General features: G+C 35.3%; 2 protein-coding genes and 1 long non-coding RNA gene across 11 annotated transcripts; 2 read left to right on the plus strand and 1 right to left on the minus strand.

The window, feature by feature from the left end:
• Positions 1-8991: 8991 nt before the first annotated feature.
• LOC112287966 (14-3-3 protein 7) lies at positions 8992-12124 on the plus strand. The gene is made up of 7 exons (XM_024531674.3): positions 8992-9177; positions 10017-10323; positions 10731-10818; positions 11003-11112; positions 11284-11432; positions 11658-11704; positions 11852-12124. Exons 1-7 carry the CDS (start codon positions 9105-9107, stop codon positions 11852-11854), a joined length of 777 nt encoding a protein of 258 aa, XP_024387442.1. The 5' UTR covers positions 8992-9104; the 3' UTR covers positions 11855-12124.
• A 27259-nt stretch (positions 12125-39383) lies between these two features.
• On the minus strand, positions 39384-42307 carry LOC112288077 (uncharacterized). The gene is made up of 2 exons (XM_024531909.3): positions 42096-42307; positions 39384-41867 (listed from the first exon to the last, which is right to left on the minus strand). Exon 2 carries the CDS (start codon positions 41763-41765, stop codon positions 40248-40250), a length of 1518 nt encoding a protein of 505 aa, XP_024387677.1. The 5' UTR covers positions 41766-41867; positions 42096-42307; the 3' UTR covers positions 39384-40247.
• Positions 42308-50155: 7848 nt separating this feature from the next.
• On the plus strand, positions 50156-55407 carry LOC149988256 (uncharacterized). Of its 9 annotated transcripts, none has more exons than XR_016505139.1 (4): positions 50170-51285; positions 51914-51966; positions 52104-52201; positions 52419-55407. It is a non-coding gene; the product is annotated as an uncharacterized LOC149988256 (long non-coding RNA). The 9 variants fall into 9 exon arrangements; XR_016505140.1 differs by having other exon boundaries at positions 52104-52155; XR_016505134.1 differs by lacking the exons at positions 52104-52201; positions 52419-55407 and having other exon boundaries at positions 50156-50455; positions 51174-51285.
• Positions 55408-72089: the final 16682 nt, after the last annotated feature.

Here is a 72089-nt window from a genome sequence, read left to right on the forward strand (position 1 = left end):
AGTTGGTCGTTGCTCCCAATATTCGAGGTAACTGAATATTAATAAAATTCCCCTTTCTTTTTATTTTCATTGTATACTCGTGTTACAATACGACACCGGTGGCTTAGATCTTTCCACATTTTTGTAGTGATTTCTAATGTCACATACTGCCTTGAGCTTTAGCCACATGTTCCGGTCTATCTAGTCTTTCATATTTTACTATTAAATGAATTTCATACCAAGGCAAAGCACTTTCTAGATGAACACCAAGCACCACTACCACCAATTGTAGTTGATGACCAATTAGAATATGAAGTGGACAACATTTTAGAGCATCGTAACTTTTGTCATAGTAGTGGATGTCTACAACTTTAATACAAAGTTCTTTAAAAAAAATTCCTCATTTACGATGCAACATGGGAACCTACACAAAAACTCATCCATTGCCAAAAGACAATTTGAAGATACTGTAGAAGGGGTAGAAATTTATTTTTGTAAGATATTGGTAAAGTAGATTAATCATTCCTAGGATAGTAAATTCAATAAGATGGGTGATTGAATTAGTTATGAAAAATGGTTAAGTAGGAAATGACAGTTAGAATCTAGAATTTCAAAAGTAAAGCATAAGTAAGTTGAAGAAGATATTATAAGCACTAGAGTATGATAGTGATGAGCCGAGGTAAGCTTAGTGCTACTTCTTTGTTTTTTTATTGTTGAAGAATAATGGATAGTTTTTGAATATTGAGAAGTGAATCTATGGAATACATTTGAGATTGATTTATGAGTTATTGATTATGTAATTGGAATACTATGTGATTAAATTATATAAGAAGTTATTGAAAGATTGATAATAGATAGAATATTATAATTGTTGTTTATTGAGAGTTATCTGTGTTTTGATAGAAGAAGTCTGTGATTACACAAATTATGTGAATCTAGATTGGTTGAAGTGAAGTCTACTATTTTTGGTATTGGATGGAATTTATGTGATTTCAGCAGTTTTTTGAAAGTGCAGGATAATACATTGTTGTTATTAGTTAATGAAGGAGTATTGTTACTGGAAGAAAGCATTGTAGTATTTTTTGGTGTTTTAGTGGTTTGGATTACAGTTAATTATATGATCCTAACACGTAAGCTCATACGATTGCCTTTCCTTGTGTTTGAATCCCCCTCTATAGATTTATTCTCAAAAGAATTTGTAGAATAAGTAAAACGATAATTATAGATACTATTGAAGGCAAAACGAGGACATTCAACATTAGTAGAGGGGGATTAACTATAAAAAGGTATAAATAAGATAATTATATAGATAATTAGAACTATGGAAGTTTCTAGAATTAGGATAAAATTAGTAAACTAAGTAGGACCTATCATAGAATATTCTAAAAAGAATTTAGAATGATTATTTAAATAGGGTCCACCATGAAACCTTCTAGAAAAAACTTAAGATGGTGAAGTAGGTAGAATCTACTATAGAACCTTCTAAAAAAAAATTTAAGGTGGTTATCTAGATAAGGCCCACTACTTATGAACATTTTAGAAAGTCGAGGGTAATAAGATGATGTATAAATAGGATTGATTAGGGCCTTTTAGGGCTTTTAATTAAATATATCTTTCAATTCGTTCTCTTAGTAAAATTTGATTTTCCATCTTTCTGATCAGTTATGTTCTATTCTATTTTTATTTGCTTAATTTTGTTTTTCATGTCCTATTTTATTTAGTTCTATTTAGTTTTATTCTAGTCTGTTTTCTCATATTTGTGATAAAAATTTATATTGCTGTAGATTAGAAGGATCTTAGATTTTTGAAATAGTCTAGTCATGTTACATTGTATAATCATGTGATATTTGTTCTAAATAAAAAAAACTCTTGATCATTAATCTAATAGACTTCTCCAACCATTACCTATTCTAAAACTACTATGGTCTTTCATTTCAATGGATTTTATATAAATCTTCCAATTTCAAGTTCATATGATTTTATATTAATGATAGTATATTATTTTATGATAGTAAATTTATCATTTTATCATTTTATGATAATATATCAAGATGGTATATTTTTTATCATGTACAAAATCCATTATATATGAAAAAATAGCTAAGCTTTTTTTTGGACAATATTTTATTAGAGACCATATAAAAGATAAGGATTCAAGACTAAAAAATGGAATTTACTCAACATTAGAATAATAACTAGATAGAAGACAAGAAGATCCTAACTAGACATTAAGAAGTAAGTTGTCAAGACTAAGGATCCCTTCAGCCTCGACTCTTATATATATTAGGTCCTAAGAAGCTTCTTGAGAAGTTTCTATGAGGCTTGGAAACAAAGCAAGCCTAAGTTCCTACTTTGACAACTTCTTAAATCATCTAAAGCTTCTTAAAATCTTTCAGGATCTTCCATGACCTTTTAGAATATTTATAGAATCTAGTGGAACCTTCTAGAACCTTTTAGAACATTCTAAGAGCTTTTCAAACCTTCTTCAATTGTATGTCCATGATATGACCTCCTCCTCTAGCTTTGAGGTTTCTGAGAAGCAATATTACTACAAATCAATATGTGCGCAAGAAGTTGAAGATCTATTGCATGGTCTCTACTATATATTCTAATTATTTTTTGCAAGGCAAATGGTTCATAGGCCATCAATAAAGCCCTAAGCCTTCTACTTATAAGCAAGCATGAACTTTGATATTTTTGTTATGAAATTGTCATGCAAACACTCTTTTTGGATGTCCTTTATAGGTAAATTCTATCTCACTTATCAGCAACCTATTACTAAGTATCCTTTGACATCTTTGTGATTCAGATAGCTCTTCATCTCGGGGTTGTCTATTCAAAATATTTGATTGAGATGGTATGATCAGTAAAGTGTCTATCATTTGACTATCCATATCACATAAAATAGGCAAGATCAAAAGAATATAAATAAGCTAGTTGTAAACTCGAACTACTAATTTATACTATTTTAAACATTTAAAAACTTGCCTCTTCAGAGGTTGCCTCCTCACTTTCTTTATGAAGCTAAGAACTAAGAATCTTCATAATAAAGCCATCTTATCAAGCTATTATTCTTATTTTGCTGCTTTTGGTCTAGATAGATGCTATTGATAAAACTTTTGAACCTTCATTTGTGCATTTATAAGATTGTTAGTTGGTTCCCACATGCGATTGTTAATATCATATCTACACCAATAGACCAGATATTCAAGCCTTACATATCTTATCTTTGAATCTAATACCTCTTCTACCTCAAATTCAACATGATCAATGATTTCAACCATACGAGGTGGTGGTTGACTTTTACGTAGTATATTTGATTCTTTATATCTTTCCAAAAGTGAAACATGAAAGATTAGATGAATCTTCATGGATAAAGATAACTCCAAGTGATAAGTTATCTTATTAATTTATTTCTAAATCACAAATGGTCCCAAGCTTCAGTAGTCCAACTTATCACATGGCCTATTGGTTTTTATTTTACTCCAATGAAGCCACACTTTGTCATGAATTTGGAATAGAAGATGTTCCTTCTTCCATTCTTTTAGTAGCTTATAACGTTGTTGACCCTTTTTTAGGTGAGTCTTCATCATTGCTTGAAGTTTGGCCATCTTCCTAATAAACTCCTTTGCTATTGGATTTGCTGATTTTGAAGGTTCTATCATATCCAACTTTGGATGATGACCATAGTTTGAGTAGAATGGGATTTGTAATATAGATGCATGGATTGTATTGTTATATATAAACTTTAGCAATGACAAGTAGGAAGTCCAGTTGTCTTGTTGGTAATTGATGGTGCACCTCAAATATCGCTCAAGAATTTATTTGATCCGCTCGATTTGGCTATCAGTTTGAGAGTGGAAGGTAGATGAAAGGTTGATATCAACTTTAAGAATTTTGAAGAGTACCTTCCAAAACTTTGATAGGAATTGTGGCCCATAATCTGACACAATATTGTCTGACAATCTATGGTAACAATAGACATTGTCAACGAAAAGTCTTATCATTTCTTCATCATGAATTGACTTTTAGCAATGTATAAAATGTATCATCTTAGTCAATTGATCAATAACTACAAAAATAGTATCAAATGAGCTTGATGATAGAATATTTATAATAAAATCTATGGATATAGATGACTATGGTTGTTTTAAAATAGGAAAGAGTTGAAGAAGTCCATATGGCCAATGTTAAGGATTCTTTGACCTTGAACAAGTGTCACATGATAGTTTGAATTCTTTATTATCCTTCCACATTTTAGGCCACCAAAAGTCTCAAATAGAAGTTCCAAAGTCTTGTTGAATCTAAAAGATTCGACTACAAGGAAGTCATGGCATGTTTGAAGAACATGAAGGTGAATTAGCCCTTCAAGAATGAATAAACATTCTTCAAAGAACAAGACATTTTCTTCACACTTAAATTTAAAAGACTCTTCATGAAGGTTATTGGTAAGATGCTTGTTATTAAAAATAAGAGGGTCTGTATTTGAGGCTTTACAAACTTGATCAAGAAATGATAAATCCACAAGCATTGACACATTGATTGCTTGAAGATAAAATTCCTCACGCTTTAATAAGATTGCTTGTTGTTGATCATATGCTCCTTTACCTTCTTTTGGTTCAAGATAAGAATATCTTGATAATGCATCTCATAACCTTTATTGGCTCTTGGATTAATACATGATACAAAATCTAAATCGTAATAAGCATATAGTCTAATACACTTGGCAATAATTCAAGACTTAAATTGATATGAAGTATTCAAGATTCTTTTGATTAGTATATACAAGCATCTCATGACAAGTGCCTTCAAGAAAGTGGCACCATTCTTAGAAAGAATCTAAAATAATAAGTAACTCTTTATCATGGATTTTGTAATTGATTTTTGTCATTGAGAATTTTCTATAATAGAATGCAATTGATTGAAGTTTACCATCTTTTCCATATTGCGACAAGACTGCTCTCAATGCAAAGTCTGAGGCATCTATTTCCATAAAATAGGGTTTCTTAAAATTTAGATGTATTAAAATTAGAGCTATTATGAAAGCATCTTTTAAGCTTGGAAAAGCTTTCTTTGCTTCAGGGCCTTAGTTCAGTGTGTCCTTGCATGTCAATTGCATAAGTAATGTAACAAACTTGGGGTAATTTATAACAATTATCATATAGAAGTTAATAAATCTAAGAAAGTATTGGACATCACGTACAATTTTTGGCTTTGCCCAATCGATGATTGCTTGTATCTTCTTTGGATCCATAAAAAGGCCTTTATTGGAAATAATATATCCAACAAATTTGACTTGACGTGCATGAAACACACATTTTTTCAATTTTACATAAAGCCCAATATTTTGTAGCTTTTCCAATATAAAGCAGACATATTTTTTTGTGGTCTTCCAGATTCTTGGAAAAGATTAGAATATCATCCAAAAAAATTACAACAAAATCATTGAGATACTCACAAAATATTTCATTCATTAAGTATTAGAATATGACTGGTGTCCTAATACGTGAAGTCTTCCTTGAGAATGCTCCAGGCATATGGCACTAGAAGGTAGAATAAAAATTTTAACAACAAAATCCTAACTCCAATAGAATATTAACTAAACTCTAATTAAACCATAACAATGTTAAGCAAGCTTTAATCAAATTCAAAGAAACCTCAAAGGAATTACAAAGAAACAATAAAAAATCTTGAAGAAATATTGGAATGATCACAAATATATCTCAAATACGTCTCAATTCAATCTTAATTTAATCCTAGTTAAAATCTTATTAGACTTCATTCAAACTTTAGGCCAAAAACTAACTAAATCTTAAATCCTAATAAAATCCTAAATCCTAAATCAAATCCTAACCAATTCTTAAATCAAATCCTAATCAAATCCTAAACCCTAAATCAAACCCTAACCAAATCCTAAACCTAAATCAAATCCTAATCAAATCCTAAATCCTAAATCAAACCCTAATCGAACTTTAAATTCTAAACCAAATCTTAAACTCTAAAGCAAACTCTGAATCCTAAATCAAATCTTAACCAAATCATAATCCTAAATCGAATACTAACCAAATCCTAATCCTAAATCAAATCCTAACCAAATCCTAAACCAAAACCTAAATCCTAAATCCTAAATCAAATTCTAATCCTAAATCAAATCCTAACTAAATTCTAATCCTGAATCAAATCCTAACCAAATTCTTACACTAAATCAAATCCTAGCCAAATCTTAAATCCTAAACCAAATCTTAAACAAACCTTATATCCTAAATCAAACCCTAAACCCTAAACCAAATCCTAACTAAATCCTAACCCTGAATCAAATCTTAACCAAATCCTAGTAATTTCTATAACAAATTTAAACCTCAATAACTAATGAATGAATCATTGATCTTATCTCAAATTTTGTACACTTCTTAAAAACTAAATTAAAAACAAGCACAAAAAATTTAAAAATGATGGAAATTATCAAATAGATGATAACCTCAAAAACGTGCTCGAGTATTGGCTGACCTCCTTCTCCAACCTTGATGCCAATCTTCCAAAGTCAATATCTCTCCTTTTCACCATTTGATTGATCTCAAACTTTTTATATACATAGAAAAATAAGTCTACTATCCTTATCTATAAATTTTATTCTAATCCAACTAGTAAATTGTAAGAAATCTTAAAAATCCTTAGTGGATCTAAAATTCTATTTTTTGAGACCTTGACTCATTTAAACCTCAATAACCTTCAATTCAACCATTAGATCAAGCTAAGATTCACAACACATATTAAGCATAACTATGACCATTAACCTACAATATTTCATCCATAGATCTATTACAAAATTCTTGAAATCACTAGAAACATCAATCCTATTTTATTTCACAAATTCCAAATCATCCGAAAATAAACTTGACCTTATAAAGCTCTTATAAAGTCATTACAAATCCAAATCATCCAAAACCAATGCTCATAGAAACCTTATCTAATTTGCTATCAAACTCCACTCTTTGAGCTACAAAAAAGAACTTTGAATTGCCATAGGTGCTCAGTTTTGTGCCTCAGGATCTAATTTCGACTCAAGTTGATAATTGGCCTTCTTGAGGTATCAATATCTAGTTTTTTTAAAAATGTTTATTAAAATTTATTCTTAACTTCCTCCTAAAGGTCTCTATATTATTTATTTTTCCAATCTACCTTATTTTGCCTTATTTTTGGTCCTACAAAGTAAGAAGAAGCTATTTTTTCTAAAAAGTCAGCATTACTACTAAAAGTTTTACTACCTTACTATCTTTTATCCATATTTTTCTATTTTATCTTTTAACTTGGCTCTTCTATAATAAAATCCATATTATTATCTTTCACTATATAGTCCTATTACAACACGACACCGATACATTGGTAAGTCCAAAAGACATGATATTGTATTTAAAATGTCCATACCTCATGTGAAATGTTATCTTAAATTCATCTCTCTTCTTAATGCATACCAAGTTATATGCACCTTGTAGATGAATCTTTATAAAGATCTTTGTTTGGCTAAGTTGTTCAAGAAGTTTGGATATCAATGGCAATGGATATTGATTCTTTATCGTGATTTTATTAAGACTGAGATAATCGACATACATCCGTAAAGATCCATCTTTCTTCTTTATAAATAATATTGGAGTACCAACTAGTGACTTGGAATGTCAAATAAAATTCTTAGACAAATTTTCCTCAATATACTCTTTTAAAGTCACAAGCTTATTCTGAGATAAATTGTAAATAGGTCGAAACAATGATTGAGCATCTTCTTGAAGGTTAATTGCACAATTGTATTATCAATTGCTAAATTTTTATTATATGTATTAATAAAGAATGACTAATTTTCAACATATTCATAATATGAAAATGTTTAAATATATAATTGATTGTCTATTATCTGATACAATTAATAGATTGTAAAAATATTACGTATTAGAGGATACTGATCTTTAGACAGAGATGATTGATTGCATATGTGTATAAAATGCAAAAAGATATAACAAAAAAAAATTCTCATTATCCCACAAATAAAAAAAATAAAATACATAACAAATAATAGAAAAGCAAATTATGTCAAGAATTCTTATCAATATTCAAAGAGAAGTAGTATGTAAGAAGATGAAAAAAGACCAAAGTATGAATTAAGCAAAATTTGCTATATGGCCAAAAGAGAAGTTTGAGCTAAAAAATATTACATCCTAAAATACTATTAGGGACATTCTTAGCAAATTAACTATTGTAGCAAAATTCAACAAAGTGAACATTTTCCTAAAGTGTTAGTATTTATCTAAACATCTTTAATTAAATAAAGTACTAGCAAATTAGATCTTCAAATGCAAACATTGTGGTGTTGTAATTTTAGATCTCAAATTGATTGGGCTTCCAAACTTATACAAATTTATCAAATAATCTAAAACAAAGTCCAACTTCAAATACCATAACTGAAACGTACCTTAGTTGTTCATGTAGTTACAATAAAAGAATGCTTAAGATTCACATTTTAAAGCATATGTGACCTTGTTTACACAACATATATTTCCCAACAAACATGAACATTACATATACCTTTAGAATTACAAATACAACATTCAGCACCCAAATTAGATTATTTAAACCATCGAATACTACAAAATAAGCTAAATCTGTCAAAAGAAATAACAAAAACACTAGATTAAACACTGCAGCATTGTAAAAAAGCAACATTAGAAAAAAGTAACATCAGGGAGAAATTAAACACAAAAAACAAGTGGAAACAAGTAAATTAGAAACCTGACCACGATAAAGCCCCACATCCCAGTTATAGCACGCACTTGTGGGTGACTTCGGCGCAGTAACTCCAACCACGTCCCAGAGCCAAGGACCCTTGACAGGCAGCGGGAAGGTTTCGTCCTCCCGTGCTCGTCCTCCCGTGCTCGTCCTCCCAGTCCTCGTCCTCCCAGTCCTCGTCCTCCTGGTCCTCATCCTCCAGCTCCAGCCCACCCTTCTTCCTGTGTGTCCACTCGCGACCTCGACTTTCTCCTCCCGAGCCCTGTCGTCGCCTTCTCTCGTGTCCACTCTGCCTGTTCGCTGCCGCTGCTCGAGTGTTGCGTGCGTGTGGTGGTGCAGTTCGGGGCGACATGAGTACGGAGAAGGAGCGCGAGAGCTATGTGTATATGGCGAAACTCGCCGAGCAGGCGGAGCGTTACGATGGTGCGTGCATGTGCGCGTGCTTTGTTCTTGATTTTTGGAGTTGGAGTTTATTTCCTTATCGTTTCCTGTCGTCGCTGTTTTCGAGGGGATGGCGTTGTTTTGATGGAATTTTTTCGAGGCGCTCTGTTTGGCCGGACGATAGTGGTGGTGAAGGCAGAAGTTGGGTTTCGTAGTGGCCGAAGTGCATCCATTTGTGTCGTCCGGGCTTTATATGGAGACAGCGGGTGACGCGTTGCGTAATCGCGAGGTTTTGCTGTGCCGCAATGTTTGGCGATTGGGGTGTAATTGTCTAATGCGGGTGAAGAGGGATGCGTGATGGTCTTTAGGTCCGTTTTCGGGATTTGCATCCATGTGATGTGTGCAGCGAAGTAGCGAGGCCTGTGGTTGGCGAGGGTGGAGTGTCCCAGTTTGTTTGTTTCTTGATGCGTTGTGCGACAGGGCAACCGTGGGAGCGTCGCGCCTGGCTTGGTTTCTTGAGGCAGCGAAATGAAGTAGAGGTGGTGAGCGTGGGATGGTTAGCACTTCCTTGGCGTGGCGATTATGATTTTCGTCTTCGGCAGGGGCAGGGGCAGGGGCAGGGGCAGAGTCTGTATTTCTTGGTCTCCTGGACGCATGCGGTGTGTTGGAACGGTTTTAGGTTGGTGTGGAGAGCAGTGTAGCGGCGCGGTAGCGGAGAATGTGGTGATTGTGTTGTGACGGAAGGATCGCCGCTAGGGTTGCCACTGGGTGTGACGAGAGTGTTTGCAGTTGGGAGGCAGAGACGTGAGTGCGGTTGGGCCCGGTGGGCGGCGGTTGTGTTGGTGGATGATGGAGCGTGTGGTGCGTTTTGTGAATTGCAGAGATGGTGGAGTCGATGAAGAAAGTGGCGAAGCTTGACGTGGAGCTGACGGTGGAGGAGCGCAATCTGCTGTCTGTGGGTTACAAGAACGTGATTGGAGCCCGGAGGGCGTCATGGCGGATCATGTCGTCGATCGAGCAGAAAGAGGAGAGCAAGGGCAACGAGCAGAACGTGAAGCGGATCAAGGAGTACAGGCACAAGGTGGAGGAAGAGCTTTCGAAGATTTGTCAGGACATACTGACGATCATCGACGAGCACTTGATTCCGTCGTCGAGCACGGGCGAGTCAACGGTGTTCTACTTCAAGATGTACGTGATGTCCTGAGCGGATGAAGTGGGGAGTGATTGGGAAGGAATGTGTGGTGTACTTTGCGTGTTATTGCAATGTGCACCGTGGAGGCGCAGTACCCCGGTTTGGGGGTGGTATGCCTGGTACGACCGCGGTCGTGCATGGAGGTGATGGTGGTGATGAGGCGCGTGGTTTGGGACGGCCTGACGAGCAGGGGGCTTTGGTGTAGGGGGGATGAAAGGTTTCGGCGAAGTTGTGGCAGTGCCGTGAACCGGTTGGGCATTTGAGTGTGTAGGTGGCGGTGCGGGTGTTGTGGCGTCAGTTGGTGGAAGTGTTTTTTTTTTTTTTTTTTTTTTTTTTTTTTGTGTGTGTGTGTTGTGTTTGCTGAGGTGGTGATGGGGTGGATATGTGATGGGCGGGATATCAGGAAGGGTGATTACTATCGGTATTTGGCGGAGTTCAAGACCGGGAATGAGAGAAAAGAAGCCGCCGACCAATCTTTGAAGGCGTACCAGGTGCGATGCACAGGATGACATGGTGTGCAGTTGGGGACGGAGTGAGTTTGTGGAGATGGATAGATATGTGGCGCAGGCTGGGTAGAAAGTCGGCGTTGGACGTCGAGGCAGGGAGTGACGTATGTGTGTTGTGCGCGGGGGTTGCGAGGAGATCTGAAATGTGAGGTGCGATGTATGTGCGCAGGCCGCGTCGAACACAGCTACGACGGATTTGGCGCCCACGCATCCGATCCGACTGGGGCTGGCGTTGAATTTTTCGGTGTTTTATTACGAGATTTTGAACTCCCCCGAGCGGTAAGAGTGGCTGTGTGGCATGCGGCGAAGCGGTTGAGGGTGATTGTGGAGGCGTGGATGGAACGTGGGCGTGGGATGGATGGGTGGATAGCATGTGTGTGGGGGCGTGGTGGATTCATGGTTGTGGTGGTCCGCAATGCTGAAACGGGGTGTGGTGGTGTGAGATTTCAGAGCATGCCATTTGGCGAAGCAAGCGTTTGATGAGGCGATCGCGGAGCTGGATACGTTGAGCGAGGAGTCGTACAAGGACAGCACGTTGATCATGCAGCTACTAAGGGACAACCTGACTCTGTGGACGTCGGATCTGCAGGAGGAGGGAGGTGGGTAGACGTGTGGCGCGGTGCAGTGGTTTGCGGGTGGATGGATAGGGAGAGGGGGTGTGGGTTGTGCGTTGGTGGGAGTGTGTAGCGGGCGTGTGATGTGTGTGAGGAGGTATGGGTGGTTGAGGGCGTGTGCTTTGACGGGGTGGTGGGTGTTTCGGAAGGCAGTGTGGTGGGCGGGAGAGTGTTGGACTTGGTGCTGAGTTGTGGCAGCGTTGTGTTCAGGTGACGACCAACCTAAGGGAGACGACATGAGGCCCGAGGAGGCAGAGGTAATGCAGGGTTGAGTACGTGCGTGCACGTGTGTTGGGGCTGGTAGTAGCGCATTGGTGGTTAGGCGGGATGTATGTGGTGCGGGGAGGCGCGGAGGTGGGTGTGGCACGTTTGTGATGGTGGGTGTGGTGCGATTGTGGATGCAGTGACGACGGGGAATGTAAATGCGGAGGAAGGTCGTGACGTGGTCGGGTCGGGTCGGGCGATGTGCGGCTGCGAGCTGGACATTGTCCGTTATTGGTCTTTTGCGTAGGTTGTGGTGTGTGAAGAGGAGCTGTGCATAGTGTTTTGGGAAAAGATGCTAAAGTCTAAGGGAGCCAAGTATTGAAAGGAAGGATGCCTTCAAACACTGGTGTTCGGTAATATATGATAAGATGTGGGAGCGGGATGGTTGTTGTCCTTGCTGCGCGGTTCGCCAACGAGGTTGTTGTGTGGGCATGTATCCTTGGCGTGGTGGTCGTGTCGTGCATTGGTCGTGGTCATGTGGAGAAGAATGTTGAATGAGTATGGCAGGAGGCTTTGGGTGGCGAGTTGGAGCGTCGAAGTACCCGCTTTCTGACACGAGTGGGGAATAGTGGGTGTGCACTCCGAAGCGAATGGCCAGCCCGACAAGCTGGCAAGTGGGGGGGGGGGGGTAGCAATGCATTTCGTTTTGACGACGGTGGCATGTTTCGCATTTCCTGTTTACATCGCTAATTGCATGTTGCTAGATGAATGGGAGAGTGCTGTTTCCGAGCGGGAGAGAGTGGTGTTGGGTGGGTAGACGCAGTGCATGTGGCGGGAAGCGTTTGCAGGTGTGGTGTATAATGTGGTTGCGGGAATGGTTGTCGTGAATGAGGTGCATGAACATGGTGGAGAGAGGTGAGTCGTGGCAGCTGGGTTGTAGTATGGTGACGTCCCCGTCACGATGCTTGGGAGAGTGAATGATATGGGTTGGGGCTTGAAATGTTTGGAGAGGAAGGCACAGGCATGACATGGAAGTCCGTGCATGTTGGCGGGACGCGTGCAGAGTGGACGTGGGAGGGGTGTGGTCGGTAGGTGGGGTCTCGGTCGGATATGGAGGTGGGATTGGGCTAGAAGGAAGGCAAGGGTGTGGACGTTGTGGGGGAATTTGGTGCGGACGATTATGAGTAATGGGCATGAACAGGGGTTCAGTGGGTGTAGGAAATGTTCACATGGAGTTGGTGTATAGTCTAGTGTTCGATGACTTCGAATTGGAAGTTGAGGGTGGGAAGTGTGTGTGTAGTTGTTTTTGTGTATATATGTTTGTCTTTATGTTTGTTGATCTCCAGAGATAGATTCTTGGTATATGTGTTGCCGTGCATCTCGAAACCGTAAAGTACGTGGACGTTGGCGGTGAGGTTGGAGGTGGTGAAGTGGTGGTTGTGGGGCAAAGTAGTTGGTAGTAAGTAGTAGAGTTTAGCTTTTGAGTGTGGTTTGTGTCATGTCGAGGGTCTGTTGGATCAGTGGCGCACTTGAGGTGCCAGTGAGATGGTCGGAAGTGGTTTGGCTTTAGATTTTTGTTGGTGTTCGGATTTTCTGGTTCGGATATCTCTGTGCCTGTCGCATGTGTTGATTTTTATTTGATTTGGTTTAAGTGGGCACTTTGTCTATATTTTGTTTGTATGGTCTGCTGTTCAATTTGGTGTTTGTGTGGGACATTAGTTTTTTGTCTTTTTGGATTCTGAATGTGTGCTGTGAGTTCATATTAATTTTTTCCTATGTACTATAAGCTATTATTAGTGTTGAGAATGTTTAGAAAGACACAAGAGTAATAGTAAGCCATACACACACACACAAGAGTAGTAGTAAGTCATACACTCAAGAGGGTTTCTAAGGAGAGAGTTTCACATACACAAAAATCTATTGATCTGATTGTGTCTCGTATACAAGAAGAGAAAAGAGAAAAGAGTAGAGGATAAACTGTACTTCTCCACTAGATTCTAAATATTGTAGCTACAATATTTATTGTAGTTTATAGTAAATACCATGGAGAGCGTTGGCTACATTTAATGATCTCAACACTCTTCTTTGTTCATCATAATATTCACATAATAAAAAATTTGTATAGAATCATGATTTATATTTTTTTGTGATCTTTCAAGATCAACAATTGTTGCCTCATTAAAACCTTATCTAAGAAAACTTTATTTTATTTAAGAACAAAACCATAGATGAAGAAAAAAGAGTATAACATCATTTTCTTTAATTATTTATAGAGTTTATTAACTTTTTTATTCAAGAAAAGTAAGTTGCCGCATATCAATGCCATAAGTAAGTCAACGATGGTTGCTTAATAGGAGAGCTTTGGTGAAGAGATCAACAAGGTTATTTGTAGATTTAATTTTCTTAATATAAGTGCTTGATCAGTAATTAAGTCATGAGTATAATTAAAATATTTTGGATCAATATGCTTTGTCTTGTCGCCTTTAATGAAACCAACTTGCATTTGTGCAATATAAGCACTATTATCTTTATGCAAGATAGTTGGAGAATCATCATATGAAAATCCACAGGTTGTTTGAATGAATTTATCAATTGATCGCAACCAAATACATTCTTGAGATGCTTCATGTAAGGGAATAATTTTTGCATGGTTGGATGAAGTTGCAGTTATTGTTTGTTTCACTGATTTCCATGATATTGCAGCTCCATGTCTTAAGAATACATATCATGTTTGAGATTTAGTTGTTGCAATATCAGATTTATATCTTGCATCACAATATCCAACCAATTTTGGATCTACGGATTGTGTGTAGTATAATCCCAAGTCTTCAGTACCTTTTAAATAACGTAATAAATGTTTGATGCCATTCCAATGTCGTAGTGTTGGATGTCTACTATATCTTGCAAGAACACTAATTGCAAATGCAATATCTGATCTTGTAGATGTAGCTAAATACAAAAGTGCTCCAATCATTGCGAGGTATGGATATTGGTCCCTCAATATTTCTTCCTCCTCCTTGCATGGATGGTATGGATCATGACCATCACGACCACGTCCAACCATTGGTATAGGCAATGGATAAGCATCAATCATATTAAATCTTTGCAAGTTTCGTCTAATATACGTTAGTTGATAGAGAAAAATGCTACCATCTATTAGATGCATAATCTGAAGACCAATGCAAAAAGTTGTTTTTCCTAGCATTTTCATCTCAAATTCATGTATAAGTAGGTTTGTAGCTGTAACACATGCAGATGTAATACCTACTAGGTTAAAATCATCAACATATACAGTGATGATCATAAAATCAGTTATATCTCATTTGATAAACAAACAAGGGGTTAGTGGATCACTTATAAAATTATTTGTAATTAAATAATCTCAAAGACATTAATACCGCATTCGTCTAGATTGTTTTAAACCATACAAGGCCTTACATAATTTAATACCATGATATTTTTCTGGAGCGAGTTGATTTGGAGTTCCTGTTTCTAAACCAAGCGGAACTTTCACATAAATATTTGCATCAAGAGAACCATATAGATATGCAGTTACTACATCCATCAGATGCATCTCAACGGTGGCATGAACTGTCATTCCAATAATATATCGAAATGTAATTGAATCCATGACAAGAAAATATGTGGATTCATGATCAATGCCAAATCATTGAGTAAATCCTTGAGCAACAAGACGAGCTTTATAGTAGATTATTTGGCCATGAGCATCTCGCTTGCGTATTAATATCATTTTATATCCTACACGACGAGATATAAGAGTGTCTACAATTGGACCAAAGACTTTCCTCTTACGCAAAGAGGCATACTCCTCCTCAATAGCAGTTTTCCATTTTGACCAATCTGAGCCACGCATCGCCTCTTTGATGGTTTGAGGTTCAGGATTGTCTTCCTTGCAAGAAAGGGCTTCTATAATCATATATGCAAATGATTCATCTACCATAATAAATGGTCTATCCCAAATATCATCTGTAGCACAATACAGAATAGATAATTCTTTACTCAACTTGTTCTTATTCCTTCCAACTCCAAGATTGTTTTTCATAGGAATTGAAGGTACATTATGCATGGATATATCATCATGAATTGGTAGTCATGCAAGATGAGTGGCAATTTCTTGAGAAATAATACCAAGATTAGTCAATTTTATAGCTTTCTTCTTATATGATTGCTTATCTTGTCTACGAGTTCTTTTAGTTGTTGTTGTTATAGCTTGAGGTATTGTAGTCAATGGCGCTGCAATTTGAGCAGGTGCATTCTAAGCCTCATTAATAGGAACTCTTGTAATTCTAGGTACATCATTGAAGCCATCACGTGTTTCATCTTCGATCCGTTTTAAATACAAAATCTTAGCAATTTCAGTTACTACCAAAGATGTCGTAGGATCGAGATTCATTGTAAACGTTTCTGGTGCTTCAAATATGAGTACTTTATTTCTTTGTTGATTGAATACTCTTCCTTGAAGAGATGGGAATACAGTTTCTTCAAAACGGTAATTTTGCAAACGTGCACATAATAATGTGCCAGTTGATGAATCAACAATATGAATAATGCTTGGTGAATCAAAACCAACATATATATCTTCTTGTTGATGAGCTCCAATGGTACGCCATTGAGGTTTTGGAACTCGAATCCAGGCACAACAATCAAATACTCGTAAGTGAGATATATTTGGAATATGACCCAAAATGAGCTCATGTGGTAAAACAATTTCAAGAGAGGAAGGACGGAGGTGTATTAATGCTGCAGCATGTAAAAACTGCATAATCCCACATAGATGCAGGTAGATTTGCGTGAAGGAGGAGTGGCCTGGTAATGAGTTGTATACGCTTTATAAATGACTCTGCAAGTCCATTTTGAGCATGTTCATATGGAACACAATATGTCAACTCGATTCCTGTTGTAGTACAATAGTCTTCAAAAGACTTTGATGCGAATTCTTTTACATTATCCATATGCAATGTTTTTATAGGATAATTAGAAAAATGTGCCCAAAAGCAAATAAGTATAGATATAAGATTGGCAAACACCATGTTTCGAGTTGATAATAATGAAACATGTGATTGTTTACCTGATGCATCAACAACGACCAAAAAATAATGAAATGGTCCTGATATTGGATTAATAGGATTACAAATATCACCATGTAATATTTCAAGCATTGGTGGTAATTCTTGTAGAAGTTTCCAAATTGAAGGCTGAGTAATCATTTTACCTTGTACGCATGCACGACATAATTCCACAAAGTCTATATCTATAGGCTTTAAATTGTGCCCAGTTATACATGGAATGATCTTTTTAAATAATGTGGATCTTGGATGTCCTAATCGTCTATGCCAGAGAGAAATACAACTCTCTGAGATAAATGATGTAAAATTAAATATAATGGGAGGCCAAATCACAATTCGGTATAAACTATTTTCTATAGCAAAAGCTTTTTCAACAACTTTATGGTTCTTCGCAAGAACCAAAACCTCTTTTCTATTTAAAGTGGCGATCAAGAGGTGATAACCATTAATACGCACATCTCAATAGCTGATCTGACTTTGAGGTACTGAAGGTGTAAACATCCCATGTTTACATTTTATAATGGAACCTGCAGGTAATTTTACCATCGCTGTGCCCTCTTGGAAACAAAACGTATTTGCTCCAGCCATGGTCATCATATTTTTAGTTTGCCAAGTTGAAGATTTTTCAATAAAAAAATCATCTATCTAGTAAGATAGTATGTGTTGTTGCAAAATCAATGAGCACATCATTTGATTCATCATCAGAGGTTCTATCATTCATATAAGCCTCTAAGTCATCAACACCAATTGAATCCATGGATGCATCCATGGTATGAAGTTCACGAGCCTCAGCTCGTAATTTCTTATTTTCTTAGAATATTTTAATAAAATATTCTTAAGTACGGCATGCATGTACTAAATGTCCAATCATTCCATACTTATGGCAACAACGTATCTCTGATTTTTTTTTTCTACTATAATTAATAGTAGTACGTTTATTATTTCCATATAGGTAGAAATGGTCTTGACTATGACTACCCTGATACTTATGAACATGTTTTCCATGTTTATATAATTTCTTCTTAGACTTTGAAATATTAAGTGCATGAGATTCTGGAACTGTAGTTCCAATAGGACGAGCTTCCGCATTGCGCAAGAATAACTCATTTTGCTTCTCCGCAAGAAGTAGATAGGATATGAGATGAAAATAACTCTGAAAATTTATGTTCCTGTATTGTTGTGCAAGCACAACAGATACATGAGGAAATGTAGAGAGAGTTTTCTCAATCATTTCTTCTTCAAAAATGCTTTGTCCACATAATCATAATTGTGAGACAATACTATATATTTTACTATTAAAAGTATTTAAATTTAAAAAATCCAAGACATGTAAATGTGTCCAATTATGACATGCACGTAGAAGAAAAATGGTCTTTTGATGATCAAACCTAGATTTAAGATACTTCCAAAGTTTCGCAAGATCTTTCATTTCCAAATATTGATGTTGTAATACAGGTACAAGATGATGACAAAGGAGAAGAAGTGCTTTCCAACGAATAGCAGGAGGTATAAAAATACTTATTGTAGGAGATTCTTCAAACATAATGGCATCCGAGAGTTGTTTTGCAAATAAATTTGCTTTTGCCATTTTTATCCATAATAGATAATTATTTCCATCCACAGTCAATGGTGGAAATAAAAGAGCTTGAAAATGTTGGGATGCACTGATAATAGTTGGAACCTTAGTAGAAACAGTTGAGTAAAGCATACCTTAAAATATAAAGTCAAATAAAATGATAAACTTGAACTTAAAAAAACAAAATATATATATATATATATATATATATATATATATATATATATATTCATTCGAGGGAGATTGTAGATTAAGGCAACAGAATAGCAATAAGATGGCGCAGCAAGTAGTGGTAGGGCGACAGCAATAGGACAATAGGGTGGCAGCGACGGATAGTAGCGATCGGCAATGAACGGCAGGCAACAGCGGACAGCGGCAGTGGAAGCGGGAATAGCAGCGAGTGAGAACATCAACGGTAACAGGGTGGGAGCAATGGCAGTGGTGGGTTTGACGACAGCTTGGCAGCCGTTCGGCGGTTGTTCAACAGCAGTAGGGAGTAAGGACAGGGCGCAGCATGGATCAGAGAGCATGCTGGGGTGGAGTTGGGTTGGATCAAGTATTCTAAACAAGCAGGGCAGAGAGTGGAACAAGTGCTCTAAGCAAGCTAAGGTGTGAGGGGCCAGTAAGAAGAACAAGATCATGAAGAAGACACTGAGCAAGGATAGCAACAAGTTTGAAGAGTCAAAGACTATAGCAAAAAATTGTGATGGTGTGTAGAAGAGAGTCATGCTGATAACGTGTTGAAAATGTTTAAAAAGACACAAGATTAATAGTAAGTCATACACACACAAAAGAGTAGTAGTAAGTCATACACACAAGAGGGTTTCTTAAGAGAGAGCTTCACACACACAAAAATCTATTAATCTGGTTGTGTCTCATATAGAAGAAGAGAAAAGAGGAGAAGATAAACAGTACTTCTCCACTAGACTCTAAATACTATAGCTATAGTATTTATTGTAGTCTACAGTAAATATTATGGAGAGCACCAGCTATATTTAATGATCTCAATAAATAGCATGATTGTATATTTGGTTTGTATCGAATAGGCTTGCCTCTGGCCCGCTGTGTTTTTTTTGGGAATTGTGCAGTTGTGGGATTGTGTTTTGGTATGGTTTGGGATGTACTTTTATTCTTTGTTGGTGGATGTCGTGTATGACTTTTTTCTACATTTGATACCTTTGCATGTTTATTTTTAGTAGTAGTACATTATATTTCTTGATTTTTTGTAATATGTATTTGTGTTGAATGTTTGATCAAGTGCTTCACTAGATCTTTTTATTCAGTTTTTGTTTTTTTTGCATCTTTGGAATTAACGTCCATTGTTTAGTGTAACTCAAGTCTGATAATTTTCATTGTACCATATGCCAGTTTTGTTGTTTATTGTAATCAAAGAATTCTCGTCACTATGTGTAACCTAGAGTTTATGACGCATCAATGTGACTTGAATTTATTTTTGTATGTGACACATGATTGTATTGAAGGTTCAACCTTTATTGTGTTTTGTGGCTTCAGTTTTTTTTTCTACCTTATGGATGTACAATTTTTCTTAGTAGATATGAGCTTTTGGTTGTATTGTATTGGTTTTACTGTGCGTGTAGTTAGAGTATTAAGTTTTGTTTTTACTGTCTTATTGTGGATTTCTAAACTATGTAGTATTTGGTGTGGTATGAGGGCATTCTAACTTTATTAAATTTGACTATTCACCTTTGAAGAAAGATGTTATTCTAACATCCTATATATATATCTATTTCTTAGGATAGTATCGTTTCAAATTATAGAAGTAAATATCAATAAGAATGTTATTTTTATAATTTTACATGTTCAAAGTTGTGGATAAAAATCAACTATAATGTTAAAAACAACAAAGTTAATATGTACAAAAGTACTTATTAAGTTATATTATTTTAATATTGTTAAAAAGGGTAATTTTAAAATGACTTACTATGATTGTAATGATGGTTTTTAGAGATGATTTAGTTTTCTAATAATGGGTATAATAAGGTAGATAAATTGAATATATGAGTGGAATATTTTAATATTTTTCATTAAAAAATGTAATATTGTGTAATTTATATAAACTTTTATTGTATTGTAATTTTTAAAATTTTGGCATTACATTAGAAGTTTGGTATAACTGTATTAGATACATCAATTAGTTTTTTCTACAGTTTTCAAAAAGGTGGAACAATATGGCAATGGATTCATCAATAATTTTATTGAGTAGAATGAAGTATCATGCAATAATGAAAAAGTAAGATATCTTAAACAAAAAATTATAGATGATGATTTAGGGTATGATTATGAAAATATTTTACTTCCATATTATTTATGGAAGTAAAATATGAAGTTACAATAATTATTGTATTGGTAGAGAGAACTATTAAAATGCTTTTCTTTAATTTGAGCCAAATGTCGAATTATTTTTATTTAATTAACACATATATTGCTATAAAATTTGATATAATAAAATTTATTTTTGCTAAAACTTTTATGAATTGTTCCAAAAAAAATAATAAATAAATAAATTTAAATTATAAGTATTTGAATTTAAATATACATAAAATGATATTCTTAATTTGATTTTATGTATGCAAACATCATTTGTTCAAATGTATTTGAATGTATCATTATTTAACATTAACAGAGGATGTGGGTGCCATGTAATAGATAGAAATTATAGTGGCATTAGCACTATCTTAAATTTAGCATCACATGAGTTTTAAAACTTTCTTTTTATAATCCAATTACTTATATATAATTATATAACATATGATATGTGTTTCTATTAATTTTTAAGATTTTAATCATGCAAATAATTATATAGTTTATATTCCTAAAAATAAGAGCATCATTTATATTATATTTTGGACACTATAAATCTAATTAATGCATTTATAATTTATTACATTGGATTAAGAATATTTGATAAATCAATAACAAATATATTGTCTAATCTATTGTACTTTCAAATAAGGATCATTTTTATCAAGTATAATAATAATATTAGAATAAATTTTTTGACATTAAATTAAAAATATCAAAAAATTAATTATGTAAATATATTAAAACATCACTAGCTCCCATAAAATTCATTTTTAATTTGAATTCCAAATCGTCTAATAAACATAATAAGATATACACTAGTCAATCTTAGTATACAAGAAATGCTTATATTATGCCTAACTAACAAATTCTTCCAATAGAATCTTTGTTTGATACAATAAAATTATATTTAATTGTACATTTTAATATCAAATGTTACATTCACAATGATAATAGACAAATTTGTGTCAATTATTACAGTCCAAATTTGTACATGTTTGTTGGTAAATATTCTTCCACAAAATCTAAAGTAAGGATCTAAAGTAAATTTAATGATCACGATTAAAAAAACACAAAATAAAAATTATGATCACTTTTTTAGTTCTTTAAATTTTAAATATTTTATTATTAATAAAATATTTTATTTATTTAATATATTTGAAGATATATTCATTGACTTATATAACATATTATAGAAAATTATCTTTAAATTAAAAAAAAATAGTCCAAAAATATGTCAAAATTACTTTTTGAGTTTTTTGCTAATAGATTCTAAAATATTTTATAATCAAGAAATTAATTAATTTAAAATTATAAAAATATTTTTTTCTTATAACAGAGATACAATTTCAACTGAAATTTAATGCTATGTTCTAATATAGTTGAATAACTAATGGAAATAAAATACATTTAAAAATTAAAATTGAGCCTTGTGGACATGTTATCTTATACATCTTTAACTTGATAACCTAAAGCTTTAGATCTAATCTTTTAAGTATGATCTACTTTTAAAATATAATTTAGGAACATAATTAATTATATCTATCATATTTGAGAAAATGCACTTCATCAAGTAGACTTAATATGAACTAATAACTAATATAATCTATTAGATAATATTATTACATAATTTGTAAATATTGGTACATATTTGATGTCAATAAGCATATATGAGAGTTATTGAGCAAACTTGTAAATGCATCAACAGATATTTTTTCTTTAATTAAAATATCTATTTATTCTAAAGACTAATTATAAGTAAAAATAGAGAATTGGTATAAAACATAAAAGAAAAAAATAAAAAAATAAAAAAATAATTTTGCATACATTTAAAATATTTTTGTAGATGTTTTAACATGATAAAATAATAATATTCAATAAATTCATGCTAAAAACTAATATTTTTAAAATTCCCAATTAAAATAATTGAGGTTTCTACAATATTTATTATGTTTAAATTCTTAAAAAAACATTCATTTCTTTAAAAAATCAATAATAAATAATATATTTGGTGCTATGATTTGAAAAGGGATTTTTGGTGCTTGGTGATATTGTTGATGTTTAAAAAGATTTTGAATAGTTCTTGGAATATTTTATTTAAAAATAATCATTAAAAATTCTACAATGATCAAATAACAAGTTAGTATTTTTATCTAAATATAAATTATTATTGATAGCTTATAAAATCTATTAAGCACCTTCTACAAGATTGTAAATTAAAATGATTCACAAAAAATATTTTTTTGATTTAGGAATTTAGTAATATGTGAATTAAATTAAAATCTGACTATTGCTTGAAAAGTTCATGTTTAAAACATTACATAATTTTATTGATACTTTTAATTTTTATATCAATAGAAGTTGGTAGAAGTTTATAAAAATAGATTAGATAGATAATAACTTAGTAAAGAAAGATTCTAAAATATTTTAGACATACATCAAATCTACATATAAACCATATAATTACAACACCTTTTTTTATAATTTTTATATTTCTAAAAAAACGAATGTAATAGTATTACCTAAGTACAATACTTTAATTTTGAATAGTTCATAAGTTTTGTTAAAATATTAATGATAAAATTTATATAAGTTTATTTATAATTCAATAAATATTTATATAAAAATTTACAAAAAAAATCAAGTTTGAAATTATAATGAATTAAAATAGCTTTTGTCAAAGATAAAAGATATTAGAGAGTTTTGAATAGACACAAGAATAAAAGAGTGCTATTAACAATAGTAAAGATGATTGAAATATTACTTATATATATATATATATATATATATATATATATATATATATCAGTTAATAAGGATATAACTTAAAAGTATTTTTAGAAAAAAAAGCTTGTAAATTGAAAATTGAAATAGAAAATAGGAAAAAAGAATTATTGTACAAGAAAAAGAAAAAAAGAAAAAACACATAGACAACATGTCAACATTTGTACAAATCTAGAGACATGATGCCCCTTGCCACATGTCTCAACAAAAAGCATCACATGACCACAAAGGCGGTGCCAATTACCAAAGAAGAAATCACCCAACCAAGATATTGCAATAATTTATTTTCTCACCAACTTTGCCCCCCTCCCCCTCCCCGTCCCCACATGCACTACCATCCACATATGACAAGGACAAAGACTCAATGAGGGAAAATATACACCAAAAGGCTATCTCGATATAATAAGTCAAAATATAAACAAGTAGGTATATTAAAAAGAAACTGTAATGGCTATTGCCACAAGACAAGAAACTAAAGACTCTTGAACCTAGACTAGAAGCAAGAAAGGAGTTGACAAGAGTGAAGAAGCCTTCACTCTTGTCTCTATATATACTATCTAACTAGGGGCTACGTGGCGACGTTCTATAGGACCTCCAATATGTGTTGACTTTGTAGGACACATGCCTTGACTTACAAGGCAAGTTTTTCTACGTGTGGGCCACATAGTTAGCTTGATCTCCAAGCTAACAACATGTGTGGCACATGGCCAACTTGTTGACCACGTTTCTAATCCAAAAAGTCAATTAAAGATACCTATGAAGTCAAAGCAGCGTCTAGAAAGTTTCTAGGAAGCTTCTATATTAAATATTATAGAATTAACTTACTTTTATCTACTTTTACTTACTTCTACCTATTTCTATATGTAATTATTAGCTTATATGATTATGGCCGTGAGATTACCCCCCCCTTCTAGAGACGAGTTCCACGAGGAGCTGTCATCATATGTTGACGAAATCTATGATGCGACGAAGTAGCCATACCTTATCACCCATGTTGAGTTGTGGTTGCTCCTTACGATATAGATCTGCGTTTATCTTTTGTCGTTCTTGAGCTTCCTTCAATTGTGTCTTCATTATTGCATGTAACTCTGACAACCGATTTGCCATATCTTCTGCTGTAGGATTATCAACTTTTAAAAAATCAAAAGTATCAAGTCGTGGATGATAGCCATAATTGGCAAAGAAAGGTGTTTGTTGTATGGAAGAATGTACCGTATTATTATAAGCAAACTCTATCAATGGCAGAAGGGTTGTCCAATCATCTTATTGATAGTTGATAGTACACCTTAAATACTGCTCCAAGACTTGGTTTACGCGCTCTGTTTGTCCATCAGTTTGAGGATGGAAAGCCGAAGATAGCTTTATGTCCACTTTTAACATCTTGAAAAGGGTCCTCCAGAATCTTGACACAAATTGAGTTCCCATATCTGATATGATATCTTTAGGTAATCCATGATAGCGATAGATATTATCAATGAAAAGCTTAGCTGTTTCTTCACCTGTGATAGATTTTGTACATGGCACAAAATGTGCCATTTTGGTGAAACGATCTACTATCACAAATATAGAATCATAAGATCTTGAGCTTGGAAGATCTGTGATGAAATCCATAGAAACAGAAGACCATGGTTGTTCTGGTATAGGTAATGGCTGAAGAAGTCCGTAAAGTCGATGACGAGGAATTTTTGATCTTGAACAAATATCACATGATTGTACAAAGTCTTTGACTGACTTCTACATTTGTGGCCACCAAAAATCTCTTGATATGAGTTCCAAAGTCTTATTATATCCAAAGTGCCCTGCTGTTGGAAAGTCATGACGTGCTTGAAGAACACGTAAACGTGCTTCTCTTTCTGGAATATATAGGCGTCCTTCAAAATATAATAGATTATTCTTGAACTCGAACTTAGAAGGATCATGAGACTTGGAAGAATTATTCTCGATATCATAAACAAGAGGGTCTGAGGACATACTGGACTGGATTTGCTTGAGAAAAGTTGAATCAACAGTCAATGTTGATTTCATTGCTCAGAGATGAAATTGCTCCGGTTTCAAGAGGACCGTTCTTTGTTGCTCAAAAGCTGCATCTCCTTCTTTTGGTGCAAAATAAGAACGTCTAGATAGGGCATCAGACAAACCTTGTTGTTTTCCTGGCCGATAAGTGATAATGAACTCGAATCTTGACAAAGACATACTCCAACGAGCTTGACGACGATTCAACACGCGTGCTGACATGAAATACTCGAGGTTCTTGTGATCTGTATACACAGTGACTGGACTAGAAGCACCTTCTAGATAATGATGCCATTCTTGAAAGGAATCCACGATCGCAAGAAGTTCTTTATCGTCGATCTCATAATTGATCTCGGCTGCTGAGAATTTTCTTGAATGAAAAGCTATCGGATGAAGTTTGTCATCTGTTCCCATTTGTGATAAAACTGCACCCAAGGCAAAATCTGATGCATCTGTTTCCATAAAAAATGCCTTAGAAAAGTCAACACGATATAAGACTGGTGCAGAGACAAACGATGTCTTCAAGGCTTCAAATGCTGCTTCCGCTTCTTGATTCCATTGGAATTTATCTTTACTAGTCAAGCGTGTAAGTGGAGCTGCAACTCGTGAAAAATCTTTGATGAAGATCCGATAGTAATTGGCAAATCTCAAGAAACATTGGACATCTCTTACTGTCCTTGGAATCTTCCAATCCATGATTATTTGGACTTTCTTAGAATCCATCATGAGACCATCATTTGAAATGATGTATCCTAAAAAGTCAACTTGAGTAGTGTGAAATACACACTTTTCCATCTTGGCGTAGAATCCTGCATCTCTAAGTTTTTGTAATACTTGACGAACATGTATTTCATGTTCTTCGACGTTCTTAGAATAGATCAGGATATCGTCTAGATAGCAGACGACAAAATTATCTAAGAATTCATGAAATACATCATTCATGAGATGTTGAAAAGCAGCTGGTGCATTCGTGAGTCCAAAAGGCATGACATTATATTCGAAATGTCCATACCTGGTTCGAAACGCAGTCTTCCATTCATCTCCTTCTTTGATCCGTACTAGATTATATGCTCTTCTTAGATCTATTTTTGTATAGATCTTAGCTTGATTCAACTGGTCAAGGAGTCCTGATATCAAAGGTAATGGATACCTGTTCTTGATTGTGATCTTGTTGAGTCCTCGATAATCAACACACATTCGTAAAGATCCATCTTTTTTCTTTACGAATAGAATTGGAGCTCCTGCTGGAGATTTTGAATGGCGTATAAAATTCTTCGCTAAATTCTCGTCAATATATATCTTGAGTTCAGCCATCTCATCTTGCGATAAACTGTAAATTGGTCCAAATGGTGGCTGAGTTCCTTCCTTGAGGTCGATTGAACAATCATATGGACGATGCTCAGGAAGAATATCTACATTCTTTTTCTCAAAAACGTCTTGATACTCCTGATATTGACTTGGAATGCCAATTGAAGTCTTTACGTTTTCAGAAATAGGTGCAGCATAAATAGCAAAAGTTGATCCTTCTTTTGCTGCGTGTATAAATGCTTTTGCACCTATCAGTACGGGTTTTACTATACTAGACTTATAATTTTTTACTTGGTTGGTAGAACTATTAATAACGCTTTGGGAAAAGTCAAGTTTACGTGAATTCCAATCTATTCGAGGATTATATTTTTCTAGCCAGGATAAACCTAAAATAACTGGATTGGACGGGGATTTAATTATGTTAAAAGCTATGTAGCTATCATGACCGTCTATTGTTACATTTATAGGATGAGTTTCATGAGTGACATCTCCAGAAGACAAGGGACGACCATCTATGACTTCTACATGTACTGGTTTAGGTTTCTGTACAAAGGATATTTTATGGCTTTTAACAAATTGTTCATCTAAAAAACATGCTGAGGCTTCCGAATCTAATAAAGCAGAGGCTTTGTAATTCTTAGGTCCTAAATATAAGTCTATTATAAAACAAGGAGAGGGTTCTGAGGAGAGGATAAGACCTTCATTAGGAATTGTACAAGGTTCCAGCTGCACGGTCCCTATTGTAGTTGGACGAATCCGTTTTCCGACATGTTGTCTTCTTTGACCGTCGTACCCCTCATTTTATAGTTGCGTCATTTCTTTGGATAATGTTGAGCAGTGTGCTTAGGTTCTCCGCAATATAAACATAATCCTTCTTGATGACGACGAATCTTTTCTTGCTCAGTTAGGGATTTAAAATGTACCGCGTCAATTTGCATGTCTTCTACTTCTGAATGTACGTTTGGCAAAGATGTTGATGTTGCCATTGAGTAATAACGTTGAGGTTCCCGTGAATGATTCTCGAATCGAAATTCGAAAAGTCGATTATCACATTTTACAGCAAAATCGATTACTTGACTCAAAGTTTGAGGATCAGGTAAGTTGAGCATCAATTTCTTTACTTCGTATTGCAATCCATAAAGAAATTGACTGATGAGTGCAACATCATCCCACTTGAAGTCAATTGCAAGTTGTCAAAATTGTGAAGCATATACTGTTACTGAGCGATTTTTTTGTCGCAAAATTCGGATCTTATTTGTTGCAACACGAGTTGCATCGTGTTCACCATACATAGATCGAAACTCCGCCAAAAAAGCTTCCAAATTGTCCAATATTAGTTTTCGTTGTTCAAGAAAAGACAAAAACTACGATAATGCAGAACTAGAAAGTAGAGTGCCAATAAACCTGACTTGTGATCCTGGAGTTGGATAGCTTTGCGGTTGAAGTTCAATTGCCAATTGTACTTGATTGATGAACCCTCGAAACTTTGATCTCGTACCATCAAATTTCTCAGGTAAGGTAATTCTTGGTTCTCTAGTACTTATAGGGTGTTGTACAATTGGAGAAGGAACGTGATTTGTTGTAGATGTTGAAGCAGCTCCGATCATCTCTATATCTCCACTTTCTGCTATTCTTGTTCTTTCCTGTGTTGGTGAATTGAGTTGATGCATCGCAAGCATTAACTCCCTCATTTGCTCTTGCATTTGTGCCATTGTACTCTTCATTTCAACAAGCTCTGCCATAATGACACTAAGAAGAAAAATTTGTTTGATATTGCTCAAGACAAAAGAAAAGAAAGACTTGATAATAAAGAAGATATTAAGAACAATATCAGTTTAGAAGTGGGTAATCCGCAAACTTCTAATACGCTTATGTCTTATTAAGAGAAAGGGGTAATCCACTCTTACTCAAGAAAAAACAAAGCTCTGATATTGTAAGTGTACTCTTGTCAATCTGTCAAGGACAAAGACTCGATGAGGGAAAATATACACCAAAAGGCTATCTCGATATAATAAGTCAAAATATAAACAAGTACGTATATTAAAAAGAAACTGTAATGGCTATTGCCACAAGACAAGAAACTAAAGACTCTTGAACCTGGACTAGAAGCAAGAAAGGAGTTGACAAGAGTGAAGAAGCCTTCACTCTTGTCTCTATATATACTATCTAACTAGGGGCTACGTGGCGACGTTCTATAGGACCTCTAATATGTGTTGACTTTGTAGGACACATGCCTTGACTTACAAGGTAAGTTTTTCTACGTGTGGGCCACATAGTTAGCTTGATCTTCAAGCTAACAACATGTGTGGCACATGGCCAACTTGTTGACCACGTTTCTAATCCAAAAAGTCAATTAAAGACACCTATGAAGTCAAAGCAGCGTCTAGGAAGTTTTTAGGAAGCTTCTATATTAAATATTATAGAATTAACTTACTTTTATCTACTTTTACTTACTTCTACCTATTTCTATATGTAATTATTAGCTTACATGATTATGGCCGTGACAACATAACTACCATTCCCTTCATATCATTCTACATTCCCTAAGGATTTCCCACCCATGCCCACACTCTCTAACTCACTTTATGTCATGAACCCACACCCAGCAAACACCATGTGGAAAGAGAAGAATTTGGTCTTCAAGGCAAGGCAAGAAGAATGAGAGGTCCATGGTATCACCATTAGAAGAAGAAGAGATCAGAGAAGGAATCAAGGGAGGATAAAAGGAGCGGCAAGACAAGAGTAGGGGTGGAGAAGTAGAGCACGTTTCAGACCATGAGAAAGGGGAGCACAAGAGCTGCCAAATGGTAACTACAAGACGGCCACAACTTTGTTGCCATAGCAGTAATCGCCAGGCAATCAAGCCTTGGGCAGCCACGTCCTCCAAGTGGCCAAAATCAAAGGCATTGAAGAGAAGAAGAACCTAGTTTTGGTGACCGTCCCTACTCCTCATGTGCCTACTATGCCTGTGCTTGTGCTTGCTGTGTGTGGCTCCTCTGTCTACTTCGTGTCGTGAAATCCAACTGCCCTTACACTGCTGCATGAGCAGGCAGGCAAGCAGGGAGTAAAGGAGGGGAATGTGCTAATCTATCTCATCAGGCGCCTATTACATCAACTCTTACGCATGATGATGTCGATGAACTAACACTCAAACTGTCTCCCACATTGGCGATTTTCTATCGTCTTCATTTATCATGTTTCACGGTGTCCTAATATAAATACATTCATGTGTGAAATTCTTGATTTGCTTACTTTTGTTTGAACTTTTATTATGTTCTTTTTTCTTCCTATTAAAATATTTTTTTTGTAGTTTTGTATAGTTTTTTTACTTTCTTTTTTTTTTTTTTTTTTGAAATTTTGTCGAATTTTTATTTTATTTTTAATCTTTAGTTTATCTTTAGTGAAGCCTTGAAAACTTCTTTTATTCCTTTTACTTTCTTTCTTATCTTTGATTTTAATAGATTCAGTGTTATCTTTATAGATGTATGAAGAATTTTAACTTTGAGGTTATATTTAGGATTTTATTAAGGATAAATAGTAGTTTGGATAGCATTAATAGGCTTCTAGTATTGGTGCTGATTTCGAGGATTAGATTTGGTATTTGTTTAACTTTGAACTATTAGTTTTTGACTTGGACTTTGAAGACCTTACTTGAGACTTCTTTGGCGAGTTCAGAAGCAAAGAAGAGGTGATTGTTTTTGCAAGTAGCAAAGAGGTATTCATAGAGAAGAGCTTCTTAGAATGAGGTTAAGTAGAAAATATACAAGAATTTCAACCCAAATGAGAGAGATATGCTTATTTTAAACTTAGGCTTTTAATTTGATACATATTGTCATTTTTTTGTACATATTAGGATTTTTTAGATACTACCAAGAAATCAAGGAGTTGGATTAGAAACTAAAATTCAAGTTGAATATTTTACATTTAAGGGTTTATATAATTGAATCTAGAATGAGTGAGATATGGCTACTTAAAACCATCAAACTTAAACTAGAATTTTGAAGATATTAAAAAAAAAAAGGGTTTAGGTTTTAAGCTAGAACTTGAGCTTCAACATGAATTTAAAGTTTATTTTTTTTTGTGTGTACATGTGACTTATGATATAAAGAATCTTTTTCTAAAATCTCATATCAATTTATACTTTGACTTGGAAGAAATGGTGAAATTTGTTCTCAGATGTCTAGGGTTTTGTCTTTCAAAAGTACCTGATAAGAATGGCAACAAATTTGTATTTGAATTATTTTGTAATGATGTTCAAAGTTGCAAGTTCCATATTTGTAAATGTTGAGCTTATTTAAATGGCTAGAAATTTGGATATGAATTTTGAAGTTTTTGATTTGGTTTTGACTTTCAAATCCATCTGTTAAAGAATTGGGAATATCAGATGATTACTAACAAATTTGTAGATGAATTTTTTTATAATGATGATGAAAGGTGTCAGTTTTGTACTCCTAAATTTTGAGCTTATTTGAATGATTAGATCTTGAGATATGAATTTTCAAACTTTAAATTTGTTGATTTATTACAAATATAGTTTTGTAAATCTTCAAAAGAAAATTTAAGAAGGTTTTGTACATATTTGATCCAACTTGAATGCAAAGAAGGACCTTGTATCTATCCTAAGCAAACTATTTCTATGACAACGCTCCACCTATCGTACATCTCTGTATAGCCAACATGCAAAAGCATCTTTGTTATGAAGCTATCCCTGTCTATAGCCCCCATACTCTCTTTTAATCTCTCTTTATTTCTTTTTCTTTCTATCAGCCTTTCTTTTTCATTTCCAAAATTAACTTTTGCATAGTGCCATTTGATTCTTCTTACTCTCTACCGATCTCTTGCTTTGCGGGTTCTTTTGTCTTGGTCTAGTTGATAGTATGTGCCTTGTGATCTTAAGGATTTCCTTTTAAGATCTATATTCTTTTAAGTATCTGATTTGTGGATTTAGTCTTGTAGTTGGTCATTCATGAGAGGGCTTGATGATGCAATAGAGGGGATTATTCCATACAATGATATTACCTCCTTTTTAGGAACAAGTTCCATAGGTAGTACTCATCATATGTTGAAAAAATCAAAGTTGTCACAAATATAATTTGCGACATACTTTGATCTTTATTTTCTTTAAAAATGGTTGATAGGGTCTCTTAATTATTAATAATATTTTATACCAAGGCAGAAAAATCACCCAATTATTTGATTATTGTTCAAGCCTTCATAACTTCCTTCAAATAAAACATTTGGAACATCGTCAGGAGTTGTTTCTACTTCTAGTAAAATCACCAAATATTGAGAGCTCCTTCTAACATTGTAATATTAAACATGTTGTATCTCACTATCTATTTCAGGAAGAATAATTTATTCTTGATGACCTTAATTTCAATTGTGTTATCTTAATGATTGTAATACTGACAATATCATATCCGGCAGGTCAGCAAATGAAGGCTCTTCAGTCAAATTTTTTGGTTGCTGATTCTCCATCTCTTTAATATTACAAATATAAAGTAGATACAATATGGATAGAAAATAGAATGTTATCTTATCTAGATCTTATTTCTTTTATAAGAAAATATCTTTATCTTGGTTTTGATAGATATTGTTGATGAAAAGCTTTCATCGCCTACACTATATTTATAAGATTTTTTATTGGATTTCATGTGCATTCATTAATATCATATCCTCGTCAATAAATAAGATATTCTAACCTATTTTGGCACCGCCTTAAATCTAAGACTTCTTCCACTTCAAATTCTTTATTATTGTCTATTTCTATAGGAAGAAGTGACATGTATCTTTTTCTTAATATATTAACTATCTTATATGATTCAAAAAGAGATACATGGAATACATGATGGATCTTCATTGATTTTGGTAGGTATAATTGATTTTCAAATGGATTGATTTATTCAAAAATAGAAAAAAGTCCAAGACTACAATAGTCCAACTTGTCACAAGGACAAGTAGTCTTGATATTGTAATGAAGTAATCATACCTTATCACCCATGTTGAATTATAGTTTGTTCTTTTTGATAAACATCTGCATAGATCTTTTGTTGCTCTTGAACTTCTTTTAATTGTACCTTTATTGTTGCATGTAGCTCTGACAAACAATTTGCCAAAACTTTGCTATAAGATTATCAACTATTGAAAAGTCAAAAGTATTAAGCCAAAGATGATAACTATAATTGACAAAAAAAAATATATATATATTTTTGTGGAGAAGAATGCATTGTATTATTATAAGCAAACTCTACTAAAGGAAAAAGAGTTTTTCAATTGTCTTCTTGATAATTAATAATACATCTTAAATACTGTTCCAAAACTTAATTTACATGATTTGTTTGTCCATCAATTTGAGATAAAAGGTCAAAGATAGCTTTATATCTACCTTGAAAATCTTAAAAAGGATTTTTTAAAATCTTGATACAAATTGAATCCTCCTATCCAATATAATATCCTTGAACAATCCATGATATTGATAGATATTGTCAAAGAAAAGCTTGGATGTTTCTTTACATGTGATAGATTTTGTATATGGTACAAAATGTGTCGTCTTCATAAAATAATCTACTATCACAAATATAGAATCATATGAATCTGAGAAGATTCAAGATAAAATCTATAGAAATAAATAAATAAATAAATAAAAAATGATTGTTCTTGAATAGATAATGACTGAAGAAGTCTATACATGCAATAATGGAGAGTTTTTGATCTTCAAAAAATATAAAATAATTGAAAAAAATCTTTGACCACCTTCCATATTTGTAGCTACCAAAATTCTCTAGATATTCGATTTATAGACTTATTTTATCTAAAATATCTAGCTGCTAGAAAATCATGGCATGCTCAAAGAACATGTAAATATGCTTCTTCTTTTGAAACATATAGGCATCCTTTGAAATAGAATAGGTTATTTTTTAATTCAAATTAGAAAGCATCATGATACTTAGGAGAAGGATTCTTGATATCATGAACAAGAGGATCATAAGATATAACTTGATTGAATTTATTTGACAAAGGTTGAATCAAAAGTCAATATTTATTCCATTACTTGAAGATGAAAATTCTTGGGCTTCAAGAAAATCATTCTTTGTTGATCAAAAGATGCATTTTGTTCTTTAGGTACAAGATAAGAACTTCTGGAAATGACATTTGACAAACCTTATAATTTCTTAGGTTAATATGAGATCCTAAAATCAAATCTAAATAAAGACATGCTCCAATAAACTTAAAGATGATTCAAATCACATACTAACATGAAATATTTAAGATTCTTGTAATTTGTATATATAATGATTGGAATGGAAGCACCTTCTAAATAATGATGCCATTCTTAAAATGAATCTACAATTGCAAGAAGCTCTTTATCTTTGATTTCATAATTAATCTCGGTTGCTAAACATTTCTTGGAATAAAAAGCCACTAGATGAATTTTATCATATGTTCCTATTTGTCATAATATGGCACTCAAAAAAAAATCTATTGCATTTGTTTCTATAAAGAATGTCTTCAAAAAGTTAATGTGATAATTGATTAATGCAAAAAAAAAAGGCTATCTTTAAAGCTTCAAATGTTGCTTCCACTTCTTAATTACACTAAAGTTTGTCTTTACAAGTCAAACATGTAAGTGGAGCTATAATTTAAGATAAGTCCTTGATAAAGATCTGATAGTAGTTGGCAAATTCCATAAAATATTTGACATCACATATTATTTTTGAGATCTTTCAATCTATTATAGTTTGAACTTTTTTAGGATTCATCATAAGTCTATCATTTGAAATGATGTAACTTAAAAAATCAACTTCAGTAGTATAAAATATATACTTTTCTATCTTAGCATAGAATCCCACATCTCTTAATTTTTGTAACACATGACGAATATAAAGTTCATGTTCTTTTGTATTCTCAGAATAGATCAAGATATCATCTAGATAAAAAACAACAAAATTGTCTAGAACTCTCAAAAAACATCATTCATAAGATGTTAAAAAGCTATGGATGCATTTGTAAGTCCAAAAGGCATGACATTATATTCAAAATATCCATACCTAGTTTGAAATGTAATCTTCTATTTATCTCTTTCTTTAATGTATATCAGATTGTATGCTCCTCGTAGATCTATTTTTGTATAGATCTTAGCTTGATTCACCTGATCAAGAAGTCCAAATATTATAGGTAGTAGGTACTTGTTTTTAATGGTGATCTTATTGAGTTCTCGATTTTCAACGTACATCCACAATGATCTATCTTTTTTTCTTTACAAATAGAATTGGGGTTCATGTTGGAAATTTGAAATGGTGTATGAAGTTCTTAACTAGTTTTTCTTCAATATACTCCTTGAGTTCACTCAATTCATTTTGTGATAAATTATAGATTGATCCAAATGGCAGTTGTGCTCATTTTTGAAGGTTGATTGAACAGTTATAGGACTGATGTTCTAAAAGATATCTACATTCTTTTTTTTAAATACATCTTAAAATTCTTGATATTAGCTTGAAATGCCACTTGAAGTCTTTATACTATTAGAAATGTGTGGCATAAATGATAGAAGGTGATCCTTTTTTTGTAGCATGTAATAAAGCTCTTGCTTCTACAAATATAGGTTTAATTGTATTAAACTTATGATATTTTACTTGATGAACTACACTCTTAGTTATATATTTAGAAAAGTCGAGAGTATAAGAAATCTAATGTATTTGAGGGTTATATTTTTTTAACCACGATAAGCCTAAAATGATTAGATTAGAAAAAGATTTAATGATATTAAATATCACAAAGCTATTATAATCAATGATTATTACTTCTATATGAAGGATTATGTGAGTAACATTTCTAGAAGACAACGGAGGACCATCTATGACTTCTACATGAACAAGTTTAGTTTTCTTCACTTAAGATATGCTAAGTCTTTTAGTAAATTCTTCATCTAAAAAACAAGTTGAGGCTCTTAAATCTAAAAAGATAGAGGCTTTGTAATGTTTAGGTCCTTAAATAATATTCAATGTAAAATAAAGAGAAGGTTCTAGGGAGAGAATAGGACCTTCAGTAGGTATTGTATAAGGTTCTAATTGTAAAATCTCTATTATAATTGGATAAATTTTGTTTTTGATATAATATCTTCTTTGATATTTGTACTCCTTATTTTATAATTGTGTTGCTTCTTTGGCCAATGTTGAGTAGTGTGCTTAGGTTCTCCATGATATAAGTACAATCCTTCTTGACGACAATGAGTCTTTTTTTGCTCAGTGAGTAATTTGAAACATATGGCATCAATTTGCATATCTTCTACTTCCAAATATATGTGTTGAAGAGGCATTGGTATTGCCATTGAATTATAAGAATGTTGAGGCTCACTTGTCCGATTTTCAAATCAAAATTTGAAAAGTTGATTGTCACACTTCACAGCAAAGTCAATGCTTGACTCAATATTTGAAGACCAAGTATGTTGAAGATCAATTTCTTTACCTTACATTGTAATCTATTGAAAAATTGGCTAATAAATGTAGCATCATTCTACTTGATATCACTTGCAAGTTGTTAGAATTATGAAGTATATAGTATTACAAATCAATTGTCTTGTTACAAAATATACATCTTATTGGTTGCAACACAAGTTGCACCATGTTTTCCATATATGGATCAAAACTTTGTAAAAAAAACCTCCAAATTATCTAGTATTGGATATTGTTGTTCAAAAAAAGATGAAAATCATGATAATATTGAACTTGAAAGAAGTGTATTAATGAATCTAACTTAAAATCATGGAATTGAATAGCTTTAGGATTGAAGTTCAATCACAAGTTGTATTTGATTGATAAATCCTTGAAACTTAGATCTTGTGCCATCAAACTTCTCATACAAGATAACTCTTGATTCTCCAGTACCGAAAGGATGTTCTATTGTAAAAAAATAACAAAATATGTATATTAAATGAAAACTCGAATTGCTATTGTTAAAAGACAAGGAAACTAGAGACTCTTGAATCTAGACTAGAAGCAAGAAAGTAGTTGATAAGAATAAAGAGAGCTTCACTCTTGCCTTTATATATATTATCTAACTAAGAGATATGTGGCAAAGTTTTATAGGACCTCTAATATAATTTGACTTTGCCAAACACATACATTAGCTTGTATGATAAGTTTTTTATGTGTGTGCTACATAGTTAGCTTGTTCTTCAAGCTACCAACATGTGTGGCACATGACTAACTTGTTGATGATATTTCTAACCTAAAAAGTCAATTATGAACACCTATAAAGTCAAAGCAGCATCTATAAAGCTTTTGTAAAAGATATTATGGAATTAATATATTTTTATCTATTTTTATCCAAATATATAAGTAATTATTAGATATATATATATATATATATATATATATATATATATGTGTGTGTGACAATAGGATCCATGGCAAGGCAAAGAAGAAAGAGAGGGGAATCAAAATCTACACCAAGGTAACGAAAAGAGATTAGAGATTATAATCTGCTTAAGAAAAAAGAAGAAATAAAGGACTTACATCGAGGCATGAAAAAAAGAATTTGAATGAACTAATCAAAAGTCTTAGATGTATGTATAGACATAATAGATGTGTGTATAGCAACTTGAAGTATGCTTGTAGCTTGAGCCTTTTTTTTAAAAGCTTTTGTGAATATCTTTTTATGTACTATACATATATTAAAAAATAAGTTTGTATTATAATTTAACAAATACTTTTTGTTCATTTTAAATATTATTATAATTTTAATTTTTGCTATATTAAAGCTTTATTTATCTTAAGATTAAAACATCAATCTTTTTTGAATTATTAATTTTATATTTTATATGTTTTTTTAAATTAAGGTTATTAATTTTAACAGTTTCTAAAAATTAGTTTATATTATTTTAATTTAGGATAAATATTTAAATTTTAAAAATAATCTAATATGATTTATAGTGTTAGTTAAAAGATAAATATTTTATCGCATCGCATCCCATCCCATCCCATCCCCATTGTTTTTATCAGTCTCATTTCCAGCGCAGCATGCTGTGTGAGAGCTACTTTGGCGCTTCTGTTTGGCATACAAAATAGAAAACTTCAGATCTTTATCTACATATGCGCAGACACACAAACTCATTCACATTTATGTTTATATTCTTATATGTGTATATATAGAAAGCCAAGAGAGGATGATGTGACCAGTTTTGTGTGCAGAGTTTATGTAATGTGTTTTCTTCTGAGTTTGTTGTCGAGGATCATCAATTAAATGGCAACTTGTTATCAGTTCATTATCAATGAGCTTCTTTTCTAGGCGAGCCACTATTCACTGATTTTGACTTAGTCCAGCTTCCTTTCTTGCTTTCTTTTGATTTTAGTGTTATTTTTTGTGGTTGGGTTATTGCATTTTACTGTAGACCTATATTTGTCAGCTACAAACTTAGTATTGTGAATTAGATAGTGAGTTGGAAGTGGCTGGACGTGTATTTGCAATAAGTTACTGACAACCCTACTGGAGTGAAGACGAAGGAGGTGAAGGCGGCCTTAATTGAGCTGAAGGGAGAGAAGGTGGGAGGTGTGGAACCTAAACACGCAACTAGTTGACAAGCAGTACTGGGCACAGTGACCGTTGTGCCCAACCAGATAAACAGTTGTGTAGCATATTCGGAGCCGGCGGTGAACAGTTTCTGGGCGGTGATGGAATGTGGTCAGGTCACCTGCATTGAGGAATCATCCCCCTTCTCGTGCATGAGCATCGTTGAAATCTGCAGGCTGGTGAGCCGGCAGCTCTCGCCACTTTGCAGTACAAAGAGTCAAGGTTGCACTCTAGATTCCGGTCGGAAACCCTCTCTGGTTGTGGACCATGAAGCCCCACCTTGGGGATGGTTCCAGACTCCCAAGGCCATAAGCTCGTGACATAACAGAAAGCAAACACTGTGTTGAAAGCACTGGAGCAGTGTTGTCCTCGAACTGTGGCGAAAAAGTCTTTAGGGTTAGGGTTAGGAAAAATGAACAATGAAACATATGGGAAAAAAAAAAGTTTGGTAAGTGTATGCTTTACCTTTAAAAAAAAATTGCAAATTAGGTATTATTGTTAAAATTAGTGTTGTTTTTTTCAGTATTGTATCAATTAGAGGTGACTCTTTTTTATAATAACATATTTGTGGGAATATTAATGAAGAAATGGTTGCTTGTCTTAGTTTAAATTTTATGATGCAAATTTCTTCATTTGGAATTTGTTTACATGAACAAAATGTACCCTAAAGTTAACTCTCTTCCTCAAAGTTGCAAAAAAAGTTTTATTTTTTATTTTTTATCACAAGTACAACATTCAGTTGCATGAGTCACTTGGGGGTTAAGCTCCATGAAGTCTGGGCAACCGCAAAGCAGAAAGAGTTAAGCAACGTCTTGTCAGAATATCTAAACTGAACATAGAAGCATTAGCTTTCAAGATGCGAGGGATATCTCGAAACAGTCACCACAAGCGGCCGAGAAGCACAGGACACAAGCATGGATTCTCTCATTTCTAAACCTTAGTTCAACTACAGTGAAGCTCATTCAAGCTCTCATTGAAGTCTTTACACAGTACTCAGGACAGCTACAGTGGTGTACTGATGAGACCCAGAAGAACAGTTCAACCAAAAATCAGTGGACAAAGAAGAAAAAGACGAAGTGAAGCAGCCTTCCAGAAGAGTGCGCACAGTTTTATAAAGAAAGAAGTCTACACGATACAAAGTGGCCAAGCAAGTAGAAAGGCTCATACTAGAAGCGGGGCGAGTGCGCAAACCCCTGACCCTGAGGGGGGGAGAGTATTATTAAGTCTTAACAGCACCAATGGATGTCGTGACGAAGACAAAGAATGACCCTTACATGACACTAAGAAAAACAACCTGTTTCAACTACAGTGGGTTTGGCTACCTTTGAAACCCAGGGATCCGATGAGTTATGGGTACTAAAAAACACGAGTCCTGGGGTGAGTGGAGGGGCGAGAATGCGGAGCCCTGGTCGCACCGGGGCAGGACCAGAGAGCGAGGCCATCAATGCCATCGTCCCCGACAGTGCGAGTTGCCATTGCAACCTCATCGCCTTATTTGTTTGCCGTTTTTTTACGTTTATATTTTTTCGTTTTCTTTTTCATTCCAGTTGAGTACACAGCACACGCGGGACTTTCACACGCGGTACTTCGAGTATCGCTCTCTTTTGCCAGATGTAACATCACTGTGCATTAGCACCGTGCATATCCCACAACTGCTCTTTGCCATCATTCTCCTTGTTCGTTAGATAAGTAATCTATGGCACCGATGGTCTATTTGGTGCAGTTTCTCATTCCGAAGGACAAGAGAAAAATTGTCGTCGTCGTCACTCCTGGAGGCTGCCTGGGATTAGCTTTAAACGTGGTTCACATGGATGTGGTCCTCGCAAAAGACAATACTTGCACGCAGCAAAACTTGCAGCGCAAGTTCCAAACTACGCAGCTTCTTCACAAGAGTCAAGAGAATTCCTCATCATCGTCATTATCATGCGGAGAGGTCACCTACTGCGAGCTGGTGGGATCGTCGCCACTGTCGCCTTGTTGATGCCCCGACCCACCCATAGACTGATGGTCAGAGGTCACGTTGCGGCTATAGGCATTCAAAGCGGCCAACATCCCTAAGTGTCCCTCGCTGCCAAGGCCTAATCCAGTGCCCGGCATCTGCTGACCCCCTTGCTGCAACAACATAGACCCAAGCGGCATGTGGTGACCCATGTGACTGCCCTGAAGCTCTGGCCCCATACCCCCCTGGACGTTCATCCGCGGCATTAGTGCAACCCCACTGGGCAGCGCAGTCAATGGCACCATCGCCTGCCCGCTGCTGCTGGAGGTGGGAGCATTGCCTTGGCCACTCCCTCCACTGCCTCCGGGACCCAACTGTATCGACGTCCCCGCGGCTGCCGTCATTCTGTACTGACCTGAGGCGGTTGGAAACGTCCAAATCTGCTGCTCAGATTGCCCCGACATCACCCCTGAAGTTGGTCCGCCCTGCGATGCGCTTACAGGCAGCATCCAAATCGTCCCCGGCATTGCTCCGCTGCTGGGCACGCCTGCCCCGACCGGTGCCACGGCCCACATTGCTGCTGGCATCATGCTTGACGAACCTCCTCCTTGGTGCTGGCCTTGCCCCACCTGCTGCTGCTGCTGCTGCTGCATGGATTGCCTGGCAGTTGCTCGCACGGGCCTCGCCGGCTGATCAGGGTCCTCCTTCATCCGGCTCTGCAATGTTCCTCTCGGTCTCTTTCGCAGCCTGCTGTCTGGGGATTCCATCCCCTCTCCCATCTCCGACGGACCCCCCACCAGGTCCTGGTGCTGGAACCCAGCCATCATGTCATGACTCATCCCTGGATCCCCATGCCCCAGGCTAATCCGTCGACTGGCCTCCATGGCCCGCGTCACTTCCATCACATGCTCCCCTGCACTCGTCACCCACTCACCCCTCTCCCTCTGTGCCTGTTCCTGCTGCATACGACTCTGCATCTCTTCCGCCGTCAGTCCGCCACCCGGACCAGCCAAGCCTAGACTACCATGTATCCCAGCTCTCCCGGCCGCTGCCACTGCCATACTCGAAGAACTTCGTATAGATCCCTGAATCGAGGATGCGATGGCTGGGATAGTTCCAGTTCCCGTCGCAGCAATAATCGACTGCTCGGATTGCTGTAGCAGCCACTCGATCGTCTCACCATCGGATTTGTGACCAAGCTCACGAGTGAGCTGAAAAATTCGTGCTGCGCACGTCGCGGGCATGCGAATGCGACGCCCGCGCCCATCCACTTTGGTGTGCCTGTCTTTTGTCGAGGTTCGCTTGGGTGGCGGTTTTTTGGCCGGTGGGGTGGGCGTCTGCTGCTGCTGTTGCTCTCCCGAGCCTCCTGGCATCGACATGCTACCCATACCGCCCACACCCCCGCTAGATTGCCCCTCATTACCACTGTATTCCTGTCCCATACCTGCCATAGCTAGTGCCGTAGGATCCACCTGCCCTACTCCGCCTCCTACTCCCTGTCCTCCCATCGCCGCCATCGCTGCAGACAGTGGCCCGACATTCAATTCGCTTTCCTGCCGCTGCTATTGCAGCTCCTAAATCGGCGGCTAGTGTCCAACTAGCCTCTGCTTCTGATGTTTCTGCATCAGCTGAGGCGTCAATTCCAACTCTGTGCTATTCCAGAAGCGACGAAAATCTCTCCCTAGATCCACGGATGCAGCGTGCCCGCCTTGGGTCTCACTTTCAAAAACCAGACCCCCTAAACCCACCCCTACCCTCCCACGATTTTCCCGTAAACTCACCATCCTGACAGCCTCTATTTCAACAGTTGAGAAACCAAATCGAAAAATCATAACGTTCTATCATACCTTAATATTTCCTGAACACCTCCCCTGCAATCGTTGCCGCCCATTCGATCACGAGGCCCATGATCCTCGCCTCCTCCCCCTCCTCCTCCTCATCCTCACTCCCCTACCATCACCGTGTTCACCGATCCCCAGCTCCTCTGATCCAACCCAACCCCTACCCTCACTGTTCTCCAAACATTCAAATTTCCCCACTCATCCTTCCACACGTTACCCTCACCCTTCACCCGCACCTCTGCTCATCCTCATTCTCAACCTCACCCTCCTTTCCTCCCACCCCTCGCGTCACAATCTTCTCCCCAGAACACCAGAACCGAAAATAACAAAAACGCAGAAGCGCCATACGCGCACGAACAGCCCCGAGAATCTGTCATCGGTGGATCGCCCGAATCCGACCGCGGTTTCTCTTCATGAGCGCCCCATCTACAGCAGCAGCAAACAAGCAGGCACGACGCACCCTAGATACAGCACATGATCAGGAACTGGTCGCTTTGGGACTACAACCAAGGCTCTCGAGGGGATGCAGCTGAGGAAAAGGCTTCGATAGAACGAGTAAGCAAACAGGAGAAAAAATGAAACTGAGAAGGAGAGTTGGAGAGATGGCGCAACGGGAAAAAAGAACAAAAAGAGAGAGAGGGGGGAGGCAGAGAGGAAGAGGGAAGGGAAGCGGAGAGGAGGGCGTGAAGCCGGTCGGAGAGGGTGAGGCGGAGGGTTGGCTGGCTGGCTGGCTTGCTGGCTTGCTGGCGAGATGAGGGCTCACCCCCCGAAGCACGCAGAGCAAATCTCTCGCGACGCCTCGCTCGCTCGCTCCCGGGCAGTGGCGCCACGGCTCGCGCGCACAACTTTTTCTCCCTCCGCACCCGGGCAGCACGACGCAAAAACGAATCTAATCGGGCAATATACCCACGCGTGCGTCGCCCAAGGTGGCGACGCACGGGGGCACGCGAGCGCGAGCGAGCGAAAGAGACGCCGCGGCGTATGTGAGATACTGCCCACACAGCCCGACTAGCGCCGCGGCTTTCTTCAATCCTTCTTGGAAGCATATTGTTCTGTTCTATTTCTTTCTCTTTTGTTACGTTCCTGCCCGTGCTTTAGTTTTATCCGGGCAAGTCATTATTTTCACCCGATGCAATCACTGCCCCCATGTATCCATGGATGGTTATTCCTTTATTGTTTTGCTACTGAGATCCACCATCCAATGAGTGGCTGGCGTCCTGGCTTTGTTCCCAATACTCCATAAGTGATCCTCCTCCATGTGTCCCCCTCACAAAATTTGAGTGCTGCCATGATGTTGTCTAAAAGACCCTCACCCCACCTCCATCTCTGCTGTTCCCATCGTTCCCATGGATCCGTTCCCCAATCCCAATAATCCCCCCCTTTGTTGTGTTGAGTGGGTGTGTGGGATATGAATTTACATCTTTCTAAGTTTCCATTTCTACTAAAAACTTGTTGTGTTTGGTGTGTGGCTACAGTTCCCATACTGTAGTGAGCCATTAGATGTGGAATATTACTTCTATGCTCGAATAGTGAAATTGTGTACAAAAATCTGAAAAAATCAAATCAAATATGTTTGTGAAGATACACACACACACACACACACACACATATATATATATATATATACTGAACCAAACAAATTGTCATGTGCAATAACACATTTCATCTAAATTAGTTGGTTTTAATTCAGTTTTGTGAGAAACTACACACACATAAAGATTTTGTTGCAAGCTGATTCAATACATGCAAATAACTTTTAATGTTCAAACTATTAATGCATTCCCATATACACGCACAAGTAGGTGTGTATTCATGTATATATGTGTATATATATATATATATATATATATATATAAAGCTTCACATATGAAATTTTGTGACATTAATTCTTTGCACTACATTGAGATTAACCAAACATTCAAGCACTTAACCACACTTTACAAAATATCCCCATTAGTAGAAAAACATTGTTATTTGCAACCAATGCTTTCACATCCTGCATATGTGTGTGTGAATATATATATATATATATATATATATACATACATACATATACATACAATGAACAGGAAACTAATGCTAATATGTCATAAACCAACCCATATTTCAAATTCAAATACAATCTCATCCAAGTCCAAATTTAATTAACATGTTTTTTGAATGAATTCAAAAACATCAAAATTAGCAAGTAGTAAATCCAAGTAACCTAGTTGTTCTACTCTTCAATAGACTGTCTTGCTACAAAAAGATTATTTTTAATTCGAGTTGGCTCTTTGCAGGTTATCAATACCAACACACATACAAATGAATGAACAAATGAATAAATGAATGGGTAGTCGGTATATATATAACTATAACTATATATATATATATATATATATACAAAAATGCAAAAGTGATGAAACCCACTCTATTTCTCTTGAAAGGGGGTCTTTGAGCATTGGTCCCATGGCCACGAAACTTGCTTGACCTTGTCCCTCCGGCTCTTTAGGGTTGCAGGTGGACCTCAACGGTAGTGCCTAGCTGGAGCTTGCCACGTCATCTTCTCTCCTATTGGTCTACACCCTTTCAACTCTCTCCCATCTCGGCCATGTGTCATAGTCAAGTTGACGTGTTTGATGACGTGACGTTTCCTTGCCAGCTCTCCCCCTCTTCCCTTCACACCTAGAATTTGGAGGGGGCTGGAGACGACGCTACAATTAGGGATGATCTGGCTATGGGTTAGGGCTTTTCTTATTGTGATCAAGGCTATTCTTACCATACTCAGGTTGATGTCACCACACCCACAGATGCTCCTTGTTTTCCTAAGGATCTAGGGCTGAGCAAACTTAGAGTCGACAAGTGGTTTAGAGGTATAAATAAAATAAATAAATAAAATATAAATAATGATTCCGAGACAATCCCACAAACAGTTATTAAAATTGAAAATTAGCTTAGATAATCACAGTTGATATTGTTTGATTTTGATTCATTTAATTTTTTTTGTTTTGTTTGTTTGTGTTCTTTTGCATAAGGATGAAAAAGATTAAATGATAAATAATTATATGCCGAGTAAGTAGTGGCTTTGGATTTAATTCTGCATGTCTTAATTATATCAAACTGATGGACTTTTTCTTATTTATATATTGATGAAGTAAGATAAATCAGTCAATGGTAGAAATAGATTTTACTGCTTAGAAAATCATGTTTATAATGTGTATAAATCTTTGTACCAAAAGGCTGTTCAAAAGTATGTATAATCTTATCAATTGTATTGTATATTTAAGAAATATGTTTGGATATATATATATATATATATATATATACAAAAATAAGAAACCAAAAGATCAAGTAGTAAAAATTGAAATAAGATATTAGATTAAAAATAATATTAGATATAAAATTAAAACATTTGAATTAATCCAAATTTTGTATGGACAAGATTGAGATATTTATTGTTTTTTTTTATCTCCATTTATACTATAGCAACTAGGTCCCATGTGCAGTTTTAGAGGAGACTCTACAATATAGAATATGAGAACTTTCTATAAAAATCTCAAAAGTTGCAAAAGATTTTTAAAAGCATTGGCACTTATTGGTGCCAAAAGAAACAAATAATGGGTAGATGTCATGGTTGCATAGTGAATTGACCAAAGCAGCTCCAACATAATCTCCATTCATCTTGCAGGGTGGCTAACAATAGCTAAGCTTGGTGCCACTTGCTCACCCATATTAACTCCTGGGAGCCCTCACTCTCTCTCCGCCCTCTTTTCCATTCCAACAGACTATTATGTCTTGTGGCTAATAATAGTCAAGCTTGGCACCATCTATTTGCCTCACATTGCCTCCACTTAGGGCCCCACTCTAAGCCTTGGTCCTAGCAAGAGAGAGCCATGTCCATAGCAAGTATTTGGAGAAATCTCCCATTTTGCCAAGGCTAATGACTAGGCCACAATGGAGCTTGTTTTGAGACTAGGATAGCTTGGGTGGCTATTGACAACATTCTCTAATGGCTATAGAAACCTCTAAAAAATTCTAAAAGTTTTAAGGAATTTATAGACAACTACTATAAAAATTTGAAATTGTTTTGTTTTGATTTTTTCTTTTTCTAATATTGTACATATTTTTTATTCTTGTGATATCTCAAAAACTAAACATTCACAACTCGTGTGTTTTTAAAAACTTATTAATTTTACATATCATACTTTTAATAATTATAATAAGAGGTCATGCTTCTTATTCTTGATTTTACAATAATATGGCCAATTTTCTAAATATATATCCATGTTTTCATATCCAAGTAATCTTTAAAACCACCACATAGGATAGATCATCTTATAGTATACTTATCAATTAAGTAATCAACGATGTAGCATAAACCAGAATTATCGTATGTTATTTAATATGTATAAATGCTTTGGATCCCAAGCGTATAAAACAAGTCTTTCACTATAACTTCTAGTTTTACATTTTGATATATCAAATTTTAAATTTTATTTTAAATGATTTACTACTATATTATATAGTTTAAAGTATGAAAGAATTAAAAAAATTGAGAAAAGTCGGATAACATACAAGACAATACATGAAGCTTGATCTGTCATGGTTACTTCCAAAAAACACATTTCATTGACAATATCTTGCAATGCAAAACACCATCCATAATTAAGTTAAAGAGGTTTTCATTTACAAATGTTAAGTGATGTTGCCTGAAAAAACCTCGATTATTCAAAGAGATCAGTGATCAAGTATCTACAGGGGCTTTCACATAATATCTTTTTAGCAATATTTTAGTGTATAAATGAATACAACTCTTATTATTGAAATTTAAGCTTATCATTTAAACTTCTGACATCTAAGAAATAAAATGAAATAAAATGTTTAATAAGACATAAATGGCAAATCCACCTATCGATACTTTTCAAGGAAATTGTAGAATTTTGTCAATTAAGGTTTTAAAATATATTTTTAAAGAAATTTATCAAGTACACTTAAATTTCAATTCTTCATATAAGATTGTTTTGGAAAATTATGAAAATATATCCACATGTACATGCATATGTAATTATTTATTTCATAAAATATAACTCATGTACAACAAATTAAAAAATAGATAATTTTTAATAATCTCACGAAATATAAAAATAAATGAAATTGAACAAAAATTACCTTTTTAAGTTCATGTAAAAGATACATGTTTAAAGTATTCCGAATCTCCACTACAACTAAGCATACAAATATTATAGTAAATTATAATCTACATATCTTATAAATACTTTATAAACTTAAACATAATAATATGATTTTTAAAAATTAAACTAGTATGAAATATTAAATATTATATTTTCGTATTCAACTTAAATAGGATATGTAAGATTAAGTTTTATCAAACGTTTTGAAGCTTGAGGATTTTTAGAACTTTAAGAACAATAGTAATTGTGAAATTTAAAATCATACAACTTACAATATTTGGATGTTTAAAAACAACCTTTTGATTATTAATAATAGAATAACTCATTTTTTTAGACAATTTTATAATTATTTGTAGTATTTAAAAATTAAATACACTCATACCCAAATATTTTTGTGTTTAATAGTACCAAGAATGCGTAAAGTGTTTTTATTTTACTATTTAGAGAAATTGGTATTTAAAAAACAATGTTTACAGTTTGATACTATTTATGAAGAATGGTAAAACAGAATGTTGTATTGCAGGATTAATGTATGTGCTTCATATCAATACTAAGCAGTACTTGCACATCCTTTCTCTTGAGATCCTACTGGATTTACCATAAATGAGTTAATGGTTTGTATAAAAGTATTGCAAGTTGAGATTTTTTTATAGACATTGAGAAAATCAAGACAACTGAGGTAAAATAATACAAATATTTATTAAAACTAAATTTCAGTGTTCAAGTGGAACAAACTATGAAATATAAATGCTACAATACTACTTTATTTATACAATAAATAAGTAGATGAAATTATTTTGAAATTTTCTCTATTATTTTCATTTATATTTGGTGTTAAGATAATTATATGAAAATTAAATTATATACAGAAAAATAAAGTTAAAGTGTAAATTTATATATTCTTTTATAATGAATTTAAAGGATTTATATTATTATTTGTATGCAAAAATAGGATAAACTACATGAAATTAGTACATAGAGTCCTTGTGAAAAAATTAAATGACATTGAGAAATATGTCATTTTTTGTAAAATTTGAAAATCATGATATTCATTTATTTTTATAGTAATTATTATTATTTTAAAAATCAATATATTTATTTAAATTACCTCCTCCCTTTTATTTTTATTTTTTATTTTTATTTTTTGGACGATCTGAAAGTGCAATAATTAGTTTGGTTTTAGAAACACACTCTGAATACATACAGATTAAGTATTTAAGAACCACTTACAATTGTTATCTTACTTTAATTGTAAGCTTTGAGATTATTACTGGTAATTTACAAAAAGGGGTTGATTTTGTACATGTGATAGGGTATGCTCGTGTGATTTTGTACAAGGGCAAATTATAATCACATGATTTGAATGAAAAGCTTTGAAAAGAGAAAGATTGTAACATTTCAGATGGAAAACAAGTAAGGAACATGGTAAATATTGCCAATTCCAAACGTAGAAGTCAATGTGCTAATGAAAAGATACTTATATTGAAACTCCATATAACAATGAATAGTTTTTATTTTTACCAGATTTGCAATATTGCAAAATTAATTAACTAGATCTCTTTGCATCAATGTTCCTGTACTTCTTTTTTCATTTGTATTTATTCAAACCTTTAGTTTCACAAAATAATTGTTATAGAAACTAAAAATTTATATATCACACTCTTACGCTACACATGAGAGAAAGAACTTCACTCCCTCCAATCTGTGGTTAAATAACAACAATAAATTGTGTACCAAATCATATTAAAGTATATCTATAATTATTCAAATCTATTCAATGTATGTATGTATGTATGTATGTATGTATGTATGTATAAAGTAATCATCCAATGTGGAAAGTTTGAGAAACCATTAAAGGAGAATTGATGAAATAGATTCTAATGGGTTATTTTTTTTTATCCCATGTCTTAAAAAACTAAAAAAAAAAAAAAAAAAAAAAAAAAAAAAAAACTTTTATTACATATATTTTTCTAATTTATGCATGTTCAACTTGCCTTTTTGCAATCAAATTTATCTCTCCTTTAAAGTAATAATGGATGGCAGAGTACATGCAATGGGTGGAGAAAAAGAAAATGGAAAAAATTATGAGGACCAATCCCTTGCAATAATTTTAGTTTATCTTCATGCTCTCGGAAAAATGTAGCTATTATTAGCAACGCAGAATTGCAAAAAGTGTTCCAAAAAAGGAAGAATTCTATTCTATTCCAAACAAACCTCTTCTTATTAAAACTATCATAATATAACACTACATCTTTTTCCTCTCCTTGTAAGATGTGACATTCTCTTAAGAAAAAACACATGGCGTTTATTTATTTGTGGGTATTATATAAGAAGAACTCTACACATGAAGCTTAGAGAAAAAATCCACACAAACCAATATAATAATAATAATAATAATAACAACAACAACAATAATGGTGGTTCCAAGATTAATCAATGCCTTTAGTGGATGCAAATTAAGATTCACCAAATATTGAGATCGTATCTCCAATGATTTTGGAATGAATAGAATTTAAAATAAAAAAGGATAAGAATATACTTGACTTTTGCAACTATTAATTGTATCTACACCCAAATTGCCCTTTCAATACTAGGTGAAGAAAACTTCAAAAGTAGCTTTATTTGGAGACTATGACTTTTTAAGCTGCCATGGATAACCTAATTCAACATTCTCATTTTCTTCTTTTGAACTTTACCCATTCAATTCTCTCTTTCTAATATCAAACTGAAACAAAATAAAATCTCACAAACTTTCTCCTACTTTTACACCATCCAACCTTCCAACTCGCCCTTTAACTTGTCAATATTCTTTTAGTGACTCTATGCATGATAAGATTTTTTTATTAATTTTGCATATTTTTTCCATAATTTTCTTCACTTTTATTCTTTTCATTTGACACCGCCCCCCCTCCAAAAAAAAATTGCACGTGAACCCTAAAATTGGAGTATGGAAAGGGACACGTTGAGCATGGGAAAGGAAACCCAGCTTTTAGTCTCCAAAGGAGCCCCTCCCGTGTGAACGTGATCCCGAATGGAAAAGAAGGCGGAGTCTTGTGCTATTCGGAGTGTTAGACTTGTGCTTCTAATCGCGTCGATCACTGCGAAGCCCCAATCGTCCGCCTCGATTGCTGTGAGGAAATGGAGCAATGCCGCGGCAGCATTTGCACACGAAGAATTCGGAACCCACGTTGAAATGTGGGTTTTCCTGCTTCGATCGATCTATCGATGTCACATTGTTATTATTCACATTCGATCATTGCTGTGCCATCGCTGCCCTGAGAGTTAGAATTTTGTTTGTTTTATTTTGTTGGGTAATACGAGAGGAAGGAGCTGAGATTCCTCGGGTTTTCGAGAGCTGGAATTGGAAGGGATCATGAAGAGGGAACGAAATTGGAAACGAAAGAGGGGAAGCCGCTTCGACATCACCGCAGAGTCATAACAAAAACGCATGATTCGCTTAGCCTTCAGCTTTAGTCAATCGGTGGTTCGTCTCACGATTCATCGCGTTGCATGCAACAACAGCATGCACAAGTTCGTGAGGGAGGAAGTGAAATTCGAAGGGGTTGTTGCCGCAGAATTCAGCGTCGGTGCTGTCAATCTGTGGAAGCCGTGCAGGTCGTCGCAGTGAGGATGTCATTCTCCATCGTCTTGCTGCCCACCTTCGCTGCTTCAACACGCCACCACTTCAACACTTTTTCATCTCCATTTCTTTCTTCTGTATTATTGATATTAATTGTTTTCTTTTGTTTTCTTTTTCTTTGTGTTTTGTTTGTTTGTTACTTTGTTATTTTGTTTTTGTTTTTAAGGTGTAGCGTACTTCGAATGCTCTGCAAGGTTCATGCACATGACTCCAGAGAATCTAAACACAATTTCGATCATGACTGACTGAACTGGTGGCATGTCGGTCGGGCAGAAGAAAGATTAAAGCTCACTCATTCAGATTCAGTTGCGCCGACCACCTCCTGCCTTGAGGGGCGGTGGAGGAATGGATGAAGAGCCTGATTACGTAAATAAGTATTAAATTGGTACTTATATTGATTTTTTTTATAAACTGTGTTGCAACATTTCTTCTCTTTTATTTTTGTATTTTTGTATTTATTTTTGTTGTGTAAATTAGGGTACAAGAAGCTACATGTCATTACGTTGCTCTGATACCCCAAGTTTAATCACTGTTTGATAACTGAGTTTGTTTAATAGTTGATTCATAATACCCAGTTAAGTTGTGAATAAACATAGTGCTAGCAGTCAAACAATAGCAATATATTATTTTTGTCAAGGACATGTTACACTAATGAAGGTAAAGGACACTGAAATGTGGTGCTCAAGTAGAGATGAAGTAAGGCAGTGAGTGTTAAAATGATGTTGAAATCAAGCACAGCTATTCAAAAGTTTAGATAATGGTATGCATTTGTGACCTTGTTGGAGGACATGGAACCATTAGAAATTTACAAATTAAAATGAAATAATGTTATTCTCTGCATCAAAGCTGGGTATTCATTCATATTAGAGCTTGGATAGTGGAGGTTAAAACACCAGTCAATAGCCTATGGGCTCCGATTTTGAATACCCTGTGAGTGAACTGTAAATGAATGTGGAGGACCCTCCTTCAAACTTGCACAAAAGGTTGTACTAAATGTGGACAATGTGTGGCAGGATGTGTGACAAATTCACCACACAAAATGCAGCCAAGTTGTGACATTGTTTGGGTGAGAAGTTAGAAACAAGCTTTGGTCGTGTTGTGATGATTTTTCTGGTCAGATTGTGGCAGGTTTTTGAGAAGGTGCAACAAAAGGGTTTGTCTTGATTTAACTTGCAGATTTAACATAGGGGGTGCACTATGCAGAATAAAAAGACTGTATGGAACAAAAAAATACTTATGCGTGTGCTACATACAAGTTGGGTTATTTGCACTTCTGAATTGAATTGAAAGAATAACAAAGTGTAATGCAATCTATCTTTAGGATACATTTTATAAAAATAGAAGGCGGTTGTCACATGTGATATTCTGTGTAGATGAATATTGCCCAGGTTGTAGATATTATGACATGAGGTAGAAAAACAATTTTAAAATTTTAAAAAAGTGATAAGAAGTGGCTTGGGTTTAGTTTATTTTAATATTATGGTGTTCTGACATGTAAGATTTACTTTGGGAATGCAGAGATTTGACCACATGGACATTAGTTCTTTTAACCAAGCTACAGATGTAAGAATATTTTTGTATTATACATGAGATAAGATGTTAATAAGTGTTAGATATATATTTATATATGAGGTGTTGCTAATGCCACCATAATTTTGCTATTGCTATTGATAAAAAAAATCATAATTTTAAATACATTCTTTGATCCTGAGTCAAAGCAACACTATGATAAGAAAATTTAAAAATCTATAATATTTAGAAAGTGTTGTTGGCTACTCAATATTTATATAAGTGTAGAACTGTAAAACAAACTCATGTTAAATTTGAATGAGAAATAACATTACATTATTTTGTTTGTTAAAAAAGTATAAAATTTAACTTTGTTGCTGTGAACATGTTTGATGTTGCGACAAGAAGTACAATATATTGTTTATTAGCATAGTCATGGTTTCATTTTTATCTATGCAATAGCAAGTAGTAATATATATATATATATATATATGTATATATTTGAAATTAATTATGGTGATTTTGTTTTATTTTATTATACATTATGATATCAAAGAATAATAATTGTATGGAGTTACTTTTACTAACATGCTTTTTAAATTGAAGAGGTGAGAGTATTATTGATCTTGTTTTATTGTTTCAAATATTACAGAACTATGAAAGGTCCTGTGAGTTTTAAAATTGAGTAACAAATACTTTACCACACTCATTCCAGTGTAGAGTTTAAGCACACTCTGTAACATTACCATTTCATTTCAGAGTTTCTGTTTACAAATTGCTCACATATCACTCTTTTACAGTCCACAACTTACGTTTATGCATTGCTTTGTTGCAAAATAGTACAAATTGCAAAAAGATTTGACACAGAATCCTCACACACATTACATTGTTGGTGCTTTCTACATGGTCTTTTAGCTTTTACTTTGTGTCTGGGTTTCAAGTCTTAAATTCTTATGTTTTGAATATGTCATCTTCTCAATGAGATCTGTTTTTATCTTCACTGAATCTTATTTTTATTGATGCCATTCATGTTTTTAACAGTGAGCCCTCATTCATGTATTTTAAAAACAAAACAGAAAAAGAAAAAAAGAAAAGAAAAAAGAAAAAAAAAGGGGGTTTTTGGGAATCATTGAGTGTTTTCAGCAACTCAAAACTTATTTAAATACTTTTGGTGGTATGTGCATCTAAGAATTAATCTATATCTTATGACAATTGAGCAGTTATTAGGTCCTTTACATCCTTGAACTCCTCATTTGAGGACTCGAGATACAGAATCATAGACATTAAAAATGATTTGGGTTCTTACAGGGCATTGAAAGACACAATGTTTTTGAAACAATTTGAACTAATATGATGAACATAATGCACAATTCATATAAATACCTTGTTATATGATATTATGATTCCTATTTGTTTTGTTTTGTTTTGTTTTGTTTGTTTGTTTTTATTTTAGTGCCTTGTTAAATATGTTTTTAGCGATTTATTGTTAATATCTTCTGACACAATGATATGATTCCCATTTTACATTGTATACTTAATCATGGGAACCACTAGGTGGACACCCCCTTATTTACACACTTACACAAAAAATTACTAATTTTGAATTTAAATGAGATTTTGAAAGATATATTAATAAGTAGTGAAATTAATAACATATAATCTTTCACAATATTATTAATCAAAAAAATCAATTTGACAAATTCTTACAAGGACAACAGAATTGAAATTTGACATAATATTAATTTATAAAATAAAAATGGATAAAATTTTATCAAAATTTTATTTTTAGGTAATAAAATTAACAAAAATCTTGATTTAAAATAATAACTAGTTATTTTTTGCAAGGGTGTATGGCACAGGGTATCCATGCAACAACAAAAAGGGGTGTCCACCTAGGGTTCTTCTTCTTCTTCTTCTTCTTATTACTATTCAAATTAAGATATCTTATTCTTTGTTATTAAAATAAATAGTCACTTTATGGTACATTTGTTCAGTATTCCTTGCCTTCTTCTTGCTCTTAAATACAATAAATACGTATTGTTTTAATTTGTTGTATGTGTTTTTTGTGTTGTACACAGTTTGTACTCATTTTTATTCAATATAATAAAGAAGTTTGAATGTTTACGTCTCACCACTTGTATCCTACCATTCAATATACTAACGCAAAAATCAGTATGTGTACCAATGATGTAGAGTTGAGATGATTTAAAAAATGGGAACGGAATGTGAACAAATATGCTTGCATGATTTCCAATCAAAAATTAATTTTTTATGTGCAATATATGATAATTCTACATTCCTAATTTCTTTGATCATTATTATTGATTTTTTAAAATTTTATAACTGTGCACGAATTAAAAAAACAGTGTAAAAATTAACATATTATGATAGGGATGCATTTTGTATGAAGATTTTTATATTCTCCTTTAAAATAAAATAAAGTAAAATAAAAACTATGATAACATATCATACAAAACATGTGATGTATTTAGTCCTTTTGATGTATGATTTTTATTTGGCAATAATAATTGGATGGCTTATTATACTCTTAAGAATTCGAATTATTATTTTTATCCGATGGCCCATTCCCCCTTTGTAAAGCTCCCTTCATAATGGTAGCACACTCAAGAAAGAACCCAAGTATGCCAGATCATCTACATATTATGATAACCCTTTTTTAGCACACCATGAACTAATGAATGAATGAATGAATTAGGGTAGACAAGTTCCAAGTAGAATCATTGAAGAAACAAAGCAACAAAGCAGCTCCAGTTGGGAGCCCATGTTCCGATGTGGAATTGGCATGTGGAGGGCCCTGATATTCTGAACTTATTTGACAGAAGACTAACTAACTGACTCAGACTGACTGGCACAGGCAAAACTTGTCTTCTGAAGAGTCTGCCTGCCACCTCATCATTTTGCCTGCCACCTCATCTTGAGAGGAAACGGGGAACTGTCATGCCGTTATTCATTTGAGAGAAGTAATTCATTCATGTTGTTGTTATTATTGACAGCATCATTGCAACATCATACTGACCTTTCGCAAGACATATACATATATATATATATGTATGTATGTATGTATGTATATTTATTGTAAATTTTATCATACCAGGAGCTTCAAAAATAATAAAACAAATATATGTTAGACTCATTCTGAATCCAATCATGGAAAGGGTTGGTTATGTCTAGTATTGTTTGAATTTTGTAAGTTATACAGTTTTTCAGAACTGGGTGACTGAGGTTGGTGAGAGGAAGTATGGTCCTTGAAATGAAGGCAAGCTGATAATGTAATCAGAATGATACAATGTATACACTTTGGATGGACTTGTTGTTTGTTAATTAATTGGCGTTTTATGGTAAATATGAACTTATGTTATAAAGTACGTAAGAACATTGAATATTTCCAAGGAAGAAATGTTTTTTTTAAATTTTTTTATTACTGTTTTGTTTTCCGATAATACTCCTTGTCTTTGATAGATAGATGGTTCAATGCCCATAATAATAATAATAGTAATAGCAAGAATAATAATAATAATAATAATGGAGCTGGCACCCATCCCATCTGGCAAGCTCTGGTCCAGTATTGTTGTCACATGGGGTGCAGCCAATAGGGACATGAACACAGGACAAGTGTCAGCCATGTCAGCACAAAGTTGCTCCACATTCACTACCTTCTTCATCCATCCAGCCATCCATCCATGCACTCCCTATCTTCTTCATCCATCCATTCATGCACTCACTCATCGTTCATCCATCCATTCACGATCAATATTCTGCCCAGTCGTCTCTACACTTTTACTTTTTTTACTTTTTTTAATGTGGTAAAAATTATTTGTTTCCATATCAAGGTCTTTCAAGGTCCCTATATTGGATTGAAGGTTTGTTCCCGTAACAAAAATGTTACTTAATCTTCTATGTGATTTTAGTCAAGATTTTTGTAATTGTTTTGAGTAAAAATTGTTTTTAAAGTTACAAAAGAAGTTCGTGTCTAATTGGAAATAGATCTATAGTAAGTATAGAAAGGGGAAAAAATATGAATTCTCATAGAGATCTTAAAAAGACAAATAAATTATGATTTTATAAATTAAATATTTTTTAAAAAGTACAAATTAAGAAGTGAAGAGAATTTTAGTAGCTAAATTTGAAAAGGTGAAAATTTTGACTTTTAAAGAAATACAAATAGACTATCTTATTAGCCATGATTAGCAAATTGAATAACAATTTGACTCTTTAAAAACACTCTTGATTAGAAAGGTGCATCCAAATGTATGTTGAATAAAGGTATAGGAATAATATAAATTATTATGTAATTCATAGTCTTATTAAATGGCAGGCAAAGAAACCAAGTTTAAAACTATATGGATACTAAAAGAGAGTAATAAAGATGGAAGTTCATTATTGATGAAAAGAATATAAACTAGAGTAAATGGTTGAAGTCTAAAGCAAGAAAGCTTTGAGAAATACAAAGAAATAAGTTTAGAAGAGCTTATTATAAAGAGAGAAAAAATAAAATATTTTTGTTAGAGTATGCACAATTGAACTTGCATAAGTCAATCAAATTATAAAAATTAATGAATTTTTGTCTATGAAGAAATATAAAATGAATAAATATAAAATTCTATAAGAAAGTAGTAAAAATTCTACAAGATCATGATAGTTGAATTTATGTTACATGGACTTTTGGAATTACCAATAAGTATGGAATAAGAACGTGTAAGTATAGCTACAACACATACAATGATTGGAAAAGAAGCAAGGCTCAATTTATTACTTAATTAGAATTACATATTCCCTAGCTCTATACTATTATCACAAGTGCTATTACTTAGGATCCACAAAGTTATGTGCTAATTCTCAACTATCCTATTGTGCTTTCTTTGACCCTTAAACATCCTTCTACCTTATTATGTCCTCTTTAATTTCAACAATCCCATAATAGCATCTTATCTCTTTGCTTAGTACTCTTATGATGCCATTTTATTGGGGTACTTTAAGAGGTATCATTTGCGAGGGATATAGGTTTCTTAGACAAGTAATACCATTGCATGCACTCGTAGTTATCTTAGGTGGATAACAATCTAGTGATGTCTTAAAAAGAAACTATCAAATTTTAGAGTTATGAAAATAATTTGTTGAATAATAAATTTAGAGGTGTATTTATTTGATAAATATTTAGAGATGTATTCATATCATAGTTGACCATTTGCTTTAAAAAAAAGGAAAAGAAAAAAAGACTTCATCTTTTAACATACCATATTTGAACAATAAATCTAAGATGATTGAATTCACATGAGTATGATCACATCACCATAATATCAATGGACTATGATCATAGATTGTAACAGATGGTCTATGGTCATATATGAACCATTGAAGCACATACATAACATACTAAAAAAATTTTAAAAAAAAAACTAAAGAAGGACATGATGCAACAATTGATTTAAAAAAATAATCAAATTTATAAAAAATAGAGATGATGTTCCTAATGATTTAGATGTCACGAACATACACATATAAATCAATAATTACCTATATGATTAGATAAAAGTAGATAAAAATAGGTTAGTTCCATAATATCTTCTATTGAAGCTTTTTAGATATTACTTTGATTTTTTAGATTAAAAACATGGTCAATAAGTTGGCCATGTGCCACAGATGTTGGTAGCTTGAAGAACAAGCTAACTAAGTGGCTTATACATAGAAAATTTGCCTTGTAAGTTAAGGCACGTGTTTAATAAAGTCAACACATATTAGAGGTCCTATAGAACATTGCTATATAGCTCATAGTTAGATAATATATATACAGAGGCAAGAATGAAGCTGAAATAAGATTGAGCTATGTCAAAAACTCAAGATCCTTCTATTCTACAACAACATAGAATCTCATCACAAAATAGGATAAAATAGACTAAAATAGAATTAAACAAAACTATATAGAATAGGTTATAAAAGACAGGTGAGTAGATGGAAACAAAAAAAAATCGAATTGAACAAAAAGATGTAAAACCAAACTTGACTAAGAAAAAGGGTTTGAAGTCATAACAGACCAGATGCCCCAAAAGACCCTAGCTAGTCCTATTTATACCTTATCCTACCACGCTAGACTTTCTAGAATATTTTTAGGTCAGCTCTATTTAGATAACTATCTTAAATTATTTTTTTAGAAGGTTCTATGATAGGCTCTACCTAAATAACTACTCTAAATTCTTCCAAAATATTTCGTAGTGGATCTTATCTAAATAACTATCCTAAGCTCTTTTAGAATGTTCCATTGTAGATCCTACTTGATCAATTAACTGTTAGGGACATAGTCTTTAGTCCTTTCTAAGGACAAGTTTCTAGAACCTTCTAGAAAGAAGTCTCTAGAAACTTCCAGAAGATTCTTTGAATATTCTCTTAGAATATTCTTTAAAGATTCCCTAAAGATTCTTTGAAGATTCCCTAAAGATTCTCTTAGAAGGCTCTAGAAGATTCTTAGAATATTCTAGTAGATTCTAGGAAGTTACTTGAAAAGCTTCCTAGCTCTTGGGTAGTTGCTCGAGAAGCTTCATAGTTCTTGGGAAGCTTCTTGATGCGCTTCCTTAGAACCATAGGCCAGTAGTAAATATAGGAGTCGAGGCTGAAGAGTTCTTCAGTCTCGACAACACACCTCTTGGAGTTCTAGCTCACCTTTCTGGTGTTGTTCTTGTACTCATCTGTTTAATCTAGTTTTGCCACTTCTTCTTGAACTTCTTGTTAGATTTCAAGTCTGTATTTTGTGTCCGTGACAGTTTGTCGAGACTACCTTTATCTTAATATTAGAACTGAATCCTTCTTGTTTGAGAGCGGATTACCCCTGTTCTTGAAGGTATTCTAGCGCTTTAGGGGTTGCGGATTACCTTCCTCTAAACTGATATTTTCTCAATCACAATATCAGAGCTTAGTTCTTTGAGGCAGAGAGTGGACTACCCCTTTCTTTGGAGATACTTGAGCGTTCTAAGGGTTGCGGATTACCCTCTCTTGGACTGATATTAATTCCATCTTTTTGTTTAGCATAGCTAGTAAAAAAGACTGTTAACATCGATTTCAGAGCTTTGCCTTCTTGATAGAGTACGGATTACCCCTCTTCTCGAAAGCATTGAGGCATTTTTAGAGGTTGCGGATTACCCTCCTCTAAAACTGAAATCGTTTAGTGTTTTTTTTCTTTTCTCCGAGTAGGTTTTAGTGACAGGTAGTGCTACAATTTTTTCCAAGAGACTTAGCAATTTCTTCTTCTCTCAAAATTTTAATCCATCTATTCTCTAAATATGGAAGTAGACCAGGTCATAGACAGTGCATCTCCACAAGTAGACAATAGAGTGGCAACTCTTGCAGATCTTCAAGCTCTTATGAATAGTGTACGAAAGGAGATTGCATTTCTTCGCAATCCAAGTAAAGAACCTCAAATTGATCTAGTGACCGAAGAAGCTAGACGCGAAATTCATAGCCTACAATAAGAGATTATTCGATTGAGAGAAGCAAGACATGTGTCACATACGACCCCTATGGATACTTCAAGGATTAGTACGAAAGAACCAAAAGCGAGTATGCCAGACAAGTTTGACGGATCAAGAGCCAACTTTCGAGGTTTTGTGCAATAAGTACGGCTTTACCTATGCCTATACCCTTCTCGTTATCCGAATGGATTTACCCAGGTTGCTTTCATAGGTACTCTTCTATCAGGAAATGCTCGCTCTTGGTTTGCTCCACTATTGGAGAAGGATTCTCCAATATTGTACGACCTAGAGGCTTTCATAGAGAGACTTACTGCTGCGTTTGGAGATAGCAATCGAGAAAGAGTGGCTGAAAGAAAGATACAAAATCTGTGAGAAGGATCACGTTCTGCTGCAATCTATGCTGCAGAATTTCAACAGCTTACATGTGATCTTGATTGGAATGATAAGGCGTTCATGACACGATTTCGATATGGATTGAGAGATGATGTCAAGAACTTATTGATCACCATGCCTAAGGCGGATACTTTAGAAGAACTTATATCTCAGGCAATTATTTGTGACAACCGCCTCTTTGAATTACGACAAGAAAGACGATCAGGCTGGAAAAATGATGGAGCATTTGCTACATTTTCAAAAGGTCCAGAGAATCACTCCACAGATCCTGAACCCATGCAAATTGATGCGGTATGTTTCAAACCCCTCACAGCTGAGGAAAGGAAGCGACGGTTTGAACAAAACTTGTGTTTATATTGCGGAGAAGCGGGCCATAAAGCTGTAGATTGTCGGAAGAAATAGAAGCCTCAAAGAACAAGACTCAGGAGTACAAGCATGCAGGAAAACAAGGACGCCCAGCCACAATAGGGACCGTGCGGCTGGACATCTCAACATCCAAAATTAATCAAGGTCCCTTTCTCTCAGCTCAAACTTCAGATTGTTTTATAGTACCTTTACATCTGGGTATTCAAGAACTACAAGTCGATGCTTTATTAGACTCGGGTGCATTCGCTTGCTTTATAGATGAAGAGTTTGCCAAGCTTCACAATATTTCTCTTGTAAAGAAACTTAAGCCTGTCCATGTAGAAGTCATAGACGGACGACCATTGTCTTCGGGCAATGTTATCCATGAAACTAAACCATTGAAGGTACGTCTTGAAAACCATGAGAGCAATATTGTGTTTAATGTTATCAAGACCCCTTCATGTCCTATCATTTTGGGACTATCTTGGCTTGATAGATATAATCCATTGATAGATTGGAAGTTGCGGAAAGTGACATTTCCAACAAACTCCTTGAAGGTGGAATTTGCCAAGACAATGTCTAGAAACAAATCCTTGTTTATAGGTGCAAGGGCTTTCATGAAAGAAGCCAAGCAAAATACACCTCTTGTCATCTTCGCAACTCCGACTCGAGAAGATGCAACTTCGACTTTGGTTATTCCAAAGCAGTATGAAGAATTCAAAGATGTCTTTGAAAACAAGAATGCTGATATACTGCCAGAGCATCGACCCTATGACTGTGCCATTGAATTGCAAGAAAGAACACAACCACTTTTTGGACCAATCTACAATTTGTCGCAGACGGAGTTGACTGAGTTGCGGAAGTACTTTGACGAGAATCTAGCCAAGAACTTCATCCGTCATTCGAAGTCACCAGCTAGGGCACCAATCTTATTTGTGAAGAAGAAGGATGGCTCACTACGGATGTGCGTGGACTATCGAGGTCTCAACAAGGTGACAAAAAAGAATCGCTACCCACTGCCTTTGATCTCTGGTCTTCTAGAACAACTTGGGCGTGCAAGGATCTTTACAAAGATTGACCTAAGGGGAGCTTACAACCTTGTACGAATCAAGGAAGGAGATGAATGGAAGTCAGCTTTCCGAACAAGGTATGGCCATTTTGAATACAATGTCATGCCATTTGGTCTTACTAATGCTCCAGCGATCTTTCAACACATGATGAATAACATTTTTTGAGAGCATCTAGACGATTTTGTTGTCATCTATCTAGATGATATTTTGATATTTTCTAAGAACGAGGAAGAACATGAGAAGCACGTTCGTATGGTATTCAAAAAACTACGGGAGCGAGGACTCTATGCCAAATTGAAGAAGTGCTTATTTCACCAAATTGAGATGGAGTTTTTGGGATTCATCGCGACTACGGAAGGCTTGAAGATGGATCCAAAGAAGGTGGAAGAAATCATGTCTTAGGAAGTTCCGAAGACGGTTAGGGACGTACAATTTTTTCTTAGATTTGCTAACTACTATCGGATCTTCATCAAGAATTATTCTCAAGTTGCTGCCCCCCTCACTCGGTTAACGTGCAAGAACAAGCTCGAATGGGGACCTATTGCAGAAAAAGCATTCCAAGATTTGAAGATGGTATTTACTACAGCTCCAATCTTGGTACATCCGGACTTTACAAAGGCCTTTTATTTGGAGACAGATGCTTCGGATTTTGCTTTGGGAGCTGTACTTTCATAGATGGGCGTAGATGAGAAGCTCCATCCACTTGCGTTCTATTCTCGAAAATTCTCTGCTGCTGAGATCAACTATGAGATCCACGATAAGGAACTCCTTGCTATAGTAGATTCTTTCCAAGAGTGGCGCCACTTTCTCGAAGGAACTACACATCCAGTGACCGTATATACGGATCACAAGAATTTGGAGTATTTTATGTCGGCTCGGGTTTTGAAGGTGGATATCAAGCTTTCTTCGGCATTTCATCCTCAAACGGACGGCCAAACAAAACGGGTGAATCATGTTTTAGAGCAATATTTACGTTGCACCATCAACTATCAACAAGATGATTGGGTCGCATATCTACCGCTAGCCGAGTTCGCATATAACAACACCCTTCATGCGTCAACTCAACAAACGCCATTCTTTTCCAATTATGGATACCATCCGAAGCTTGACTTATGGAGTTCGTCAACGATTAACAATCCGGCAGCTGAAGGATTGGTGAAGGAGCTTTCGCAGCTTCAAACTACATTGAAGCTTCAATTGCAAACTGCCCAAGAATCTTACAAGGTGTTCGCGGATAAATTTCGGAATCAGGCAACTAAATTCACGATTGGAGACAAAGTTTGGCTGCTTTGACGAAATATTAAGACCAAGCGGCCATGTGACAAATTGGACTATAGGAGATTGGGACCATTTGTTATCCAGAAGCAGATCAATTCTGTAGCGTATCGTCTGGAGTTACCAGCTACTATGAAGGTACATCCTGTCTTTCATGTTTCTTTGTTGGAGCCTTATCGAGAATCGTCTTTTCCTGGAAGAGTACAATGTCCACCACCTAGCATAGAAATAGAGAACCACGAAGAATACGAGGTGGAAAAGGTCCTGGATTCACGGCAAAGACCGGGTAAATTAGAATACTTTGTGCATTGGAGCGGTTACGATATTAATGAACGAACATAGGAGCCGGCCGAAAATCTCGCGAATGTGCCGCAAAAAGTACAGGAGTTTCATCGACAATATCCTGAGAAACCCAAGCCGTTTCGACAATAGCTTCTTATTGAAGCTTGCTCATCCAGAAAACAGAAAAGAGGAGAGAGCACCACCAAAATCCATAGTTGATGTAGTCATTCTCTCCAAGATAGCGTAGAACTTTGTTAATAACCCAAGTTTGTTCTTATTATTTTATCCTTTGAATATGGATAGCCAAGATACTATACTTGTCATGTCATCTCAAGCAACTAGCTCATGAAGACGACCGCGAGATGAAGAACCGCTTGCACCACGACGACGTCGAAGGATTCCGAGCAACAGATTGCTGGTGATTGTATTTGAGGTCGAGCCTGCCTACAATGGTCAGCCAGAAAGAGTGTTTGCAGGACAATTTCACAATGAAGACACGGAGGTTCATGCTTGGTCAGAAGTTGAAGGCGTGGGCCACTACCGTTGGCTTCAAGGACCATTGAATCACTTGCCTCGTGAACAACAATTGGAGTTCATAGCAGAGGTTATGCGACAGATCTTCATTTTCTTGCGTTGGTATTGACTGACGATAACATTGCTTCTCGGAGACCTCGAAGCTAAAATAGGAGGTGATGTTAGGGACATAGTCTTTAGTCCTTTCTAGGGACAAGTTTCTAGAACCTTCTAGAAAGAAGTCTCTAGAAACTTCCAGAAGATTCTTTGAATATTCTCTTAGAATATTCTTCAAAGATTCCCTAAAGATTCTTTGAAGATTCCCTAAAGATTCTCTTAGAAGGCTCTAGAAGATTCTTAGAATATTCTAGTAGATTCTAGGAAGTTACTTGAAAAGCTTCCTAGCTCTTGGGTAGTTGCTCGAGAAGCTTCATAGTTCTTGGGAAGCTTCTTGATGCGCTTCCTTAGAACCATAGGCCAGTAGTAAATATAGGAGTCGAGGCTGAAGAGTTCTTCAGTCTCGACAACACACCTCTTGGAGTTCTAGCTCACCTTTCTGGTGTTGTTCTTGTACTCATCTATTTAATCTAGTTTTGCCACTTCTTCTTGAACTTCTTGTTAGATTTCAAGTCTGTATTTTGTGTCCGTGACATTAACCTAACTCCAATTCTAGAAACTTTTAGAATTCTAAGTATTTATATAGTTATCTTTTCTATACCTTGTTATAGTGTTAGGGACATAGTCTTTAGAACCTTCTAGAGATAAGTTTCTAGAACCTTCTAGAAGCTTCTTAGTTAGTAGAAGATATTAGGGACATAGTCCTTAGAACCTTCTAGAGACAAGTTTCTAGAACCTTCTAGAAGCAAGTCTCTAGAACCTTCTAGAAGCTTCCTTGTTGGTAGAAGTTACTGAAGAAGCTTCCTAAATAGGAGTATATATTAGAATCAAGACTGAAGAGTTCTTCAGTCTCGACAATACATCTCTTGGAGCTCTAGTTCACCTCTCTGGTGTTGTTCTTATATTCATCTGATTAATCTAGTTCTTGCCAGTTCTTCTTGAACTTCTTGTTAGATCTCGAGTCTATATTTCTTTGTCCGTTGTCGTGTTCTAACACGAGTATACAGTGAAAATAAAAATAAAAAAATAAAAAAATAAAAAAATAAAAAAAAAAATAAAAAAAGAGAAGAAGGGGAATTTTATTAATATTCAGTTACCTCCAATATTGGGAGCATCGACCAACTCCAGCGCAAATACTGAGTGGTCAGGTTCAGTCACCCCGTTACAGTCAGCCGGGGCATACTGAAATGCTCCATTCGATTCTAATAACGGGAGTTAGCAGGATGAGAAGGACCAATTCACACGACGGGTTTGAAGAACGAATTGGATCCAATTTCGAGAATCCAATCCGGGTCCTCTTACCCAATATGAGACCTGTATTGGGGGGCCAACCCAATGCAGTCTAGTTACGGGAAAATCCAGGTCTTACTACGGGCCTCAGCCAGTCTGACGCGAAGACCAATTTGACCCAATTACGCGAGCATCCAGGTAACTACGGGCATCTTATCCAATATGGGACCTGAATTGGTCGGGCGATTCGATGTGGTCCCGATTACGGAGTTTCGATTCTGTTTCGGGCCATCCTGTTCTCTGTGATGTTTCAGAGAACGTTGTTTACTGTAAATCGATCTCTTAAAGGTAAAAACGGAGGAGAAGGCCTTGATGACGTGAGCCAATTTCGGATCTAAGCTCTGACGGCGGGAGCCAATTTTGGATCTAAGATGGAAGATTGAAGAAATTCAGAGGATAAGGTTAGGGGGGAATCGGGGGGGGGGAGCTAGTTTTTCAAGCTTTTGGAAGGTTACTAGTTCGGTTTTTCATTGGAGGGTTGTGAAGATCAAGGGAATGAGAGAGAGGAGCTTCATGCTTCGGGTCGGGGAAGGAAAGACATAGAATTTGGATTTTTCTTCTTCGTAGAGTTTTGAGAAGACTGAGGCAATCGCTGCTGAAGTCAGTGTTGTAATGGTGAATTGGGATTTTTAAATGAAGTGGATTTGAATACTCTTGACTGTTTTGTAAAATCGAGTTACGTCTGTGATTGAAGGATTAAAAGGGTGTCTATAGGATTGAGTATGCGAAGTGAATGAAATTTATTGGGTTAATCTAACAGGACAATTAGTGGATACAAGATCGTAAGTACAAAGGGGTATTGAAGATGAACAGTTTGGGTTGTTCGGGGTTCTCTGTAACGTCTAGAGACCTACCGGCTGGGGCAAAAAAAAAAAAAAAAAAAAAAAAGACTTCGACAAGCAGTCGAAGAGCATCCGTATAGATTTACCGTACATTGTTGCAGTCGTTTATATTCCAGCAGTCAAAAACTGATAGACTGCTTGACTATCGGTGAATCTCCATACTACCTTCTACAGCCAGACGCCCGGCGCGTTCTCGAGCATGAATGCTCGTAATACGACATAAGTGGTGAACCCGACATGAAAGCTTGAGGTGGAAGGTATTGGATTTCGGTTGATTTTATCTTTATTTTTATGGAAAACGAAAATAAAAATTTTGAAGGATTTTTGGGAGAAGTTTCTGGTGGGGAGTCTTCTAAAGGACAAGGTATGCACATGGATCCGTCTATTGCTAGTTTGTTTCAAGCCTTCTCATTGTCAATGCAGCAACATCAAAGCAATGATCAAAAGGAAGCTTTGGCAACCAAAGCATTGCAAGCAGTGGTCAATAAAATTGATCAATTTGATGGGAGGAATATTTTAAGGTATTTAAGATGTTATGTTCATGAAATGGAATTAAATCGGGTTTCTGAGAAGAAAATGGTTGCACTATTTGGACTTGCCACGATACCGGAGATAAGGGACCACATTACATCGATTACGGATCGTTGTGGGAATCCATGGGAGGATTTTTCACATGCATTGAAAGACGAATATTTCTTGGAAGATGCTGATCGCATTACTAAGAAGCTGTTTCTGGGATGGATTGAACGGCCCAATAAGAATTTGCAAGCAACAGAGCTACTAAGGGAATTTGAGAGGCAGTACTCTCAATTATCGAAGGTAGAAAAATTGACATTGGAGCCGAACAAAGTTGATCTATTTCTTCAAGCTGCTGATGGAGAATTGCAAGAGAAATTAGAATCCCTTCTTGAAGACAAAGAAGAAGATGAAGGATTGACAACGAAGTGGAAGAACGTTGAAGATGCGGTGGGGTTGCTTACAAAAAAAGAAAAGAGGAAGGATAGGAGCAATATTCCGAAAACAGTACAAGCACCCAAAGCTCCAGTACGTACAACACCACCGACAATGCCTACAGTTCAACCTTCGACATCCTTGTCAAAGAAAGCAGATATGGGTATGGAAGAAATTATACGAGGAATGCGAGATCTTCAAATCAAATTGGCAAGACTTGAAGAGAATACTTCTATAAACAATTCGAAGAATATTTCAAAACAAGGATATGTACAAAGATGCATTTGGTGTGATGATGCTTCACACACTAGAAAAGATTGCAATGAATTTAATAATATGATATGGCACGGAATTATTTGCTGGAAAGATGGAAAGATAGCATTGAAAGATAGGGAGGATCTTCTTCAAACCAATTTTGGCAAGGGAGGAATGAGAGCATTGGTTCAAGATTACTTAAAAGAGCATGAAACAGTAGTACGAGAAAGTGCAAGTTATGGTGCTAGAGTAGATGATGAAATTGGTGGAAGTACGGAAACTAGTGAGTTTTGGGCTTCTGCCGTTTCTACAATGCAAGAAGGAAAATTACCTCGAGAAGCATTATTGAGAACTGCAGCTACAATACGAGGAAGAACAGGTTGGGAGGATCCTGTTGAGTCTCTTTCAGTTCATGCATATATTGCTAAGAGCCAACATGAAGCTTTGATGGAAGAAAAAAGACGAGGAAATTTTGATGATACTAGAGAAGGAAATTCTTTTAAGAGGCAAACTCGAGGAGACAAGGCTCAGGAGGCAGCTTCACAAGAATTGCCTGTAAAGGATACCTCAGCATCATTGGGAGAAAAAACAACGGAGACAATAGATAAGGGCAAATCAATTGCTTATAAGCTACTTTCTGACATTGAAGCGGCAACAAATTTGAAAGGGGTGTTGGAAGAACGTATATTAAACGCTAAGGTGGAATTCACATTGAAAGAAGTCTTGGAAATTGCAAAGAAGGAGTTTCATGATGTTATCATTGACAGCATTAAGCGAAAGAGGCAATTAATGAGCGAAACTGGAATGAGTCATGCTATTGATGCAAGAATATGTAGAGATGAAGAAGAAGTTGATATTGGTTACAAGCAACCAACAAATGAAAAGAATGGGTATAATCAGTGAGTACGTTTCGAAGATTCTAGTGACAAGGGAATGGAAACTTTGAGCCATTATACTCGGAAGCATTGGGCAAGGGCAACTACTGAGGTATTGGTGAAGGTAGGAGATATAGAAGAACCAATAGTTGCTTTGGTGGACCATGGTTCTGAAATAAATCTCATGTCTAAAGATCTTTATAAGAAGCAAAAATGGCCAATTGATATGGAACATGGATGGGCAATACGAGCAGCTAATAACACACGAGGCGAATTATATGGAGCTTGTCCAGATGTCAAAATTCGGATTGGGGATGTTGCGACGGAGCAACATTTCTTCGTTCAAGATACAACGTCTTATCCGTTGATTTTAGGACAACCTTATATCACGGCAACACGAATGGAAACAAAGGTACTTGACGATGGTTCTGCTTATGCAAGGATACGGAGCGAAGATGGGAGGAAAGCTATACAATTTCTAACAGTACCTCCTAACCATGAACGGAATCGAGATAGGTTGAGGGAGAAACCATTGCCAAAGATTGTTGAAGGATTTAAGGATTTTGGGGAGGTACCACTGTAAAGCGAGATTATGGAGGTACAAAAGAGGAGGTACTCTCGCGAGATGAAGGTGCCTTTGATGCGAGTTTTATTGGTATATTGGAGAATGGAAATATTATGTATAAGAAAGTTGATGATTTTAAAAGAAAAGAAAGAAAAAGATTATATGATATTGAAAGAAGGTTACGCAAGATAGGTACATTGCAAGATGATGAGAGGATTTTGGATGTTTATGAAGAAAATGGGCTGGAAGATTCATTGGAATTGATTACATCTATTGGGTTAGGGGATAATGATAAGATTGTTGAGATTCATTCGAGAGAGGTTTATACCATGCTTGAATCTTTTCAAGCACCAGAAGTCACAGTAGAGACGAGATATAAAAAGACAGATAAGAAGGTAAAGCTTGTTGTCGGACCATTACTAGAGGATTCTAAAGAACAAATGGGAGAAGCATCAAAAGAAGCAAGTTTAAGAGATCCAATGAGTATTGGACATCAGTTTACTGAAGAGACTTTTGAAGAATTGAAGATTGGTTCTGATGGTTCTTTATTGCCGGAGGAAATTACTTGCTTCAAAAAGATGTTGGCTAAACAAGGTAGATCGTTTGCCTTCGAATCTCATGAAATTGGGTGTGTGGATCCAAATATTATAACACCTATGGTTATCTTCACTGTACCGCATGTACCTTGGAATCTAAGACCGATTCCAGTACCGAGGGCACATTTACCTAAATTGGTGGAACTATTGAAAGAAAAGATAAAGATGAAAATATAAGAACCTTCATTTGTGCCGTATTCTAATCGATGGTTTACGGTACCTAAGAAAAATGGGTCACTACGGTTTATTCAAGATATGCAGCCGGTGAATGCTGTAACTGTCAAGAATGCAGGAATTGGACCTATTGTGGATGAATTTGCTGAGGCGTTTGCTGGAAGGGCGATCTATTCAATGGGTGATTTGTATTCAGGTTATGATCAATTTCAACTTGCCGAAGGAAGTATAGATATGACAATGATGAGGACACCGCTTGGATTGGTTAGAATGTGCACTCTTCCTCAAGGCGCGACCAACTCAGTTGCGCATATGATGAATGGGATGAATAAGGTATTGAGAGATTTTATTCCGGAAAAGACTATGCCTTTTCTGGATGATGTTCCTATAAAGGGGTGCAGAGAAGGAGACAAGGATGAAACTTTAGATACGAGGGGGTGTCGCAGATATGTTGTTGATCATATACAAGATTGTGAAAAGATTTTAACTCGGCTTGGAGAAGTTCATCTTACATTATCGGGTATGAAGTCCGTATTTGGAGTGCGAGAGGTTGTAATTATTGGACATTTATGCGGATCTTACGGAAGAAAACCAGATCCGACTAAAGTTGATGCAATTGGAAGGATGAAAGAAGATTGTGGTTCTTTAACAGAGGTTCGCAGGTTTTTGGGTGCATGTGTATTTTATCGAATCTGGATCCCTCATTTTGCTCACATAGCGGATCCATTATATGAACTGTTACGCAAGGGTTACCGATTTGAATGGAAAGAAAGGCATATTCAGGCAATGCAAAGATTGAAGAAATTATTGATGTCACCTCCAATATTGAGGAAGGTTGATTATAAGTGCAATAGACCAGTGATTCTTACTGTAGACGCTAGTCCAATTGCCGTTGGATGGGCGGTGGGTCAAGATGATTTGAATGGGAGTAGATTTGCAGTTCGATTTGGGGCTAAAGTTTTAAGTATTCGTCAGCGTGCATATTCGCAAGTCAAAAGAGAACTTTGGGGAGTTGTTTCGGCTATGAAAGCTGAAAAGGACTATTTGATTGGGGCAGTAGTAGTAATTAAAACAGATTGTTTGCCATTGCTTGGAATGATTATTAACTGTTCAACGCCAGATATTGCAATGTTGAGATGGATTGCTTATATTAAGTCACTAAATCCAGAATTTAAGCATATCACTGGAAAGGACAATTTAGTAGCAGACATGCTATCTCGAGCAAGATATGAGAGGGAGGATGAAATGGTTGAAGACATTGATGATGTCGGATTGAAATTCTATTCAATATCAAATCTCAACAGAGAAGACAAGCTATTTCTTGAAGAATCTTATGAAGGAGAATTATTGGATATTGGTCATTATTTGAATACCTTGTCTAAGCAGGGGAATTGGTCTATAGAAAAATTCAAACAAATAAGAAAAAAAGCATATGGATTTTTACTTCGAGATGGATTCTTATAGAAGAGATCGAAGAAAGGAATTGGGATGCCACAACGAGTGATAGGCAAAAGGGAAGAAAAACTAAAATTATTAAAGGAGCTTCATGATAGTTTATGGGCAGGGCATAGAGGAATCTGGGCTACTTTTGCTAAACTCAAGGAACGATATTGGTGGAAAAATATGTATCGAGATGTGCTCTCAATTGTAGAGTCATGTGAAATCTGTCAATCGTATTCTAATATCCGACATCGAGATGGTCTTCATCCTACGTATCCTCTGGCTATTCATTTTAAATGGGTTGTTGATTTGGTTATTATGCCAGTTGGGTTATGGCATATGAGATATTTGGTTTTAGCTCGTGAAGATTTATCAAATCAAGTAGAAAGAAGAGCATTGAGGACTAAATCTACAGAGGAGATTTGTAGGTTTTTGCTTGAAGATGTCATTTGCCGTTACGGGTGCGTAGGAAAAATCACTGCAGATCATGGAGAATTAAATGCACAAGAAGCTCGTAAGTTCTTTGAAAAATATGGAGTTAAACTATCACTGACTACTGCTTATAATCTGGAAGGGAATGCGAAAAGTGAACGCGGTCACCCGCCGATTGTAAAAGCATTGGTTAAAGCTTGTAATGAGAAGGTTTAAGAGTGGCCACGGCTTTTGTCATTTGCATTATGGGCTGATTGAACAACACATAGTTCGGTGATAGGATATATGCCAGTAGAACTTATGAGAGGTCAAAAACCAATTATGCTGATTGAAGAAAAGGTACTTACTTGGAGTATATTACCATGGGAAGATGGATTGAGAAGAGAAGAACTTCTGGCTATTAGGATTCGACAATTGGAGCAAAGAACGGAAGATGTCCAGATAGCATTGGAAAGGTTAAAAAGAGCGAGATTACAAAACAAGGCGCAATTCGATAAGCTACATCGATTGAGACCAAAGCAATTGAGGAAGGTGACTGGGTACTTGTTTATGACAATAGTCTGGATAATCAACATAGTACTTTGCAGAAATTTTCAAAACGTTTGTTTGGACCATATGTTGTAATAACTGTTCATGATAATGCGACTTATTCATTACGGGAGTTAGATGGTACAAAATTGAAAATACCAATTGCAGGGAAGCGAGTAAAAATATTTAAACGAAGACACGCAGAGATGAATATCGAAGACCTTAATGAAGGTACAGAGATTCCGCATAAGAAAAG

Source organism: Physcomitrium patens, chromosome 10 (assembly GCF_059467195.1).
Source record: "Physcomitrium patens ecotype Gransden chromosome 10, ASM5946719v1, whole genome shotgun sequence".
NCBI classification, from domain to species: domain Eukaryota; kingdom Viridiplantae; phylum Streptophyta; class Bryopsida; order Funariales; family Funariaceae; genus Physcomitrium; species Physcomitrium patens.

Excerpts from the sequence above, each read along its gene's own strand:
- LOC112288077 (XM_024531909.3), bottom strand. The coding sequence starts at position 41,765 with ATGGCGGCGATGGGAGGACAGGGAGTAGGAGGCGGAGTAGGGCAGGTG.
- LOC112287966 (XM_024531674.3), top strand. The coding sequence starts at position 9,105 with ATGAGTACGGAGAAGGAGCGCGAGAGCTATGTGTATATGGCGAAACTC. Across the intron at positions 9,178-10,016 it reads GCAGGCGGAGCGTTACGATG|AGATGGTGGAGTCGATGAAG; the intron begins GTGCGTGCATGT and ends TGTGAATTGCAG. Across the intron at positions 10,819-11,002 it reads AATCTTTGAAGGCGTACCAG|GCCGCGTCGAACACAGCTAC; the intron begins GTGCGATGCACA and ends GTATGTGCGCAG.